Source organism: Pongo abelii, chromosome 5 (assembly GCF_028885655.2).
Source record: "Pongo abelii isolate AG06213 chromosome 5, NHGRI_mPonAbe1-v2.0_pri, whole genome shotgun sequence".
Taxonomy (NCBI): Eukaryota; Metazoa; Chordata; class Mammalia; order Primates; family Hominidae; genus Pongo; species Pongo abelii.
The window spans coordinates 89,008,052-89,080,140 of record NC_071990.2 but is presented as its reverse complement, the minus strand read 5'-3'; the positions used below and the strand labels follow the sequence as shown (position 1 = coordinate 89,080,140).

General features: G+C 37.8%; 1 pseudogene; it reads left to right on the top strand.

Moving 5' to 3' along the window:
* The first annotated feature begins 31,667 nt into the window (after positions 1-31,667).
* On the top strand, positions 31,668-69,706 carry LOC100438730 (actin, clone 302-like; annotated as a pseudogene).
* The last annotated feature ends 2,383 nt before the right edge of the window (positions 69,707-72,089 follow it).

The following is a 72,089-nucleotide window of genomic DNA, read 5'->3' as shown; positions in this document are numbered from 1 at the left end:
TTTGGGGATCACATAACAATCACATGCGATTGATTATATTTCTTCATTTTCAAAAAGGAAACTCCAAAATCTAACCATTACAAAAAAAGGCACCATTTTGCCTTTTTCTTCTACATTGCAATAACTATGTTGCATTAGGTGTTTGTTCAGCTACAACTTTAAAGACTATCTCCTCTTTGTAAATTATACCTCTATGTAGAATAAAGAACAGTTGGACATTTGCTGAGCAGCTTTGAGTACATTGTTAAGATTGTCATTAGGGCAGTTCACAGCTTACACAGTAAATCTAATTCCTTCAGAGTTTCTTTATGAGTCAAGGAATGTAGGTAGAGCTCTGTGAGACATGCATGCATGTGGCTCTGGTAAGCTCAGTTAGCCTCCCTCTGTTCTCTGCTCCTGACCTTCACCTCTACGTCATCAGTCAGCTAATAACAACATGACATAGGCCAAAAGAAAGACCCTAAATAGGCCAGCACCACTCCTGGGAATGGCATGAAGTTCAAAGCCTCTCCATAGAAGGACCATAGCATTATCTTCAGGATAAGAGGACCATAGTGTTATCTTCATGGATAAGAGGCACTCCAGGTATGGTGTACTTCTGAATTTATAGAGCTACAGATGTAAAACACCATTTTCTATGTTTAATTTGTGAGATTAGCTGTGTATGTTTGTTTTTATTAAATAGGGTGCATAGAAGAGTATTACATATATAGCACCACTTAATACTTAGCAAACAAAAGTAAAAAGGGTATGGCTAAGGCATCATATAGCTGGAAACTTGTGTCACATGTTCCACATTCTTAGTTTTCTATCTTATTATGATTTTTTCTTAAAAACAATAAATCATGGTAACTTTTTGTCCACTATTAATCCTATATTTTTTTCTTTGAGAAATCCCACATTGTACATTGATATTTTGATGTCTATTTTTCCAATAAGGCTTCCATTATTTTTATTGAAAGTCTGTGCATTGGCTTCTAATTGTTACACATTGTGAGGCTTAATCCTATGCCTTAAATGACAGGTCACCTATTTTAAGTTTAATTAGTATGATTACTATGACATAGAAGCCACTTATGAATATGTTAAACATCTCATGGGCACAGACATGAGTTCTGCACAATTTCTTTCATTACTCAAAACCACTCAACATGGAGATTTCCTACCGTACTATCAAATTAACATATGGCTTTCTTACCTTTGTATTCTTCCAAGTCCAGGAATCAAAAGCAAATGTTCTTGCTTCCCCAAGTTACTTTGGTATAGTACCTGAGGGATATTTTCACCTTACATTTATACCTTAAATATTTTCTGGTACTCTCCCCTTTTTGGTCCATCATATTTCAATTCTATTAAGTTTTCAGAGACATTAATCAGGCTTGGGTTTTATCATTAGAATGTATCATTTTCATGGCTGTTCAGCATCAGGAAAGCTTTTTTTGCCCTACTTAACTAAAGTTTGCCTTTCGTGGTGCATGATCATTATTCCAAACCCATCTTCCTCTCCCTCAGCCTGACATGGACGGATATCCCCATACTTAGTAGAAAGACTTTCATTACATTAGTTCTGTGGTGGTATTTGGAAGCAAATCTGTTTCTCACTGGATTGCTTCCTAAGATGAAATATAAACCGTCTCTTATGGAGTATACTATAATGTCATTACAGAATATGTCTCCTATTTCATACATGAGTATAAAGAAATCAAAGACTTTGAGATCTGTAGCCTTTCAAGATTCCAAACACTTCTCTGGTGGTAACTATTAGTTGAAACCTTTGATGAAGGGAAAGAATCTAAACATGACCAAAGAAACAGTCACAGAAAGCATTGAAAAGAATTCTTATATCATGTCTAGAATATGACATATTATGTTGTTTTCTTAAAAAATAAGTAACACTGGTACACATTTTAGACAATAATACTTTTGTCTGCCAAGAAAGAAAGGGTGTTTTCCTAACAATCTAGACGTGTGTCACAAGAGAAATATTTCCACAAATAAAGGGTCCTATGTTTCTCAGGCTCTAGAATCTGTTCATCTTTCTTTTCCCTTTCTTTCTTTTTAGCATAAATATTAAAGGCAAAACTGTAAATAAAACAAATTTCAAACAATGAAACATTTTAGACAAATTTTTGGAACTAATATTAACATAAAAGATATTTTACATTGTTAATGTTTAAACATCTTAAAAGTGCTCACAAATCATTTTCACCTTAACATTATTGTTTATATCACAAATACTTTCTAGTCCACATTATATGGGTATATAGGTTTTAGATTTAGATGTCTTTTTGCCTATGTAGAATTATGTTTCTGAAAAAATTTCTAGTTGATAAGACTTCTACTGGCAAAATCACAGTCCGATAGGAGACTATCAGGGATTAGGAGATATTAATAAAATGTCACTAAACATATATTCTTAAAAATCACATTAAAATTTCTAGAAGTGTTCTAGAAATTTCTCTATTATCTATTGCTGTGTAACAAATTACTCCAAAATTTAATGCTTTGAAACAACAGACATTTATTATCTCACAGTTTCTGTGGGTCATGAATTCAGGAGCAGCTTAGCTGGATGATTCCAGCTCAGGGTCTTTCCTGGGGTTGTAATCAAGATATCATCAGAAGCTGCAGATATCTGACGACTTTTGGGGCTGGAGGATTTTCTTTCAAGCTCAATCGCATGGCTGTTGGCAGAAGGCCTCAGCTCTTTCTCACATGAGCTTCTTTTAAGGACTGCTTGAGTGTTCTCATGACATGGTAGTTGTGTTGTCTATGACAAATGATCTGAGGGAGGGTGAGCAGCAAGCCACACGCCTTTATGTCCTAATCTTGGAGGTCACACACCTTCACTTCCACCCCATCTATGCATTAGAAGTAAGTAACTAAGTCCAGCCCATACTTGAGGGAATTAGTCTCCATCTTTTGATGATAGGGATATCAAAGAATTTGTGGACAAATTTTAAAACCATCACAATTTCCAACACAAACTAGACCTGTTGCCTTTAAGAAGCCATGATCTGACCCTTCTTTCAAAATACCACATTTATCTAGGAAGCATGTGTGAGCATTGCATACACTAAAGCTGATTCTCCTTCAAGTTATAAATCAAGTGAAATATGAGGGTCTTCAAAAATTCATGAAAAATGCATATTATGAAAAAACTATGTACAGATTTCAAAGAATTTTGTGCCAAAATAAACTTGTACTAATCTGTTATAACATATCTGAACAGGACATGTTAGTTTGATATCTAGTTTGAGGCACTAAGAAGGATAAGACATCAGTTTGAAAAGAGCCCCTATCAGAGTAACATGAGTAATATGAATTCTGCTAAAACTGAAGTCAGAACAAACATCAAATTTATGGTGAAGCTCGGATGGAAGAATGGTGAAATCATTGCTGCCTTACAAAAAAGTTAATGGAGACAATTCCCCAAAGAAGTCAGCAATTTACAAATGGATAACTTGTTTTAAGAAGGGATTCGATTATATTGAAGATGAAGCCCATAGCAGCAGACCATCCACATCCATTTGCGAGAGCAAATTCATCTTATTTATGCCCTAATTGAAGAGGAGCAACAATCAACAGCACAAACAATAGCCAACACCATAGACATCTCAATAGGTTCAGCTTACACAATTCTGACTGAAAAATTAAAGTCCAGCAAACTTTCATTCAATGGGTGCCAAAACGGTTTGTTATCCATTATAAGCAGAGCAGCTGCAGACAAGAATAGAGCTTTCGATGGAAATTTTAGACAGGTGGAATCAATATCTTAAAGCATTTCTTGGAAGAATTGTAACAGGAGATGAAATATGGCTTTACCAGTATGACCCGAAAATAAAACACAATCAAAGCAATGGCTACTGAGAGGTGGGAGTGGTCCAGTCAAGGAAAATAAGGACCAGTCAAGAGCAAAGGCCATGGCAACAGTTGTTTCGGGATGCTCAAGGCATTTTGTTTGCTGACTTTCTGGAGGGCCAAAGAACAATAATATGTGCTTATTATGAGACTGTTTTGAGAAAGCCAAATCCTTAGCAGAAAAACACCTGAGAAAGCACCACTACAGAGTCCTCCACCATGATAATGCCCCTGCTCATTCTTCTCATCAAATAAAGGTGATTTTCTAGAGTTTCAGTGAGAAATCATTAGGCATTCACCTTGATTTGGATTCCTGATTTGGCCCCCTCTGACTTCTTTTTGTTTCCTAATCTTAAAAAATCTATAAAGGACACCCTTCAGTTAATAATGCAAAAACAAAAACAAAACAAAACAAAACTACATTGACATGGTTAAATTCCCAGGACCCTCAGTTCTTTAGGGATGAACTAAATGGCTGGTATCATCACTTACAAAAGTGTCTTGAACTCAATGGTGCTTATGTTGAAAAATAAAGTATTTGTTTTTAATTTCTATCTTTGAATTCAATTTCACAAACTTTTAAAAGTCTCCTCATATGTCTCTTTAGTAACTTTTTCTAAATTAGCCATTAATTGGCTTAACATTTAATGTCTTTTGCACTTACATCCCCCTTTGTTTAATTTTTATAAGTCTTAGTAAAATGCTGTATGTAACTGCCAGGAATTTTAACACAATGTCAGTACACTTATGGGTGTATATTGGGGTGGGGTGAGGTGCTATCATCTATCCTCATACTGAGGTGGTGGAACAAGAGACTCCTTTGCCTGTCGTACTGCCTAGACCTGCCAGTGTTGTCTAGGAAGGGATGATTCTTGTTGCCATATTATTTTATTTATGACAACAAAAAATGATCATTAAACTGTTTAAGGGAAATGAACTGAAATTTTGTTGCAGAAATATAAAATCACACTATTCTAGTACCGTAGCTGGCTAAATTACAGTTGAAGGATTGTGTTTTGTTTTTTCTAACATTATTTTGTTAAAAAAACTTTTTGTATATCTTCAGCCTTCACGTTTATCACTTTAATGGCTCCATAATGATCTCTGGAGATGATATACCATAGATATATAACCATTCCCTAATTGTTAGCTATTTGTATTGTTTTTGATTTGTCCTCCCACTTTCACAAATAATGTTGCTACAAACATCTCTCTCTACAAATAGCTTTCTTCTTCCAATATTTCAATATTTTCCTTAGGGTAAAGTTTCCCAAACTGAATTATTTAGTCAAAGGATATGTGCTGGTTTTATTTTTTTAACATTTTATTATGAAAATTTCAGATGTATACAAAAGTGGAAAGAATAATATAATGCGCTGAATGTACCTATCCTCCCAGCCCCAACAATGATCAGTTCATGGCCATTCTTGTTCAAATCTGTCTCCGTCTACTTCTTCCTCACTTTGCCCTCTGATATGGTCTGGATGTATGTGTCTACCCAAATCTCAGGTTGAATTGTAATTCCCAGTATTGGAGGTGGGGCCTGGTGGGAGGTGATTGGATCATGGGGGTGGATTTCTCATGAATGGTTTAGCACCATCCCCTTGATGCTGTCCTTGCAATAGTGAGTGACTTCTCATGAGATCTGGCTGTTTAAAAGTATGTGGCACCTGCCCCCCTGTGGCACCTGCCCCCCTCTTGCTCCTGCTTTCACCATGTGATGTGCTGGCTCCCCCTTTGCCCTCTGCCATGATTAGAAGCTTCCTGAGGCCTCCCCAGAAGCAGATGTCCCTACGCTTCCTGTAGAGCCTGCAGAACCATGAGCCAATACACCCTCTTTTCTTCTTGAATTACCCAGCCTCAGGTATTTCTATATAGCAATGCAAGACCTAATATACTCTCCAAACTGGGTTGTTTTGGAGCAAATCCCAGACATCTGTCATTTCAAGTATGATAAGTTTTTGAATCAATACTGATTGTTTAATTGTCCTCCAGAAATTCAAGTGAATTTTCAATCTTAAAATCCAAATATGATATGACACCAAAAGAACAAAACATAAAATAAAGAATTGGTATATTAGACTTTATCAAAATTGAAAATTATGCTGTGTGAAAGATTCTATTATGAGGATGAAGAGACAAAATTACATATTTGGAGAAAATACTTGCAAATCACATACCTGACAGAGGACATATAGATATCCTATATTGATGTATATAATATATAAAGAACTCAAAACTCAACAAAAACACACACACACACACACACACACACAACTCTAGCAATTCAATGAGAAAATGAACAAAATACATAGAGACATTTCACAGATGGCAAATAAACAAATAAAAGATGTTTAACATCACTACATCAGGGCAATGCAAATTAAAAGTTCAATGAATTGTCACTACACACCTATTTGAAAAGCTAAAATAAAAACTAGTGACAATATTGAACAGTTTTGAGGATGTTAAAAACCGAATTTCTCATATACTACTGTTGGAAAGTAACATAGTATTTAGTCATTCTGAAAAGTAGTTCACTAGTTTCTTTAAAAAAACAAAAAACCTAAATATACACTTGCCATACAACCCAGCAATCACACTCCTGGGAATTTATCTTAGAGAAATAAAAACTTAAGTCCACACAAAAATCTGTGTATGAATGTTCATTGTAGCTTTATCTGTAATAGCTAAAAAACAGAAAACAACCCAAATATCCTTCAATAGGTAAATGATTATATAAACTGGTACATCCATATTCAGCAATAAACAGGAATAAATTAGTGAGACTTGCAACAACTTGGATGGATCTCAAGCCATTGTCTGAGTGAAAAAAGTCATTCTCAAAAGATCACATACTATATGATTCCATTTCTATAACATTTTTGAAATGACAAAAGATCACATGAGGAGGTTTTCATGGTGATGGAATAGTTTTGTGTCTTGATTGCCATGGGGGTTCCAGGGTAATCACATGAGCTATTCACACACATTTTACTGATATCAACTTCCTGGTTTTGACGTTGTACTATAGTTACATAAGGTGTAGCCATTAGGGGAAATTGGGTGAATGGTATATAGAACCTTTCTGTATGATCTTTGCAACTTCCAGTGAATCTATAATTATTTCCAAGTTAAAAGTTAAAAATTCACATATAGATTTTTTGCTCATATGTTTGAGTTTGAATGGATTTAATTGGAGCATAAAGACCTGCAGTGCTGAGGGTCTGCTCTTGCCATGGGGAAAACTACATAACAACTATCTCTTTAGAGTTTCTTAATACTGTTTTGAAACAGCCCACTTGTGGTAGAAGTTGGAGGACATTGCTTCATACTGAACTGACTTGAGGAACACTTACTTGCCAGGTCTGGCAGATCTTCCTATCAAGATGGGGATTTGTCAGGGTATTTTGTGAGTGGATGTGACAGAAATCATGAAGAGTGGCTCTTTTCTGTTTGCGGAAAGTCATTAGGAAGTCTAGGAGAAGGCCCCGGGGGGAAGTGCTTTTACTTGTCCATGTTTATTACAGTGGAAGCATGGAAAAACACTGCCAATTAAGCTGCATATAGTTTGGAACTCAACATATGAATGCTCAGACTATCAAGTCAGGCACAGATACATGAGAGACCTAGAAACGTGAGTGGGAGGGAAACATGCAATATAAAATATTTAGGCAGTCTTATGAAGGTAGCAAACTTAGTTAAGAGGAAATATAGATACTGTATATGCATGTGCACACACACACAAATACACAAGAACACACACATGCATACATGAGCACACACAGATGACTGCATATGCCAGGAAACCTACATATGCAGTTTGGCTCCCACTGAAACTATCCTAGCAAAGACTGAAGCAACAACAAACCCTTAGTCTTCAAATCCAATAGGCTTCTTTCAGGCTTCCTGTTGTGCTTTTAATGATATTTTATACTGACGACTTTCTTGAGATTCTAGACTCTCTTTGGCTTTTGGTGACACCACTCTGTCTTAGTTCAACTTCTGTCTCCTTAGTTACTCTTTCTCAGCCTCGTTTTCAGGCTTGTCTTTCTCTGTCATCACTTATATATGCCATCACTTTTGGTCCTTAGCACTCTTCTCTGCTTACAAAGTCTCTCTGAGGACTCATTGTTGGTGGTTTCTATGTCCATTGCTATGCTGATGACCTCCAAATCTCTATTTCTAGCCTCACCATTCCTTTACATTTAAAGACCTACTGCATATTTTCACCAGAATGTTCTATCAGCATCTTCAATTGACTATATTCAAAGCAGAATTCATTATCTATCTTTCCACATTTGCTTCTCCTCCTCCTTCACTCCCCACATTGCTGAACATACTTCAAAAGCACTTAAGTCAGGAATAATGGTATCCAATCTTTGTTTTCATTTCTACCCTACCCAATGATCCCAATGTCTTCTCCATCCGACTCTCTTGAAAGCTGTTGAATCTGTGGTTCCCTCTATGCCCATTCGTCACTGCTCACAGTTCAAGCCATTTTCATTTCTTGCCTGGTCTGTTTCAACCACAGCCTGACTACTCTCCCTGCCCCCACTCATACCTTTTCCCTGTCCACTCCATCTATCTTTCATACTTTCACCCATGAGTTTTCTAAAGCATACATCTGTTTATAATGCCCTTTTGTTGAAAGCACATCAATGGTTTTTCATTGCTGACAAGATAAATTTCCTTATCCCTGAAGACTCAGATTTTCACCTCCTGCATGAAACTTTTCTTGACCCCCAAATTCACTTGGCTACTCCCTCCTTTGGGCATCCTATACTACCATCTACTGTCTTATCTATGTGTCATTAGTTTACAAGTATGCCTCCCTTCACTGAACTGTGAATATCCTGAGAAAAGGACTAATATCAAACTCGTCATTGAATTTCCAGCACCTAATGCAGTGTCTGGTACATTATAAAAACCTGATCATTACAGCTAACATTTATTGAGCAGTTACTGCATGCCAGGTATTGTTCTAAGCACTCTGCACACACTCACATTTAATCCTTACAGCTCTATGAGATAGGTTCTATTTTTGTCCTCACTTTGCAGATGAGGAAATGTTAATTAAAATATAATTATATGTACTTAAAATGCACTTGGCGAATATTTATCGATTGAAAAATAAGAAGTGGATGAATGCCCAACTACTCAGTGCTCTCCCTGGGAAGAAGACCCTGAAATATTCCTCTGAATTTAGTTCACTGCAGGAAGGCCGCCAGCCCCATATGTCATCCTGGCATAAATGATTGCATTTTATGATCTGGAGAAGGACTGCAACCCATTTCCCATTATTATAGTCCATCTTCTGATTCCCAAGTACACTTGAAGACATATGCCTATAATATACCACTGAACAATTTTCACATAAAGGACACAGATCTTATAGCCTGGTTAGTAGGGTTTTTTTTTTTCTGCTTTTTTTTTTTTTCCTGGGCTGGGGAGTTATGATTCCTGAATTCTAAAGCCAGAGATATATTCAAAGTCCTGTATTAAAAAGTTGCTTCTTTTCTGATATAGTATCTTCATAAACAATTCCTCAGGTAACTCTCTTATCTTTAAGTGGACTCAAGTGCAATACTTGGCACATATTTTGAATCTAAAAGAAGGAGCTCCAGAGAGGGGAAAGGGTTTGGAATCAGAAACCTGAGTTTTGAATCCAAGATCTGTCACACACAAAGCAGATGACTTTGGATGAATTATATAGCTCTTCAGCCTCAATTTCTTCAACAGATCATCAAATATTTGTCAAGCGCCTGTAACAGGCTAGCATGGTGCCAGGTCTTGTATGGATGGGGGCATTATATCTGTGGGAAAGGAGGGTTGTAAAGGTTTATATAGACAGTGTATGCTAAAACATACATGGCAATCGATACCCAAGGTTTTCAGGGTTTTTTTTCTCTTGTACACTGCAAGGACTAAAATGAGTATTTACTATTAGAGGGTAACTCAAATTCTCCCCCAAATCAATTTTAGTTAACAAATTTACAAGTATGAAAGATTATCAGAATAATACTCAAAAACAGAATAATACTCAAAAACAATAGTCTAAACATACATGTGTGGACGTGTAAATATACACAACAAAAGCTTAAAAATTAGTAAGTACATTTTGAATTTTTATACTTTTAAAAGCTTGAACTCCATTTGGCTAGTGGTTGTGAAAATATTACATTATAAATAAGTCTCAGGGCAAGTAAACAAAAGGTGAAATATAATATTGCCTTTGTATATATTTGTGTAGTGTTTTCTAAATGAGAAATGTGGAATTGAAAGGAAAAAATATAAAGAAACAACACAATAATCTAAGCAACACTGCCAAGAGTTTTTTTCCATGTTACAAACATCCACTGTTCTTCATCCCCATGCCCGCCCCATTGTTTATGCTCTTCAAGTCCTTTGATCTGGACTTGTTGGCTGGTAGCTGTCTTTTTTGTTAGCTGGCTTCATGGTAGTTGTAAGTGGTCCTTTTTCATTGCTTTGTCCTGTATCTCACTTAACAGAGAAAATGGTGAGCCCTTCTCTAACACTCTGTCTTTACCACATGCTTCTATAAAAAAAATACTTTTTTTAAGCCTGGGGAATTTTCCAATATTAATAACTATTAATTAGTTTTAAATGTCTCACATCTCAAAGAAGTCCTGAATTTTACCTACATAAAAATTCATTGCATAGCTTGCGTAATTACTTACTGCTTTAAACCAGAGCAAAAAAATTATGAGTTTATGGTTTCCTTGCATGCACGTTAGTATCCCTGCCTTTGTACCCTCTGACACACACATGCACACACACACACACACATAGATTTTCCAAACCAAAAAAAGTGAAATTAATTTTGCTGTCCTCTGGTGCTACACATGAAATTTCTTTATCCTTGTCTATTTTAATGAATTTGTTGCTAAAAATGCCTTTGTATTATTATTTTGCTTGTGTTTCACTTTTATAAGTAGGTATTATTTACACAGCTTTAAAAATATTGCTATTAATGTTATTATCTACATTGCCTATATAACATTGTTGAGTATAAATCTAAAATTATCATGTTGACTTTCTTAAACTGCTTGTTAAGGTGTTATATTAATTCTTATCACAAAAATACTCCTGTATCATATAGAAACATATTTTTTAAATGCTCTGATAATGAAGGCATGATAGCAAGAATATAATACCCTTAACCTGGCAATTCATCACCCAAAAAACAATTTTCCCGGATGATATATTGCCAAGATTCATGCTGCTGGATGTGCATAAAGAAGAGAACACGTATTGTTCTGCAACCACAATCTAGTATTACTAAACAATAAAAAGACAGATGTACCAACAGCCTTTGGATTGACTATAATTATTTAAATTATTTAAAGTATCCTTAAATAACTTCTCCCTAAACTTATTTTCATTTGAGTTTTTGAGACTGCAATCCTTCCTCAAACTCTTTATGTATTGCTTCTCGTCAAATATTAATTTGAGTTCATCCCAATTTTCAGCTTTTCAATGCATTGCATTTCAATTATCCCACAGAAAGCCCTCTCAGTATGACTCAAAGTTGTAAACCAGCATCTTTCAAACTCATGTAAATCTACCTTTCACTCAAAAATGCTATGGAATGGCAGAATTTCAGAACAATCACAGCTGTGCTAAAAATGATGGGGTTTAGCAGCCACCCACTGCCATGGCCACATGTATAGGCAGAATGCTTGTCAGATCTCCCTGAGTAATGGCTTGGTTTTCATACATAGGATTAGGTAATGTTCTTCAATGAAATAAATTTATGTTTGATATTTTTTCATCCCCCCCCAAACATAAAAGCTATAAATAGCCACAACCTTTGAAAATGGAATGGTTTCCTGTGACCCTCAGGCTGAAATTTAAGAGTTTTCTGCCACTGATTTATTCTCAGTCCTGTGGAAACAAGTCACCAGGAATGATTCTGCTGTCATTATTTGTGATTATTTTCAAGCACTTACACTGGTCCCAGTGATCTGCTGTTGTGTCCATGGAAGTCTGAAAGGAAATGAGCATTAGTCTTGTAGAATGAACTCAAATAACTGTCAATTGCTAGGTTGAAAATTATGTATTTCCCAAGAAATCTGTTTTTTAAAAATAGTATATATTTTAATGTTTCTAATTATAAAGAGAATATATCACATAAAAACTCCAGAAAGATGCATAAGAAATTACAAATAGCTATTACCTAGGGAGAATTGGAAATGAGGCATCCAGGGGGATAGAATGAAAACATTATCATTTCTTTTTAAATGTTTATTATGGAAATGTTTTACATAGAAAAAATAGAGTAGTCCAGTGAATCCCCTATGCCCATGATCCATCTTCAACACTTATTAACTCGCGGCCAATCTTGTCTTATCTATACTCCTAATACCTACTGGATTATTTTGAAGCAAATTCCAGACATCATATAATTTAACACACAAATATTAGTGTTTATCTTTAAAATATGAGAACTTTAAAAACTACAAATAAAAATGTGATTATCATATCTTAATATTTTAACAATAACTTAAAATATAAAATAGTCAGTTGCAAAATCCCTCATTCTCTGACAGTGGTTTGTTCATACATGATTTGATGGTGTTTGATTACTAAATCTCTTTTAATCATCTATAACTTTCCCTTCCTTTCTTTTTTTTTTTGTTTTCCCCTTGAAATTTATTTTTAAGACACCAGACAGTCTTGTAAAGTTGCCAATACTTTGGCTTTTGCTGATTGCTTCCATGGTGTCATTTTACAGGTTCCACTATCCCCAGTTTATCTGTAAGCAGAAGGTTAGATCTGGAGGCTTGAGAAGATATAGTTTTGATATTTTAACAAGAAGACTTCATATACAGTGTTCTAGCAAGAGACAGAAAATGTGATGTTAGCAGAAATTGCCGAACATTGCCTAGATCCATTATTTCAATGGGGATCTGAATGAAGTGAACGAATCATCTATTTAAACAATTAATGAAAGTGAATTTTTAAAAATGAGGAAAGAAAGTAATGCAGCAAAACCCCATCATGTGATGAATGGCTCTCAAATAATCAAACATGCAAAATGACCAGAGCAAGCTTGTGTAACTGGCTCACCTGGTGTTCTGGAAGTCCAACAAGGCCATCTAAAACTGGCCTGGCCCAGGAGTGGCTTGATGCCAGCTAGTGGTCTATGACTGCTCTGATGTAAAAATATATCTGTATATTTTAATTATTAATTTTTGTGGATATAGAGTAGGTATATATATTAATGGGTTACATGAGATATTTTGATACAGGCATGTAATGTGTAATCATCACATCAGGGTAAACAGGGTATCCATGACCTCAACATTTATCCTTTGTGTTACAAACAATCCAGTTATACTTGTTTAGTTATTTAAAAATGTACTGTTAAGTGATTTTTTTTACTGTAGTCACCCTGTTGTACTAGCAAATACTAGGTCTTATTCATTCTTTCTATTTTTTGTACCCATTAACCATCTCTACTTCCCCCGCTACCCTCATCACCCTTCTCATCTTCTGGTAACCATCCTTCTACTCTCTATCTCCACGAGTTCAATTGTTTTAATTTTTAGCTTTCACAAATAAGTGAGGACATACGATGTTTGTCTTTCTGTGCCTGGCTTATTTCACGTAACATAATGATCTGCAGTTCCACCCATGTTGTTACGGATGACAGGATCTCATTCTTTTTTTATGGCTGGATAGTCCTCCACTGAGTATATGTACCATATTTGCTTTATCCATTCGTCTGTGGATGGACACTTAGGTTGCTTCTAAATCTTGGTTATAGTAAATAGTGCTGCAATAAACACAGGAGTGCAGGTATCTCTTCAATATACTAAATTCCTTTCTTTTGGGTATATACCTAGCAGTGAGGTTGCTGGTTCATATGGTAGCTCTATTTTTAGTTTTTTGAGGAACATCTAACCTGTTCTGCATAGTAGTTGTACTAATTTACACTCCCACCAACAGTGTACAAGAGTTACCTATCCTCCACTTCCTCGCCAGCATTTGTTATTGTCTGTCTTTTGGATAAAAGCCATTTTAACTAGAGTGATATGACTTCTCATTGTAGTTTTGATTTGCGTTTCTCTGATGATCAATGATGTTGAGCACATTTTCATATCCCTGTTTGTCACTTGTATGTCTTCTTTTGAGAAATGTCTATTCAGATATTTTGCCTTTTTTTTTTCTTTTGACAGGTCTTACTCTATCTCCCAGGCCCGAGGGCAGTGGTGTGACCACGGCTCATTGCAGTCTCAACCCCCCAGGCTGAAGTGATCCTCCTGCCTCAGCCTCCACCACATCTGGCTAATTTTATGTATTTTTTTTTTTTTAATAGAGATGGGGTTTTGCCATGTTGCCCAGGCTGGTGTTGAACTCCTGGGCTCAAGAAATCCTCCTGCTTTGGCCTTCCAGAGTGCTGGGATTGCAGGCATGTGCCACCACCCCCAGGTGTTGCCCATTTTGTAATCAGATTATTAGATAATATAATAATCTGATTTACTATAGAGTTGTTTGAGCTCCTTATATATTCTGATTATTATTCCCTTGTCAGATGGGCAGTTTGCAAATATTGTCTCCCATCCTGTGAGTTGTCTCTTCACTTTGTTGATTGTTTCCCTTGCTGTGCAGAAGCTTTTTAACTTGATGTGACCCCATTTGTCCATTTTTGCTTTGGTTGCCTGCACTTGTGGGGCATTGCTCAAGAAATCTTTGCCTACTCCAGTGTCCTGGAGAGTTTCCCCAATGTTTTCCTGTTGTAATTTCATAGTTTGTGGTGTTAGATTTAAACCTTTAATCCATTTTGTTTTAATTTGTGTATATGTGAGAGATAGGGATCTAGTTTTATTCTTCTGCATATGGATATCCAGTTTTCCTGCTACCATTTATTGAAGAGACTGTCTTTTTCCCAGTGTATATTCTTAGTACTTTTGTCAAAAATGAGTTCACTGAAGATTAATGAATTTGTTTCTGCATTCCCTATTCTGTTTCTTTGTTCTATGTGTCTGATTTTATGCCAATACCATGCTATTTTGCTTACTATAGCTCTGTAGTATAACCTGAATTCAAGTAATGTAACTCCTGCAGTTTTGTTCTTTTTGATTAGGATAGCTTTGGCTATTCTGGGTCTTTTGTGGTTCTACATATTTTTTTTACTTTTTTAGATGGAGTCTTGCTCTGTTGCCCAGGCTGGAGTGCAATGGTGCGATTGCTGCAACCTCTGCCCCCCGGGTTCAAGCAATTCCCCTGCCTCAGCCTCCTGAGTAGCTGGGATTACAGGCATGCTACCACGCCTGGCTAATTTTTGTATTTTAATAGAAACAGCATTTCACCATGTAGGCCAGGCTGGTGTCAAACTCCTGACCTCAAATGATCCACTTGCCTCAGCCTCCAAAGTGCTGGGATTACAGGCATGAGCAACCACACCTGGCTGCTTCCATATACATTTTTAAGATTAATTTTTCCATTTCTGTGAAGAATGTGAGTGGTATTTGATAAACATTGCACTGACTCTGTAGATTGCTTTGGGTAGTAAGGACATTTTAACAATATTGATGAGGATGATTCTGGGCCCTATGGCTGACTGGAACTTGCAGGACATCAGCAGTAATTCCAGGAAACTTCTAATGAGCTGGTGCCCGTTTTGTCAGTCCAATCTGGAGAAACCAGGTGATACAGTTTGGAAGTATGTCTTCTCCAAATCTCAGGTTGAAATGTGATCTCCATTGTTGAAGGTGGGACCTAGTGGGAGGTGTTTGGGTCATGGAGGTGAATCCCTCATGAATGGCTTAGTGAACTCCCTGAGGTAAAGAGTTAACATAAGTCTAGTTGTTTTTAAAAGAGACTGGAACCACCCTCTCTTTTTGTCTTTCTTTCTCTCTCTCTCTTTTTTCTTTCCTCTCTCTCTCTCCCTCTCTCAATCCCTCTCCCACCATGTGTCACATCTGTTCTCCCCTCGCCTTCTGCCATGAGTAGAAGAGTCCTGAGGCCTTATCAGAAGTGGAGCAAACACCAGCGCCATGCTTGGATATCCTGCACAACTGTGAGCCAAATAAACCCCTTTTCTTTATAAATCACCCAGCCTCAGGTTTTCCTTTACAGCAATACAAAATGGACTAACACACCGGGCTATGAGAATACTGGGAACGACAGGACACACATTTTAAGCTTTCTACTTCTCAAGAAGAGATCGGCACTTCCTTAGCAGGCTTTCCCTCTGTTTGATTTTCCTATCACCGCCACCCCACACTCCCCTTTTCAGCATACTTTTGTTTGAAAATGGGGACTTAGCTGAGGAGTATAGCCAATGGCTAATGGAATTGTAGCCAAATTTATATTGTTATAATAATAATTTTACTGTGTATACAGGTGATGTGAAGAAAATAAAAAGTGACTCATAAACTTGCCACTCATAGACAACAGCTGCTACCATTTTGAAGTATTTTCTTCCCATATTCCTCCAATATTTTAATATATACACCCACATATGTGAAACTAGGCTATACACTTTTAGACCTTGTTTTGGAAAATGAGCCTTATAACATAGGTTGTACTAGGCACTTACTGGAGTGGCTGTCTGTCTTACAAGGCAGCGTTGATGCTACCCACCTTGAATCTTTGCTTGGCTGATTGAGTCAAGCAGAGAGAAAGTAACCAAAGCTGCACCAACCAGATCGCCTTCTAGGAACTGAAAGGAGGCATTAAGAGATGGATGGTGGTTAAGTGGACACATCTGAATCGTTGTGCTCACACCGGAAGAATTGAGAGCTCCTGCTGCTGAGGACTTCAGAGCAACCCCTAGTTGGGTTCTTCTTCTTCTTTTATTTTTATTATTATTATTTTTTTGAGACATTGTTTAGCTCTTGTTGCCCAGGCTGGAGTGCAGTGGCACAATCTTGGCTCCTGCAACCTCTGCCTCCTGGGTTCAAGCGATTTTCCTACCTCTGCCTCCTCAGCCTCCCGCATAGCTGGGATTACAGGCGTGCACCACCAAACACCCAGCTAATTTTGTATTTTTAGCAGAGACGGGGTTTCACCATGTTGGTCTGGCTGGTCTCAAACTCCTGACCTCAGGTGATTTGCCTGCCTTGGCCTCCCAAAGTGCTGGGATTACAGGCATGAGCCACCGCGCCTGGCCGGGTCCTTCTTAAGGCTTCCTCATTCAGCATTTATTTTGGTTCTGTAAGACAGCCCAGTTTCCTTATAACATGATGGTTGTTACTAAAGTAGGATTCTGTTACTTGAACTAAAACTATCTCAACTGATACATCAGTACATTACCACGTATTTCCCCAAAACGTGAATTTTAATGGATATATGGTGGATGTCCCATATATAATCATTCCACTATAACTGATGATTGATTGCTAATGATTTTCAATAATAAAAATAATGCTTTAATAATATACTCAGACAATATATAAACTGTTTACCACATTTTAAATTATTTCCTTAAAAGTTGTTTAAACTTTTATGATATACACTGTAAAACCTAATTGCAAAAGGAGTGATACCAAATTTTCAAAAGTACTTCAAGTTTATAATACGTGTTAGTCTCATTATATCCTTATCACAGTTTACTATAATTTATGAGTCTCTACCAATTTAATAAAAGGGGGAAAGTTATGTCAAGGCAATTTCAGTTAGGGTCTTTGATTGTTAGTGATGTTGAACATTTTGAATATTTGTATATTTTATTTTGCCAATTTATATTCTTTGTTCATTTCTTATAGGGTTATAAATCTTTTTCCTGGTTTGTAAGATATCTCTCCCATGTTCTCTTCTGTAATAAATATTACAAATCTGTCTTTCTTGTTTCTTTCCCTATGTTTGTGTGTGTTTTTTAAATGTATGTATACTTTTAATTTTTAGGTAGTCAAATTTTCAATATTTTCTTTCCTACAGTTTTTACTTTGTTTTGAACATTCCTATATCCTCATTTTTATATAAATTTTCATATAATACTTTTCCTTTTTTTTTTTTTTTTAAGATGGAGTCTCGCTCATCGCCCAGGCTGGAGTGCAGTGGCACGATCTCGCCTCACTGCAAGCTCTGCCTCCCAGGTTCACGCCATTCTCCTGCCTCAACCTCCCGGGTAGCTGGGACTACAGGCGCCCACCGCCACGCCCAGCTAACTTTTATTCTTAAACATTTAAATCTCTGAAGTTTACTTGATTTTGTGATATGGAAAAGATTCATCTTTTTTCTCAAATGAGTAGCTAGATATTTCAATCCTATTTATTAAATAATCTATCACCAATGGCTTTGAAGTAGAAAAATTTATTATGTACTGCTGGGCACGGTGGCTCACGCCTGTAATTCCAGCACTTTGGAAGGCTGAGACGGGTGGATCACGAGGTCAGGAGTTTGAGACCAGCCTGACCAACATGGTGAAACCCCGTCTCTACTAAAAATACAAAAATTAGCCGGGCGTGGTGGCTCATGCCTGTAATCCCAGCTACTCAGGAGGCTGAGGCAGGAGAATTGCTTGAATCCGGGAGGTGGAGGTTGCAGTGAGCCAAGATTGCGCCACTGCACTCCAGCCTGGGTGACAGAGTGAGACTCTGTCTCAAAAAAAAAAAAGAAAATTTATTATGTACTAAAATCATATGTTCTATATTGTCTGATTTTTTTTTACCCACCTCTATGCCATTTCTCCTATTATTTATAATTTTTAAATAAAGTTTATATTTATATTTTTAATCTTTTAATCTCATTAAAATTTTTTAAATTTTTATTTTGTAGGTGTAGGGGGTACAAGTGAAGTTTTGGTACATGGATATTTTGCATAATGGTGCAATCTAGTGTAGCCATTACCCAAATAGTGCACATTGCACCCATTAAGTAATTTCTCATCCCTCACCCCTCTCCTATCCTCTCACATTTCCGTGTCTCCAATGTCTGTTATTCCATACTCTATGTTCGTATGTACACATTATTTAGCTCCCACTTACATGTGAGAACATGCAGTATTTGACTTTTCTGTTTCCGATTTATTTCGCTTTTTCTGAGACAGAGTCTCATTATTTTGCCCAGGCTGGACTTGATCCTGGGCTCAGGCAATCCTCCTGCCTCAGCCTCCAGAGTAGCTGGGAATACAGGTACACACCACCGAACTGGGCTTATTCATTTTTCACTCTATAATATATGTATTTTAAATTCTGACAAGACAAACCTCATTTCTTATTTTTATTTTTCAAAAATGTTGGCTCTTCTCATTAAGTAATTTTTATTTTACATAAGTTTAGAAATGTTTGGCTTTTGTCAAATTCTTTTTGTGTAAGATTTTGTTTGGAAAGAAATTGGCATTTTAATATCATTCAAGCTTTCAAGTACATGGCATCTCTACAATAATTCAAATTTCTCTTATGTCCTACAATAAAATTGATGGTAGTTTAAAAAATATATTGTGGTAGCATATTACTTGATAAGTCTATTCTTCAATATTCAATATATTTGCTTCCACTTGGAATGACTCTTTTAATTCTTTTAACTGAATTTAATGGTATATCATAAAGATATTGATTTCACTATGTTTATGAGAGCTAGCTCAGTTGACTGTCTGGTTTTACAGGAAGACAACCCTATCTTCTATATATAACAGGGATTTTATCTCTTCTCTGGTATTTATGTCTTTCATTTTCTTTTGGTCTTGTTGCATTACTCTTTGATGATACAGACAGTGGTCATTCTTTTCTTGGTTTTTATGCTTTGATGTTACATGTGATGTTGTCTTCAGGTTGAGATTTTATGAATAAATCATACATTTTATCAAATTCAAATAGTGATTGACACATATTTCTTATTTATTCAATTGGTAAAATAAATGTTATTAATTCGGTTCCCGACGTTGAAGTATTTTGGTTTCTTTTCCTGAATCTTACTAGGCCATAGTGTATTATTTTCATTAAAGGAAAAGGTCTTATTTTCCACTACTTTATTAATGATTTTTTGATTCCATATTAATAAGTGAGATCGGTTTAGCATTTTGGGCTACTGTTATTAAGTTTTAGTGTCAAAGTTATGCCACCTTCCGTTGGTCATTTTGATTAGCCTTATGTTATATTTATAAATTGATTTAGAAAAAAATCCCATTTATTTATTTATTTATTATTTCTCTTCATATATTCAAGTCTTGATGTTGGATAACTTTATGTGAGGTGGGGCTCTTTCAGCTGAGAGCTGAAGAATGAATAGGAGTTAGTAGGTGAAAGGTTCCAGAGCTTTCCAGGAAGAACTTTTAAAGAGAGAAGTGGCACAATCAAATTTGCCTATTGAATGGGTCAATTGAGCTGCAGTGCAAAGAATGGATTGTAAGGAGATAAAGAGTGGATGCAGAGCAGTTGACCCCTGAAAAACTGGACAATAAAGCTGACTGTGGAAAGGAAGAAAACTGAGTGGATGCCAATAATACTTAGGGAGTAAAACAGGCCATGCTAATGGAAGATGTATGAGTATCAGGATGACACTCAGAGCTTCCTCAGGGCATGAGAAACCAGGTGGCTATTAATGCCATTTATTAAGACAGTTGAGCACTAAAAAGGATCAAGTTTTGGGGTAGGGAGAATGAATTTCATTTTGAACATGCTCTGTTTGCACAACCTGTATATATCAGTCAAGTTCCATTCAGAAAACCAGAAGCCACACAAGTTCTATTAACAGTATTATAATCTACAGAATTTATTAAATAAGTATTGGAAAATTTTAAAGAACAAAAGGGAAACACTGAAGCAATTCAGAGTTAGGAACAAGAGAAAGCAGCTACTCCTCGTAAGGCTGAGTGGAAAAAGGGAAGAGGCTTGGGTTTTTAGAATCTAGAGCTTGAGGAAAGACCCTACAGAGCTGAGAGGCAGACCACCAAACCTCCAGACTAGCACTGGCTGATGCTGGACTCTTAGGGAGGAGGGGTTGGGGAATGAAGCTGGCTTTGGAGTACAGAACAAAATCTGGAACCAACTGCTGCAGCCAGGGTGAAGAACTATTAACTATCACTGGTGATGCTGGGGCATGCCCTGGCAGAACTAAAGGCAGCCAGTTGGACAAGAAAGAATGTGAACAGCAGAGTTCCAGTCCTAGCATCACAAGAATATAAAAAAGTTGATCTGGAGCTGAAAGAATATGTTAATAACCACCACAATATGTAATATGAAAATGCAAACCTGTAAGCAGTTAGATTTTGTTATCTGGAGCTCAAACAAAAGGTCTTATCCAGAGTCATAAATTTTGAAATGGCCAATGTCTATCCAGATCAGTCCACTGCTTGATAAAAATATAATGCAGGCCACATACGTAATTAGAAATTTCTATTAGCCATACAAAATAATACATTTTATTTAATCAGTATATCCAAAATATTATTTTGACATGTAATCAACATAAAAATACCGAGATAGTTCACATTCTTTTTTATACCAAATTTTTGAAATCTGTGTATGCACTTACAGCATGTGTCAGTTCATGAGCCATATTTTAAGTTCTCAGTAGGTACATATGGCTGGTGGCTACCTCATAGGACAGCATAGCTCTCCTTTATAAGTTTCAGGTATGGATAATAAAACCTAAATAGAGATTACAAAGTGAGAACTGTTATCTGGGCACAAGTTTGAGAAATCCAAACATTTAGAAGCCAGACAAGTAGGATGAGAGACCATGAATGGAGGAATGCCAGTAGAGTGTGGTTCCCTGGAAAAACAAGGATTCAAGAAGGAAGTGATCGACAGATGTGATAAACACTGAAAAATGTTCATTACCTTTAGTGACATGGTGGTTATTGATGGTCTTTAAAACAGTTCCTTCTGAGGAGTAGTGTAGATGGAACCAGGTCAGAATGGGTTGAAGGACCAAGTAGAAGGCTAGAAAATAAGGGTGATAAATATAAATAATTTTGCCAGATTTTTGTAAAGAAGAAGGGGCCATGAAGATGAAAAACAAATAGAATTGGAAGAGAAGGAACAGGGAGTATGGAAAGATGGGAGAGACTTATCATATTTAAGAAGTAATTGAAGAGAAACAGGAGTAAGGAGAGGTTGATGTTGTTAAAGCAAGAACGGATAATTCATAATGTAAGGTTCCTGAGAAGGTGGGAAGGGATGGAAGGAGAAGGGTGAGATCACTAGGATTTTGTGGGAGAAGAAAGAGGTTGTGTTCAGATGCAGGTAGGTTGGTAGACTGAGTAGCAGGAAGTTGAGAGGGTTCCCATCTAATGAGAGAGGGGCAGATAATGTGCTTAGGCGGAGGAGGATACGTGGCTGAATGACCAGGATGGGAGAGAAAACGAATGAACCAAAGAACTGTGATAGGATTACTCAGGACTGTGTATGACACAACAGAAGTTTTTGACCTATAATCAAGTCATCAGTAAACAATAGTAAGCTGTCAACTATTTTTCATGTTTTAAAACATTTTATGTTTTGGTTGCTTTATATTTTATTTTATTATCATGAACTTAATGTATGATTTTGTAAAACAGCATTATAGTGGATATTTTTGCTTTGCCCCTGATCATAACAGACATGCCTCTAGTATTTTATCTTGAAATGTGATATTCTTTGGTGATTTAATAATGTTGAAAGTCTTCAACTTCTAGTTTTCTAATCCTTAAGAAAATAAGAATGGGCTGTATAAAAATCTCTTTCAGCATGTCTATTATCTACCCCATATTTTTTTCTTATTGAATTTATTTAATAGATCTGAATTTTGGGGATAAACTTCACTTGGGTGATTTATAACATATCCTTGAATTTAGTCTGCTAGCAATTTATTTCTGGTTTTGGGATATATCAAAAAGGGATTAGCTTTTCTTTTTGCTTGAGTATCAGAGCTGTGTTGGCTTTATAAAATAAATTATGTAGCTATCTATATCTTTTTGTTCTTAAGAGCAATTTGTGTAGCATTAGCTGTTCTTTGAACATGTGAAAAAAATCTACTTGATTTCAGAGCCACTACTTCTTTTACACCTTTTCTGTGTTAACTACAGGTGTGAGTCTATTTGATTTTGACTCCTTCTTCAGTCAATTTCAATAATTTATATTTTTTAAAAAAGGCTTATATTTCATTGAAATTTTCTAATATTAGCATTGAGTAATACAACACATTGTTTTATAATTTTAAAATTTATGTCTGTCATTACGTTCTCCATATTATTCTCACTCACATCTATTTACTCCTTGTAGTGCTCTTTTCTCTGCAGTTAAGTCAGCCAGAGCTCTGTCAACTTTATTCTGCTTCCTTTGTTGCTTACTTGTGTGACTGTTTAAAACACATCTTATTCACTTTAGTTCTTTCTTTAGGTTTTTTGATATTTTTTTCTAAAGAGTTGAATGATTTACTTGTTTTCCTTTTTTAAACATTGAGACTATTGTTTCCATTTTTATCATCTAAAACTATTATGTACCTATTGTTCTGATTTTAAAAAATAGTTTTTAAAAGTTTTTAGAGTATCATTCTGAGGAGGATAACTATGTGTTTGTTGTTATAAAGAAGTTAAAATTTTCATTGTTTCTTAAACTTTTGTTATTTATCGTTTTAATACAAAGTAGACAGATTATATGTCTAGTTTGTTTTCTTTTTATTGGAAACTATTGAGGTTTCTGGTGGAGACTGTATGACAGTTTTTGTAAAATTTGCATGATATTGTGAAAGAAGTTTATAGAGCACAAGATGTGCTTTTAGCTTAGCACTCCAATAATTGGTTTTTGTCCATTTTTCTTGGCATATCTAATAGTTTTTAGAATTTATAATGATGCTATATTATATAGGGCTTACAGATTCACACATATAAAATCTCTTTATTATGAATTTTACCTTTCATAATATAAAATGATCTTTTTTTACTTGTTCCATGCTTTTGTCTTGAATCCTTTTGTATTATCTTTGTGATTCCCCCTTTTTCATTTACTCCAATTATGGTTAGCCTGTTTTTTCCCCTCTCAGTCTCTGTAATACATTATTTCTGACCTTTCAGTATTATTTCCTTTATGTATATCTTTTATAAGCAGATATAATTGATTACTTTTCCCCCCTTAACCTAAGCAGATTGGTTTTGTTATGTTTAAACAGGACTTCTTAACCCAATTAATTTTGGTTCTAACTAATATGATTTTGTAAAGGCTTGTCTGCTCTTACATTATAAAGATCCTGTGTCTAGTATGCAATTAAGAGTGCCAGTTTACTAATTTTCTTCTGACTTTAGTAGTATATTTGTTTCAGCGGTATGTTCTTTGTTTTTGAAATCTCTTCCCCAGGTTCTGCAACATATTTGAACTATTTTTTTCTCCTTAGCCTCCATCAGAGAGCTCCATCCAGACCTGGACTTGGACAATAGACAGTTGTTTGCTTGCCTCTGGCTCTGCTCACTCTCCATGGGGGTCTATAGCTGGTGATCATCTTGTATACCTAATTCTGGCTTCATCTTCAGACTCAGGTAGGTGTTCATTGCACAGAGCACTGACAGAGGTGATGAGATTACCTTCTTACCTATTGGCTATTTTTCTGACACCCAAGAAGCCTCATTCCTTGCTGCTAGTCTTTTCACTGTTCTCTGCTCATTTTGTTCTTGAGGCAGCATTTGACTTGTTTGAATCACCCATGTTGGGGCACCATGCGTCATACCAGACTAAATCCTACTTTCTTGCCTTTTATTTTCTAGGATTTGAGGTACCGATATTTTGGTCTGGATAGCAGTATTTTGACCTCATCAAAAAGAGTGAACTGCTTAGTTTGTTAGCTGGCATAGACTATAATTCTGAGCCAGAGGCCATAGGTTGGGAGGGGAAAAAGTATCTTTTGTTTTATTTTTAACCATCAAATTTGCTCTGTTTCTGGCAATATGACATGCATTGAATACAAATTGTTTTATTCAACTTAGACCACAGGGCTTATATTTCATTGTCTGTTCTCTCATTATTTGCAATAGAGTATGTGTCAGTTTTAGTTTTCAGTATTGATAAGGAATTTTTGCTTTTGCATCATAGATATGTTTTGTCACTGGTGAAGAGATGCCATTGTAAACCAGAAACCACAGCAACTGTTTTTTTTTTTTCAAGGATGATCATGTTAACAATGGCCATTTATTAAGCATGTGTTATATTCTAGGCATGGTGCCTTACTTGTAAACACCAATATTATTTGATGTTTTCCTTTCATTTAATGGACCTGTGGACATATTTTTGCCTGATTCTTATCTCAGCAATTGAATTGCCTCATTTTATGCACACTGAATTGATGTGTTATCACCCTGTTCTTTTGTCCCATACTGGAAAGACAAGAGCTTACTCATAGCAAGTTTATCAGACTGATGGTGTGCCCTTTTGGATTAATCTCAACAGTGATTTCATTTCATGCCACTATTTTTATTTATGTTGCATTTTTGTTGATGTCATTTCTAGCCTATTAAATCTGCTGTAAATACTTTTTTTATAGTATATAAGTAGCATACAGTATCTAAGTAGTAACAAGGTGAAATATTAATAAACAAGTTCAGGTTCTTACATCTGCCTCCAAAAAAGAATATTGAATCTGAAAGATATGAAACTGCATTTTATATTTGGCTACAATAAACCTTGTGATCTATAAAGCTCTGAAGATTGCATGGCTTAAACTCTTGCTTTTAGCTGATTTTTACATATTTCCTTAGGTGCTAAGTGTCCCGGATGTCAGAGATGACACCAGGCATTGTAAACTCTTTGTCCCCAGAAAGCTTCTCTTCCCTTTTCCCTCTCTCTCCTCACTGGGGACATCAATGTCAAGTGGCAAGTACATGAAATGGTATTGGACCAGGCAGCCATGCCCAGCTTGAGCTCTGGCCCTTGCTAACACCTCAAGCTTGGGCCAGTCCCTGAGCTTTGCTGAGCCTCTGTGTAGGAAGTGACACACATGGATGCCAGAGAGGTCATAAGGTTTTACGAATTTTAATACATAAAATTACTATGTCACATTCCTGAAACATCCTAGGTCCCTAATAAAAGACAGACATTGCTACTATGTGTGTGTGCTTTGTCCTCTTTGATGCCTCCCTAGGGGTTAGGGTAGGGTTCTCTTGGGGCATTCATTGCAGTTTTCCATTTGCACCTGTGCTTCCTATGCTCTGAATCCTATACTCTGACCTCCTCTCCTCTTTTCCCACATTTTGTTAGGGTCATGCTTCTTACTAATATAACATGGCAATCTATTAAACACAAATACGTTATCATCTAAAATAACATTTTTATTTAACAGAAATTTCTGGTGAACATGTCTTGGACAAAAAATCAACTGTGTTTATATATTTTTTGTCCAAGACAAAAATATAAGCATATTTGTAATTTCAAGTCAATAGGGGCAATATGTTTGTTTGGACAGCGCCTTTCAAATAACAATATTGTTAGACTTTTTGGGAATATGAGATTGCAAACCAGGGGATAGACACTTTTAAACTTTTCTGTAATTTTTTATACTTTTTCTTGCCTTTTCTATACTTTTAACCCTTTCTAAAACAAGACAGGTAGATCCAAGAAGCTCAGCCATGGAAGGAACAGCCTTCCAGGTCCTGGGTGAAAATGAGACAGGTTAAAAATGTGGAAAAGCAAATGAACTGTAGCTGTGGACACAAAAATTAAAAATACCTTTAATGATTGATAACATGGTACATCAAAGATCCAAACCAAATGAAGGAGATCAAAGCTTTGATGATTCAAATGCAATCATGTAGGATTTGGGATGCGGGAAATCTCATTTTATAGATGAAGTAAACCTTAAATCAGGCTCAACTGGGCTCAGACCATCTCACAAGAGGTACAGGGAGGAGTTGGCTGTATGTGAACATTCAAGCTGGGACTGATGAGGCAAAAAGAAATATTGCCAGCACGGTGTATGCCAAAAAGCAGCAATAGGGCTGGACTAATTTGAACTTCCTGCTGACCCCAAGAATGCAAACAAAGAGCAAAAAGATTCTCTGGTCACCCAGCAATACTGGCTGATAACAAAAAGGATCTACATTCCTTTTAAAAGCTTGGGTTTACAGTTCTTGGGATGTTCCCAGAAAAATAAATGTGCATTTGTGGCTTAGAATCCATGGAAATAAATCCAGGTATTTCAGCAGTAATTACAAAAATGTTGTATTTTGCAAAATTCTCTAGAAAATTGCACTATAACTATGCATCCTATTTTACCTATGTATGAAAGAGCCCTACAGAATTGTCCATAAGAGAGAAACTATGTTTATCCCAAAATCCAAGTGCTTATGGCCCATTGTGGTAGCTCACACCTGTAATCCTGGCACTTTGAGAGGCCGAGGTGGGTGGATCATTTGAGCTCAGGAGTTTGAGATCAGCCTGGGAAACATAGCAAAACCCTGCCTCTACAAAAAATACAAAAAATTTAGCCTACTGGGACTACTATATGCCTGTAGTCCCAGCTACCTGGGATGGGGGCTGAGGTGGGAGGCTTGCTTGAGCCCAGTAGGTCAAGGCTGCAGTGAGCCGTGATTACACCACTGCATTCCAGCCTAGGTGACAAAGTGAGACCCTGTCTCAAAAAAAAACCAAAAAACAAAAAAACAAAATCCAAGTTCTTAGATTTGGGTTTGAATACAATGGCATAGTCATGTTTGGATTCTCATCTAAAATTACCTACTACTTTTTTTGAGAGAGAGAGAGAGAGAGAGAGAGAGAGACAGTCTCACTCTGTTGCCCAGCTGGAGTGGTGCAATCAAAGCTCACTGTAGCCTTGAACTCCTGGGCTCAGGCAAACCCCCTGCCTCAAACTCCCAAGTACCTGGGACTACAGGCATGGGCCACTATGCCTGACTAATATATATATATATATATATATATATATATATATATATATATTCTTTTGTAGATGTGGGGTCTTACTAAGTTGCCCAGACTGGTCTTGAACTCCTAGCCTCGAGTGATCCTTCTGCCTTGGCACTGGGATTACAGGTGTGAGCCACTGCATCTGGCTACCTGCTACTTTGATACTTTGAATTTTACATTCCTTGAAAGTATACAGATATATATTTAGAATGGAAATATTTTGAAAATATATGATGCAACTGAGAAAAAGCTCTCTAATAAGCTCTCTGGAGATGCTATCTGTAACATGGTCTCAAGTCCCACTACAGTACCATCTGAGGTCTATGAAACCCACATCTAATTAGAAATGATGTTGTGAAATGAGTTTAAACCTGTCTATAAACCTTTTAAATATGTATGAAATATATACTTAATTTTTTTTCAAAAAGATAACTGGCAATATTGGTGAGACTGTAAGAAAAGAGGCTTGTCAACTGCTGGTGGTAGGTACGTTGGTACAACTTTTCTGAGGACACACCAGCATAAAGTTCAAAGCCAAAAATCTCAATGTCCTTTTACTTATTAACATATCTTTCAGAAATTTACCCTCAGAAAACAATCATTGATGTGCACCAAAATTTATTATAAAGATAATCAAGCAGCACTGTTTATAAATGTGAAAACTTAGAAGCAACTCTGTTAGAGGGCTGCTAAAATTAGGGACAATTTCTTCTTTGGGTAAGATCATATCTTTTTGGTAGACACAAGATGAAAATTACAGGACACTAGTAGACATAGACCCCTCTGAAAGCTTTCTACTCCCTGTAAGACACAGTGTCTGGCAATACCTAGTAACACATATTTCATCCCCATTGTCCCTGCCCTTGGCCCAAGGTGAGTCCATATTTCCCTGTGTGGTTCTGAGTCCTAGACGGCCTCATCTGATGATGGAGGTGACCTTGGCAAAATTGACTGAGTCACCTGGTCAACCTCTGGGTGGCCACTGCAAGAAGCAAAAGGAGTTTGATCTGATCCCCTTTATAGAAGACATTGTTTTCCTAGGGCAGAAATTGTGGGAAATTCTCTTATCTCATTTGGGACATTCAAGAGCAGGTTTTGCCCTCCTTTATAAATAATTTGAGGTAAACAGTCAAGCAAACAAGAAAACTTTTTGTGGACATTCTCTTGCTGTATTAGTCAGGGTTCTCTAGAGGGATAGAACTAATAGGATAGGCGTATAGATGAAGGGAGTTTATTAGAATAATTGACTGACACGATCACAAAGTGAAGTCCCACAATAGGCCGTCTGCAAGCTAAGGAGAAAGGAAACCAGTCCAAGTCCCAAAACCTCAAAAATAGGGAAGCCGACAGTGTAGCCTTCAGTCTGTGGCCAAAGGCCTGAGAGCCCCTGGCAAACAACTGGTGTAAGTTCCCAAAAGCTGAAGAACAGGGAATGCGAGGTTTGAGGACAGGAAGCATCCAGCATGGGAGAAAGATGAAGGCCAGAAGACTCAGCAAGTCTGTTCATTCCACTCTCTTCTGCCAGCTTTATTCTAGCCGTGCTGACAGCTGATTAGATGGCGTCCACCCAGATAGAGAGTGGGTCTGCCTCCCCTAGTCCGCTGACTCAACTGTTAATTTTCTTTGGCAACATCCTCACAGACACACCCAGGAACAGGTCTTTGCATCCTTCAATCCAATCAAGTTGACCCTCAGTATTAACCAGTACTTGCTTTATGGCATCTGTGCTGCTTGTTTCTAGGAAGAGTTATGCGGTCTATGACACATCTTATTTAAGAAAGGAGACTTATTCTCAGTTTGTTTATTCCATATGCTTCTTATAGAGGAGAATTAGATACATGGCAGCAAAAAGGATTTTCAAAGAAGTCTCCTATAATAAAACTCAATAGTCTACTGGGCGAGGTGGCTCACGCCTGCAATCCCAGCATTTTGGGAAGCTGAGGCGGATGGATCACCTGAGGTCAAGAGTTCGAGATCAGTCTGGGCAACATGGCGAAACTCCATCTCTACTAAAAATACAAAGTTAGCCAGGCCTGCTGACCGGTACCTGTAATCCCAGGTACTCAGGAGGCTGAGGAGGGAGAATCGCTTGAACCCAGAAAGCGGAGGTTGCAGTGAGCCAAGATCGTGCCTCTGCACTCCAGCCTGGGCAATAGAGTGAAACTCAGTCTCAAAAAACAAAACAAAACAAAACAAAAAAACCCTCAATAGTTAACAAATGACTAACTAAATACCTTATGGTATGGCTATACCATAAAATATTATGTACCCATTAAAATCATGTAGTAGAAGAAAATTTTATTATATGAGAAACTGCTTACATGTGAAAAACAGATTACAAGCCAAAATGTGCAGTGTAATCTTAATCAACGACAAATTGAGAAAAAACATTGGATATATTCATGCCACAATATTAACATTTCTGGCTGAGGGTGTTTTTCTTTTCTTCTTAGTGCTTTTCTGTAGCTTTAAAAGTTCTCATCTTTCTTGTACTATTTTTGCATTCATCAAATGATTATGGAACAATTTTACCTATTTATTAGACTCAGTAATTACTTATTAAGTACCTATCTTGTGCCAGATATTATGCTAATGCTTGCTAGGCACAAAATAGTCAACACAAGAAAAAAATTTCTTTACTTTGAGAGCTCATTTCTACTCTGGCGAGAACATGGAAAACAAACCAATAAATAAATAAAACATATAATATGTCAGATGGTGAAACATGTTTTGAGAAAAAAAAAGAAAAGTAAATAAGAGAAGGGAGGTGGGAGTGCTTGGGACTGGAAGCAAGTGCAATTTTAAGTAAAGGAAGAGAAGGCTCTGTGCTGGATAAGTGTGCCACTTTCAACTGAGTGCATTTGAATTTCAAATCTGTATTGGTGGCCGCAGGTGACTAAAATAAATTACTATTATTTATAGAGTAACTCAACTATCATCATACAATCACAGAAAAGGCAGAGTCTCTGGTGCACATGGGAAGCAGCTTAGATGGGGACCTCAGTGCCAAGACAGCCAGTAACACCAGCAGACACCCTGTGGTGGGCCTGGATAGTCCAGCTGTGACTCTGTAAAGTAGCAGTCTAATTAAGATTTTTGCACAAGGATCTGTGACAAAAGCAGAAAATTGCACCTTAGCATATATCTCTTGATAAGAATATATATATTTTCCACACATGCACACACACACACAGAGGGGGAGAGAGGGTTCGGGGGGAGAGAGAGAGAGAGAGAGCGAGAGAGAGATTGAGAGAGAACCAAATAATCCTCCATTTGTAATACTTGCTCTTCCTGGGAGAGTGTGAACATCTCCCATCTTTCTCTTCCCACCCTGACCTCGCCCAGCCAGGAATCCAGGAATGTGCAGCATGGATGCCCAAGTCTGAGTAGAGGTTGTATCAGTTTCAAAGACATTGTGCTCTTCCCTGCCATGGTGGAGTGGTGAGCCGGTTGGCATCCAGAAAAAGCTTGTTAGGGGGTGGAGGTGGGTGGAAGGTGAGAAATTATTTAATGGGTACAATATATGTTATTTGAGAGATGGATGCCTCAAAGCTCTGACTTAACCACTATGCAATCTATGCCTGAAACAAAATTGCACTTGCACCCCATAAATTTATACAAATAAAAAAGAAGGTTGTTTAGAACCCAGACAGTTTCCCATCCAATAGAGACTTTCAGAGAGTGCAGTGCTATCATTTTGTTTAGAAGTAATCTTGAATTCCCAGAATAATGGGCACACTTACATTTAAACAAAAGCACAAGCACAATGTACATTTCAACCCCAAATATAAGCTATTTTGTGCTAATGTAAGGAACTGGACACTTAGAAGTTGACCAGAGAAAAACAACCTACTTGACTTGAAGAATTTTGCTAAATAATTTAAAATCGTCTTCCCCATGTATAACTGCTACGAATGATTTTAAATTTGTGTTTAAGCTTCTGTGTATTTACCACTTCTATCCCAGAAATGGCATGCCTGGAATAAAACAGGCACTCAATAAGCGATGGCTGTGAATGACGATGATGATGATAATGATGATGATGATGGTGAGAGGGATATTGACAAACCAATTCTTGCTAAAGTGTAACAGTATTCAGCAACGTTTTGTCTCCCGAAGCCATTTGTGTTTAAAAGGAGAATTACAAAGACAAGATATGCAGAACTCAAAAGAATAAATGTTGAATGGTGTCATTCGAGGCCCTGGCATTTAAGGATTTCAAGGTTGGCTCTAAAGCCCTCAAAACTTGATACATAGTCATCTATAAACTCTGATTGGATATAAACTCAATGCAGATTTTATAATCTTGGCATCAATCACCAAAATAGTCAGCCTTGTTCCTCATTCCCCAGAGCATAAACCTCTGGGAAGAACCTCTCTTCCCACCCTTACAGGCGGAGAAGATTCACCTCTCTCCAAAGGACATAGTGCAGGAAGCTAACTCTCCTCTACTGACCCAGGCACTTCCTCACTTTTGCCTACATAAAAGGAAGGGGAGGATAGGGGTGAGGGTAATTACATCTGATGCCTTTTAAGGGACATCAAGGCTACTGATTTCAAACCTCTGGACTGGATATTCCTGTGGCTTTTACTACATATTAAAGATGAAAGAGAAATGGACTCAGCACCATTCCACATTAATTTATCTGTGGCCTTTTGGCTCCCAGCGCAGTGTCAGAAGTTTAGAGAGCCTCAAACTATATTCTGCTGATTTTAAAAAGAAAAATATAGCAAGTGGGATAATAACATTTGTCAGTTTCATTTACAGCTCTTTTAGCTTGGCTGAATTAATGAGTATCTATCTATTAGGCAGACTTGCAAGGATCCCTTTACACGTTCTTAAAGAATCCCATACAATTAAATATCACTGTGGTAGAATCATAAATAGTAGAAGCAAAAAACATCCCTTAAATTACTCAGATTAGCATTTTTTTTAAGAGCAGCTACTTTTTACCAGTTCAGAACATTGCGGGTAAGGGACAGAAAACCAGGCATTTATGGGACACCTTTTATGTGCACATCATTGCACTGAGCAGGAATGTGCAAGAATGTGCAGCATGGATGCCCAGGGCTCCTCCTCTCTGAGACCTGTGTGTTCCCCCTCCATCCACTAAACTCTCAAAGTATTTTGTATATGCTTCTCCCGGGTCACTTCGTATTTTCTGTCATTGGGTCAGTTTTTGGTCCATGACTTATCCCTCCTTTGAATTACAAACTTTAGTCCACAGACACTGCATTTTACAGCTTCATATTCCCCAAAATAATTAGTTCAGTGTTTCACACATAATAAGGTGTTCAATAAACAGTTTTTGATTAATAAATTACAAGAAAAAAAGAGATGTTGCTTCTCCTACAAGCTGATAATAGCTAATAATGATAAGCAAATACTTTTTTTATAAGTACTTTCTATGTGCCTGACATTATGCTTGACACTTTAAATCATTTAATCATGTCCTCATAGTAAGAGGACAAAACTCACCATTATGGAACTTTAGTGAGTATTAGCCTAACATTACACAGCCAGATCCAGGATTTAATCACAAGTGTGACTCTAGATCATGTGATCTTAACTTTTATACCATACATTCCTATATTTTTTAATGGTTGTTATTTTAGCATGACTATTTTATCATTATCACTGTAATACCCAGGATGCCATAATTCATTATGAAAATTGCTGAATGCTCTAGAGCCAAAGATCAAAGACATGCACTGAAGTAGGTTGGAAGAATTCAGTATTGTCCTTGAGTCTGGTACTACTGTGGCCTGAAGAATATTGGCATCATTCTGAATATTCAAGACAAATTTAGATGGAGTAAAATAGTGGGGTCTTGTTACTTTTTCCTGCATATCATGGCGCTTAGTAGAGGGAGAGAATTTTGTGGTACAAGATTACTAATCAACAAAGTGTCTCTCAGGTCTTCTGAGTAACTGGGGATGGTAATATATTGTTTAGTAGAGAAATTTTTTAAGTATTATTGTACCTCAGCTTTACTATTATACACATTGACTGACTATCTATGAAGGTTCAGAAGTATTCATAAGCACTTAGAATGTAAGATGAATAGAATTCTGTGCCTGAATTCAAGGGGCTCACAGTCTAGCAGGTAAGCCAGCTGGGTAAACAATTTTAATGGAATTTGTTAAATGCAGCAGGGAGGTGAGGCTGGGACTGCATGCTCTGTGGAGCTGGGGACAAGTGGGAGCCCTGCCCCTTATGAGTTGGGGTGGGAGCTCCTGGGGTGCTGCTGAGCCACCAAAATTGTGGCTGCAGACCCAGGCCTCCTGCTCCATGGAGCAGGTAGGAGCCCCACCCCTACTCCAGGTACAGCTGCAGCTGCTGAAACTGCAGCGGCAGACTCAGAGATCCCTTCACTCTAGGAGGTCCAGGAAGGCCCCCCTGACCTGGCAAGCTTGGAAGTGCCTCCTCCTGCTGCCTGGCTTCTCCCTGCTCTCTGAGCCCACTCAGATCTCAGAACATCAGGCAGAGCCCGGGGCACCATGAATAGCAGCAGGAGGCAGACAGACTCCTGGGTGGAAGAGGGTGGGTTCCCATTAGGTCCCACCTTCAGGCCATGGAGGGCCTGAAGGCTGGGGGCCGGGTTGCAGTCTCACAGACCAGAGTGGGAACTTGTGGTGCCTTTCCCGGTGCCTTTCCCATGGCCCAATCCTTTCACACTCCCTCCCCTCTGAGGCCCATAAAAACCCCAGGCTCAGCCAGAGCTGAGGAGACAATGGGATGACCAGCTGCAGAGAGGAGCAACACTTTCTGCTGATAGCAAGAGACATGGGGACAACTGGCAGCAGAGAGGAGCAATCCACTCCAGGGCCTCCTCTCTGCTAGGAGCTGGGAGGTGACAAGACAGCCTACCTGTAGACCCACTCCACGGCCTCCTTTCTGCGGAGAGCTGGGAAGACAACAGGACAACCTGCCTGCAGAGAGGAGCTTCCAACTCCAGATCTCCTCTGTGCTAGATGCTGAACACTTGTTGCGACACTCTGGCTGTGTAAAGGAGCTACCCACTGTGGGTAGAAGAAGCTCCTCTTCATCTTCCATTTATCTGCCTACCTCACTCTTCCTGGTTGCAGGACAAGAACTCGGAACTCACTGAATGGTGGAGCTAAAAGAGCTGTAACACAAACAGGGCTTAAATATGCCCCTTGCTCACCATGTTGTGGGCGAAGAGAAGGAGAGAAGAGCTGCAGCCCCCTGGGGAGCCCAGACCTGGGAGCTCCCTGAGCCAGGGCTGTGACTCTCTCTTTGGAGGTGTGCGGTGCCTGGCATTTCCAAGCTTTCGGGTTCCACTGTGTTCCCTGGTGCCACCGAGGGAAGCTGCTTGTGGTGTGCCTGGTCCATCCACACCCTCACAGCCTGGCAAATAGCTGGCGCTCATGCTGGCCCACCCAGCTGCAGCAGCCAGTGTGTCTGACTGTGCAGTGGCTGGATCCCATGCTCACTCACACACCCCTCACCACTCCATGACTGATTCACCCTTTGCAGGCATGCGATCTAGGCCAGTAGTGTAAGCTGAGTACAGCCTGCCAGGCCAAGTGGGCAGAATGAGCCCAATGGGCCTGAGCAAAACTTGGGCAAAGGCACCACAGGCCAGAGGTTTCAGGCCAGAAAAGCGACATCCCAAAGGTCCCATAACAATAGGGCCCAGATGCAACTACCAGGGTTCAGGGACAAGGCTCTGGATCCAAGACCTATGGGATTAGGCGGGTTCCTCATCCTCAAGGGCCATGGAACTTTACTGGACCCTTGACAGGTAGAGAGCTGAGCCTCAAATAAGAAACAAGATTAGGGCAAGAATAACCTTAAAGCTGACTTAACCATAAACCATGATTCTGCTGGTGAGGGGCTTTTAAATTCCCCTTAAACTAGAGCAAGAATAGGGTTGGCTTCAGAGTCTGAGTGAATGTGGATTTAAGATGAGGAAGATATTTTAGGAGAAAATAACAAGACCTAGTTATGTAGATTTGAGCAAAAGGGGCTAATGAACATTCATATATTATTACAGGTAATTCACTGGGCTCTTCTTTGCCATCCTAAAGCATTAACTGCTAAAGGTTTTCTTAGCATTTTATTTAGAGTAATGACATTGCTGTAATGATGGTATCACTAGTAAGTCATTTGGCAGTCTGATCTGTTACTATTGAAATGCTTGTAAGACTTTTCATATTCTAGAAAATCTCTGGTTTCTAATTATGGTAGCTTATTCTAGCACCTGAAAAAATTTACTACTTAATTAATACATAATTTTAGGTAATTTGACAGAGGCTAGCCTGAAGTTTATCTTTGATGGACTCATATTAACTATAATTTACTAGGCTAATTAAGTTGGGCAAGATTGCACGGAAAATGTTTAAACAACTTTCGAAACTAGTTTTCAAGTACCTTAAATACTTTAAAAGCTATCATTTACATAGCAATACTGAGTTGATTATAATAATAATAATCATTATCTATTCATGAAAGTAGTGTCTCTAGTAATATTTACTTGGCAGCCTACAGATAATCCTCTTTGAATCATTAGGGACATTTATGATAGTTAGATCTTTTTTGGGTTTTAAATGACAAAAATCCAGCTTGATAAACATAGCAAAAAAGGACAATTTTGTCACCCTGTTAACTGCAGGAAGAGCAAGTGTCTTAGTCTGTTTAGGCTGCTATCGCAAAATACCATAAACTGGGTAGCTTATAAACAATAGAAATTTATTTCTCACTGTTCTAGAGGCTGGGGAGTCCAAGATCAAGACATCAGCAGATTCAATGTCAGGTGACAGCCCCACTTTCTGGTTTGTAGAGGTCCCTTCTCACGTGTTCTCACATGACAGAAGGGGCTAGCTGGCTCTCTGCTTCTTCCTGTCTATGAAACAGAGCCATGACTGCCCTCAGTAGCAGAGCCCTACATCTTACTGCATCCAGCACCTCAGAGAAACTACAACTATTTCTCTCTTTTCTTGAATTTTCAAGTTCTTATAAGAGCTATGATTGTCACAGCTTGAGTTAAGTGTGCATCCCTGAACAAATCAGTTATGGTCAAGGGAGTCACAGTGTCATTATGGTTGGCTCAATTGAAACCACTCATGTGTAGATTAATTACCATGACATAAGACTAGACTAAATATTTTTTAAAAGAAAACTTAAAATATGTAAGTAAATAGAAAGGCATAACATCTTCCACTATGGGAACTCTCAATAGTACAAATTTCTCATTCACCCAATAATTATTTACTAGATGCCAGGCATTTTATTTAGCAGTGGTCATTCTCCCCCAAATATTTATAACTTTATTGAAATTCCGATCAAACCCCAGATGAATGTTTTAAGGACACAGACAAACTGATTATAAGGTTGATAAATAAGTAAATGTACATAAAAACGTTTGAACATTTATTATAAGATGATGTTTTCAACATATGTAAGTATAATTTATAAAGTACAACATAAAATGGAGGAGGGACCTATAAAATGGTAAGATTTCCACCTTCCATTTGAAGTGGTAAATCACTAATTCTAAGTAGATTGTAAAAAGTCAAGTGTGTATATTGTAGAGTAACCACTAAAAAAGCTATTGTCCTAGTTTGGGCTACTATAATAAGACACAATACACTGGGTGGCTTATAAATGACAGAATTTCATTTCTCACAGTTCTGGAGACTAGAAGTTTGAGATTAGGGTGCCATCATGGCCAAATTTTGGTGAGGGCCCTTTTCCAGGTTGCAGGCTGCTGACTTCTCATAGTATGGTGTAGAGGTGAAAGAGGAAGGATGCTCTCTCATGATTTTTATGAGGACACTAATCCCATCTGAGGGCTTCACCCTTCTGACTTCATCTACTCCTAATTACCTCTCAAAGGTAATTTCCTCCCAATACCACCACAGTGGAGGATAGGGTTTCTACATATGAATTTTGGCAGACACAAACATTTACTTCATAACAAAGATACAAAAAATATAGTTAATAGATAAATTAAATGGAATAAGAAACGTGTTCAAATAACCCCACAGAAGGTAGAAAGGGGGAAACAGACGAATGAAATACTGAGGACACAAAAAATGCATAATAAAATGGTAGTTCAAAATACAAGGAAATCAATAATTAAATTAAATGCACATGGTATGAACACATCAATTAAAAGACAGATTATCAGAATGAATTTTTTAAAATGTGACCCATCTATATGCTGGCTACAAGAAACACACTTTGGATATATGATGTAGGTAGATAAGAAATATGTTTGTAATAGTGTTATGCAAAAATATAATAATATATGGTGAAAAGGTTAAAAAATAATCATGCAAACACTGATAAAAAAGTTGTAGTGGATATATTAATATTTGGCAAATAAATATTCCAGACATAAAGAGGGAAATAATGTAATGAAACAATAGTCAATTTAATAAGAAGACATAATGATCCTAAATATGATTACATTTGGCATCAGTGTTGTAAAGCAGATGAAACAAAAACAACAGAACTGAAAGAAGAATAAACAAATCCACAATTATATTTTGAAACTCAAGTACTCCTTTCTCAATAATCAATAGAACCAATAGACAGAAGTCAGTTAAGATATAGGGGTGCAGGCTGGGCATGGTGGCTCACGCCTGTAATCCCAACACTTTGGGAGGCCGAGGTAGATGAATCACTTGAGGTCAGGAGTTTGAGACCACCCTGGCCAACATGATGAGGGTTAAAATACAAAAATTAGCCAGGCATGGTGGCGTATGGCTGTAATCCCAGCTATTTGAGAGGCTGAGGCAGGAGAATCACTTGAACCCAAGAGGCAGAGGTTGCAGTGAACTGAGATCACATCACTGCACTCCAGCCTGGGCAACAGAGTGAGACCCTGTCACACTAAAATTTGTAGGTAAAGTCAAAGTAACTAGAAAAGTCAAACAATTTTGGAAAAAAAATGAAATTGGAGGAATCACACTACCTAATTTTAAGATTTGCTATAAAGCTATGCTAATCAAGACAGTGTGGTATTGGTGAAAAGATAAACACATAGATAAACAGGAGAAAATAAAAAAAGAGATCCAACAATTATGGCCAATTGATTTGGATAAATGGTCAAGGCAATCCAGTGAAACAAAGACAGTCTTTTCAACAAAACAGAAATATTGAACATCCATGTGCAAAATACATAAAACTTGAGCCAAACTTCACAACTTACAGCAAAAGTTAACTCGAAATGGTTCATAGATTTAAGTGTAAAAGTCAAAATTATAAACCTTAGGTAGAAAACATAGGAGAAAATCATTTTAAGCAGGGGTTAAGTAAAGAGTTCTTGGAGATGGCAATAAAAGCACAATCCATAAAAGAAAAAAACTGATAGATTGGATTATGTCAAAATTAAAAATGTCTGTTTATTTTCACACAACCTGTGCATGAATATTTATAATCATTCTATTCATAATCAACAAAAACTGGAAGCAACCCAAATGACCTTCAGTGAATGAATACTGTAACTATATCCACACAATGGAATATTGCTCAGCAATGAAAATGAAAGAGTTATCAATACATGCAATGTCTTAAATTAATTTCAAAGACATTATGCCCAGTAAAAGAATCAATCTCGAAAAGTTATATACTCAATGAGTTCATTTAAATGAAATTCTGGAAAAGATACAAAAATAGTAATGAACAGATCAGAGGTGCCACGGGTTTGGGGTTAGGGAAAAATGTAACTAAATAGGAATAGCACAAGGATATTTTTGGGGTGATGAAGCTTTTCCTTATCCTGAATGAAGTGATGGGTATGCAAATCTACACATTTATGAAAATTCATAGCACTGTATACCAAGGAAAACAGTCAATTTTAAATTATGCTAATTTAAAAAAAACACACACAAGAGGATTAGGAGACTTTACCTCTTTAATTTTTTTTTTTTTTTAATTTTACTTGGGGTTAGAAAGAGAGAGAAAAAAGGTACTGATTTTACTTTACAAAATCGGTAAATTCTGTATGCCAGAAAATAACATAAATAATATTAAAAGATAAGTGACACACTAGGAGAAAATATTTGCAACATATTTAATAAGCAAAAGATTAATGTATAAGACATACAAAAACTCCTTTATATCAAAAAGAAAAGACAAACAAACCAATAGAAAAAATACACAGAAGATCTGAAGAGCCAATTCCCAGAAGAAAAAATCCAAAAGGCCAATAAACATATGAAAAGATGCCCAACCACAATAGTAATCAGGAAAATGTGCATCAAAACAACGAGATATTTTTCACCCACTAGAATGCCCAAATTGAAAAAGATGAATAATGTAAGCAAGAATAAAGAAACTGGCCCACTCTTCCACTCTTCCATGTTGGTGAGAGTGGAAATCAGTGACACTCTTTTGGAAGGCAATTTGCTGGTTTCAGTAAAAATTTGAAAGCAATGCCCTTGGACCCAACAATTCCATTTCTAGGAATTTTTCCTCTTAAAGAAATATTTACACATATGCATAAAGATGTATGTGTAAGGATGTATATTGTGACTTTTTTGTATAATAATAAATTATAAATAAAGCTAAATATTTACCGATAAGCAGTTAATGAATTATGGTAATTCATATTCACAAATAATATTTAGCCACTATAAAGAGTAAGATAAACCAAAACACATTGACATGAAAATATTTACTAACAGAGTAGGAGTAAAAAGGCAAATAACAGAACTATATATATATATAAAACATGATAATTTATTAAAATCAAAACAATTACATGTTTACATATATACATATACGTGTGTACATGTATATGTATACACATATATAGATGTGTAAAGGTAAGAAAAACAGTCTGGAAGGCTATTGATGTCTATAGTTTTCCCTGTGGTAGATAGCTGTAGTACAAGTGAGCGGTATGAATGGGCACAGTATCAGCTTTCTAACAGGAAATTATTACATAGCCTTAAATCAGAATAATTTAAGGAGTGTTTAATAATTTATAAAGCTGTGGGCTGGCTGTATGGAAAGAGATGGGGCAATGCCATGGGGTTAGAAACTGCTGAAGCCATCCACAGACCTGAGAAATAAGAGCAGAGAGTAGTTTCTGGAACCCAGTAGAAGAGAGTGGTGGGAAAATGACTGTTTTGAGAGGAGTCACAACGTTTGGTCAAGAGATACAGTCTCTGATGACTGCTCAGGGAAGAAGTCAGACCAATAAAGGAGAATCTTACCCACTTGCCATAAGAATCTAAATAGTTCATGTTCAGTGGAGTGTGCTAGAGACTTTTGGTTACCCACCTAGAATCAATTGCCTCTTCATCGTTCTTAAAGGACCCTGTTTTTGTTTAGGCATTCTCCAGTCTCCCATGTAGCTGAACAATGCCTCCAGGGCAGCTGCCTATCCTGGTGCTGGTGAGAATGGTCTAAGGGTTATCCAAGTGCCCTTTCCAGTGACATAGAATAGTCAGGTGGCCCAATCCAGCCAACAAGGCAAGAGGGAAAGCCCATTGGAGAGCCTCTGAGAAAGTCTTTCTCATTACAGAACCACAGAGTCAGATAGTCTGTTCTTCTCTGAGGGTGTCACTTCTGGATAGAGTGGCTGGAGGTACTGCAGCCAGCTTGCTACAAGCACAGGGGATGGCAGAGTTCAGACATGGGATGACCCTGTGTTCTTGACAGAATCAACCAGTCATGCGGATCCTGCTTTCTGGACTGGCTGTTAGGTGAGATAATGAATTATTTCCACAATGCATGCTTCTTGGAGCACAGGGAGACTCTTACTTGAGGACCTCATTACTTCTCACTGGAGCCATGCTGACAGCGTTCAAGTCAGGCTGCTCTCAGGCTTCTCCAGAAGGACCTCACACCTCATGGCCACTCTTCTGACCCTATCCTTAACAAGTAGGCCTACTTTATAGGTACTGACTATATATTTTCTATATTAATCTGAAAAACATGATGGTTTTGAGGTGTCACATTTCCCAAGATATACCTTAGAATTGAAGCTATGCTTTAATGAATAAAAAAATTAACACTTATTTTTGAGGATAACATATTCTATATATTTTTATAAAATATAGAACATGGAGGAAAGTGAAAAGAAGGAAATAAATATTTTGTATTCATAGATAATTTGTGTGTAGACGTATACTTTTAGGTTTTTTTCCAGAAAGCTATCGGAAAATCAAACCCTGCTTACCACTTTATAAGATACTGTTCTCATTTAGTCTGTAGCATCACAAACAGCTCACCTTTGGTTGCACAGTGCCCAGTTGAATGGATGCAGTGCAATATGCTCACCTACTTCTGTATTGCTCAGGATTTGGGTTGGTTCTAATTCTTGAAGTCTCTTTGATAACAAAGGAAAGGGAGAACAAAGAGAGGGGAGAAACTGGGAATTTAGTATTCAAATATTAAATTTGAACACCTCTAAACTTGAATAGTAAATTGGAATTGCTCCTCAGAGTAAAGTACCCAAAGAACTAATAACTTACTCTTTTCTGCAAATGGTGTCTCTCTATTGGTTTATCACATTAGCTTGCCTTTGAGTTCACGCAGGCAAGGCACAGAGGCAGGTCCCTGAACCACAGCACTCTAATTTTACATGTCAGAGTTAATACCAGTATCAATGTCAATGTGGGAAGCTGGGCTTTAAAGTAATCACCTCCTACTTCTGGTTTGTTGAATAGGATTGAAAACCCAATGTTTTCTAAAGGCTCGCCACTAAGACTGGATTGGCATTCCTAAAAGTAGGAGGCTCAAAGACATTTCAAGCATGTTTCTGCCATAGTGATTTGTTGTGGTGATTCATTAGCAAAATCTCTCTTCTGCCTCACTCTAATAATAACAGTATAACCTATGATATCTCTAGAGAACTTTACAGTTCACAAAAGGGATTTCACCTCACTGTCTGACCTGATTACCACCATAGACCTTTGAAATCAGTTGGTAGCAGGGAAACCTCCTACCCCTCCATCTCCTGCCTCTGTCTCCAAATTCCATTCTGACTGGACTGTGCTTACTGGCGATCAGGATAACCGTGTTTTAAAAGACATGTGCATTACATGAATCCTCTGTCTTTGACCTGTTGCATCCAGCCTTGTGTGGCAAGCTTGCCCAGTGTCTGGATTGGGAGAGTGGGCTGGCATTTCTCTAGCTTTCTTTTCTGTGTGTGTGAACTCTGAATGCTCTGGTCTCCAGGGACTGGCTGGCAGTAAGAGTTGGATTTCAAGCAGAAGGAGAAGATCCATTAAGCTTACCTGAACTTAAGCAACAAGCAGTAGTCCAGATTACTACAGGGTACAGGCACTAGTTCAGCTAGTCATAAAATGGTTTCTGCTCCCATTTTGACACTGTCATTTATGTGTGTGTGTCCCTGCAAATCTGCATCACCCCAATATCACCAATACTTCTAGTCTAGTGGTTTATGCTCATATTATAGAGAAGGAAACCAAGACTCAGACCCCAGTGTGACTTGCCCAAGGTCACAGGGCTGGTAATAATGGAGCCTGACCTAGCTCTCAGAATTTCTGATCTTCAGTCACCACACCAGGCTTCCAACACTTTACCTTTCCCCAGGAATGACCCACATCTTGGCCACTCTTCATTTTGTCAATAATAAGCAATGGGCAAGCTCTTCCTCTGGAGAGACAGCTTTTCCTGTTATCACCCAGTCACATGCAGGCCTCCCTGTTATCATGTCTTTTCTCCTGCAACAGGAACAAACAATAATGCTACTATAGCTCCCTCTTTTCTAGGAGAAGGAAGTTTTGGTAACTATTGTTCAGCCTCTGTGTTCAGGAGTGACATGGACAATAGGTAGATTTCTGCAGCCTTAGGGAAGTATCAGAATGAATCTGTTGAAAAAACCGTGGTTCCAGAGACTCTTTCCTGTAATTCTCCCCAGCACAGTCTTTTATATTTTATTGCCTTGCATGACTTCTTCTGCTTTCATTACCACTGAGACAAAGGTATTTTTTTGTACTTACTGAATTTTTTCCGTAAGTATTATATGAGTGGTGTACAAACTCAACTTTCAACCTCCTGCTATTCAACTTGAGAGCTGTTTTATATGTTTTGCCGTAAGTATTATATGAGTGGTGTACAAACTCAACTTTCAACCTCCTGCTATTCAACTTGAGAGCTGTTTTATATGTTTTGCCAATTTCAAGTTACTTTCTAACTGACCACAGAAAAAGTTCTTTATGTCATTCTGGAGAAGCAACCAATTTTCACTGAATGGTAATACAATGGAGTCCTTCTTATTTGCTTTCAGTCTTATCACAAATAGTTAGCATTCTGTTCCTTTTGCCAGAAATAATGGCCTTATGTTTATAATAAAAACAAAATGTATGTGTTGCAATATAGATTTAAAAGTCAACACTGAAATATGCTTTCTTCTCTTAGTAATATTATTTTTTATTACTTCTCTCTAGGTATTTTTTAAACCCACATGATACAGACATCTGACTCATGAAAAATAGAAGTGAAAATTGCCATTTTTCTCAAGAAATAGCACTTTCTTCCCACAATTATAAGGAAGACCATTTGACTTTTATTACTAAGCTTTCCAAACCACTGAGCATGCACCTCCACATGCCTGCAGAGTGCACTTGTTGCCATTGGGTTGAGTGAATTCCAGTTACACATTACTATCACAGACAGGTAAGGGGTCAATGAAATACATATTCATGACCCCACAAATAATCCTTTCAGTAGTCTGTTTCCTAGTTACATGATTTCCCTTTTCTTAAATCCTTGAATTATTTGATAAAAGTCTCCACAGTGGTGTTTTTACTGTGGCTGAGCGTTGGTGGGTAAAGAGAAAAGAAAAACTTCAATCTATGGCCTTGGGACACACATGAGAAATTTGCTACCCAGGTGAGGCACGCTTGTGGAAGCCAAAGATCTTCATGCATATCAAATCCATGAATGTTCTGGCTTCTGAACATGGCCCAAGTACGGGAGGGTTATGTGCAGTAGTAAACAGATGACTAACTACATCTGATGCCTAAGCAGTGACTTTGTGGTGGACACACAACTTTTTCACCATGCTATCATGCAATCATTTTTAAAACTTGGGATGTCATCTTCTTCCCTTGTAAGTTCAAGCCCCCAGATATGGCTTATCAGGCCACTTATAATATGTGTGCTTTCAAGTTCACGATATACATTGCATTACATTTATAATATCAGGTGAGGTGACACAGCAAATGATACCTTCAACTATCTCTAGCCCCAATCTTGGGAAATGTTTCTGGTAGTCCCAGTAGCAGGGACAGCAAGCTAAAATAAGGGGGCTATCGTTTAAGATCTCTAAGAGCTGATACCATTGGGGCAAACTCCCTCAACAATGAGGTTTTCTCCAACCTCAAGAGAAAGGCCAGTGAACAGTCATCTGGTACAGGTGGCATTGCCGGTGGGAGAAGCGGGTTCTCCACGGCTGTACTACACATTTTGGGAGCCATCAACAGCTGGCGCAGTGGATTCAACACCCTCTTGATTGTCAGCAGAAGCAAATCACTAGAAGCCCTGGAACCCTAATAAAACCCCCAAAAGAAAACATGGAATTAAATATCACTTTGTCACCCCTGCTGCTTAGGTCCAGAAGAGGTACAGCTCTATTCTGGAAGGATTTGGAGTCATTTGAGAGAACAGCTTTACATCAGAAGTTTTGACAAGTATTCTTATTTTAGGGACAGATAGTGACTCTCATTTGAGGACAGCTGGAAAAAAAAAAAAAAACAGCTGAATTATCACCAACTAGTTTAGGTTATGTCTTGGGTTGAATTGTGTCTTACAAAAAGATTCATTGAAGCACTAACCCCCAGAACCTCAGAATGTGACCCTTATTTGGAATTAGGGTCTTTACAGAGTTAATCAAATTAAAATAAGATAGGGTTGGCACTAACCCAATATGAGTTTTTAGAAAAAGGGGAAATTTCAACCCAGAGACATGCATTGAGGGAGAACTATAAGAAAAGATACAGGCAGAATGCCATAAGAAGACGAATGCACAGACTAGAGGGATGCAACTACAAGCCAAAGAATGGCAAAGACTTCCAGCAAACCACCAGATGCTAGGAGAAGCATGAAACAGAGTCTCCCTCACAGTCGTCGGAAGGAACCAACCCTGGTGACACCTTCAGCTGAGACTTCTAGCTTCCAGAACTTTGAGACAATAAATTTCTGTTGTTGAAGCCATCGGTTTGTGGTACTTTGTGATGGCAGCCCTGGGAAACTACTGCAAGTGTCAAGTGAATCACAGAAAAATAATTCAGTGCTAAACAAGACCAGTTACTGGAGAGATTTCTGGCATTGTACAATTGATGGGTGATATTAGGAAGATAGACCCATTTTTAGGGTCATAATCACAGTTTTATGCACAGTTTATAATTGCATCATGTTCAGATAGGATACCAAAGGCCAGCCTGTGAGCACAAGGCATCTTTAGTTCCATGAGTATAATAAGCAAATGTTTCCTCTGCTGAAACTACAGCCCTGCACTTGGGTGGTGCCTGCCTCTTGATTTATTATTATTATTTTTAGTCATCTCTATAGCTTTTCTCTCCTTGGAAAGATTCCATCTGCTTTACAATGATAGTGTTTACTTAGCTGGCTTCCTAGGTTGGAGTAACAGGAGGGAAGAAGAGAAATTATTGTAATTTTTTAGTCTTAAGCTAAATCTTGATATTACTGTCATAACCCTGGCAAGCAGTTTTCCTGTGATAGTGTTATAAGAAATCTCAACCATTAAGTAGCAACCACAATTGTATTCTCATTCCCGCTATCTTTTTTTTCCTTCTTGTTTTGGGTGTTTCTCTGCTGGAGGCAAACTGAGCTCCTGAATCATTAGGATGGACGCGCCATCAACAGAATCTGCTTTTAGTGGAATGGGTCTTTGGATAATCTGTTTTCATCACATCAAGAGCTAAGCCAGTCAGTTAACACAGAGGAAATATTAAAGGCAGTATTTTTTCATTAAGGTAAGGCACCAGATAAACCACGTGCTATTTTTTTCACTTAAACACTAAAGTGAAAACATTCAGCAGTCTTATTGAGGAAGAAATAAGAAGAAAATTGATTTAAAAACAAACAGGTGCTGCCAATACGATCTCTGGGAGGCTGGGAATCGGATCCACTTTGGTCTCATCTTTTTCACCTTCCACTGAAGTACTATGCACTTTTTTTTCCATTCGTTTCGGCCTGTCTCCCAATATACCACCTGTCCACCTCATCTGAGAAAGCTCACAGACAAAGAAGAAAATAGGGTAACATACAGGAGGCCAAATTATGCTAGATGGTTATATAGAGATCGCATAACCCTCGCCCCTTTGCTTTTCCACTGTGAACCATTTCAAACTGATAGGACAAGAGTGCCGCCATCTTCACAACACCCCACCATCTTAAGCTTTGAGTTTCTATTTGGCCACCTGGCCAGAACCCCGAATGTCACCCCTGCCCATAGCTTCAACAGAGCATAATGGCCCTAACAGAACAGCCAGCACTTCTCCAATCCCTCCCTAATAGAATCTTGCTTCAAAGCACAGTTCCCCACTGGGCCCTTTAAAAAAGCCTCAGGCTGTAAGAGAAGTTTGCTCCTGACCCTGCTGGCCAGAAGCCCTTTTGAGGTTTACTCTCGAAAACCTGTCTCAACTGTTGAGCCACCCTCTCGCCTCCTCTTTTCTCATTCTTTCTATTCCCGCTTCCATGCCAATTTGGTTTTTAGATGTAGATAATACCAACACAGCCAAAGACAGCCAGCCCAGAATAATGATCTCCACAATTCTGAGGACACAGACTTCAGGTTAGAAATTCAACTGAACATGACCAGAGTTTCTCAACGTAATGCAGAGAAAAATAAGTAACGCTGTGCATGCAAAGGTCATAAAATTGTCAGGGATTGTAAAAATGTCTTGAATGTTCAGATTTCCCTCCTACTCTTTTTGGGGATGGGTGAGGGAGTGATGCTAACTGTAATAGCAAGAGACCATTGCACAAATGTGGCTATCAAGCTGTGGTAGAAATGACTGGTCCTTTTCATTCCTCTATTTCAGTGATTTTAGTAGCTACTTCATTCTACTTCTTTCTATTTCCTCATATTTTCATTGTTACTCACCTCACTCTTATCTAAACAGAAGTTTTCATGATCTAATTTCATCTACTGGGGGCAAAATTAATCCATCCTCATTTAGAAACCTCCTTTTATGTATTTCCGCAACAGAATGATTTGCTTTATTATCCTAACCTTGAAGGGTTTCATTCCTTTACCACTCACAACCCCTCCCCTCTAAGTCTTTTGGCAAAGAATTTGACATGTTTCTTCCATCCTACAAAACTTGTCATCTGTCTGTGAATTTAGCCATAAATAAATCAAGGAAAGGATCTTTTCTTAGATGCCTAATGACTGGAATTATGCCTTTTGGAGACACATTTACATTTCCAATCATAATGACATCACATTGAATATTCATCTTTGTTTTTTCCTCAGCTATCAATACAGTCTTTTGATGCACGGCTGGGGTCTAGCCTCTGGTTTTTAATATCAAGCAGTAATTGAGACTTTCACATCCTCCTTGAATTATTCTGTACCTACTTTTACAAATTCCTTTTTTTTCCTACATCTAATCTTTAATTTAGGCTGATCAAATTGCCTTGTCACAAATATCTTTTAAAAATATTACCTATCTTTTTGTTATACTTTGCACATTCGATCAATGCTTTAAAAAAAAAAAAATCTCCCTTTAGAGTTTCTTGTAAATGCATAAAATAGCATCAGGCATGGGAGACAGACTTCTCAATCTCCATGATTTATTTGTGAAATGTCCTGGAGTAGAGGAATCCATAATGGTCCTGAAACAGTGTATTGAAGTAAAGAGCACACAGGGAGACATTTAGCAAACAGTAATGACAATTATAAAAACAAAGAGAGGAGAAGAGAGAGGCATCACCTGAGGCTGGGAATTAATTGAAAGTGGGAAGTCATCAGAATGGACAGGTTAGCCCTTCACAGGCCCCAACTTCCATCATGGACAAATCTCTCCTTCCTGACAGTAAAGTCAAGGCAGAGAGAGGCAAGAATAGCAGGCGGTTTTTTTTTTGTTTTGTTTTGTTTTGTTTGTCAGAATGTCTTGTTTTTGGTTAAAAAAAAAAATAAAGAAAACTGCTAACACATTTGGTGCTGCTCGTTCATAAGGAAAGTGGCTGTGTAACATTTAGATATCTTTTGAAATCTATACACGCTCTTCCTACCTGCTGTGCTCAATTTCAGAACCCAGAGCTGTCATTAAGAAAAAAATAGCAACCTTTGTTCTCTTCTCGAGGCACATGTTGCACCAGTTTTTTGTTTCCAGGAAAAAAAAAAAGTCTCCATTATTTTCTTAGACCAGAGAAGCCAGACTCAAGCTTTCCCTTTCTCTGACCCTTGTTGTGCACTGGTACTGGATACACCATTACTGTGGTTCAGTGGGCAAGATTTTCTTTCATGTATTTTAAAGTCCCTCATGAAGACATCAGGCCACTTACTATAACTGATGGTTTTCATTCTCAGTGTAATAAAGGCACATTCCTGAAGCAGACGTTTCCATCAGAGATGGCAAACAACAGAAGTTTCAAAGGCTTAGTTCAGATGCGTATCTAAACTTTCAAAGCTTAGCTGCATCTCTGGGATTTGAAAACTGGATTGGAAATCTGAATTGTATATACTTTATACTTCTTAACTTAGCCTGAATTTTATACACTTAGTTTTTATGTCTTTAAACATATCAGAGAGACGAGCATTATGAAAAAATGTACATATTATACAAATAAGAAATAAAAATCAAGCTTTGTGTGCTTATTGAGATGTGATAAGCATTTTGGTTGTGGAATGTGAAATTTTGTTTTTTCTTTTGCTTGTTGTTCAGTGCAGGAGTAGTTTAGACTCATAGAGATCGTCTTTCAAAATCTTAGATGTGTGAAAGATGACACAAGTTTTGTCAGAGGCGTTTGAACCAGAGCAACTCCATCTTGAATAGGGGCTAGGTAAAATGAGGCTGAGACATACTGGGTTGCATTCCCAGATGGTTAAGGCATTCTAAGTCATAGGATGAGATAGGAGGATATCACAAGATACAGGTCATAAAGACCTTGCTGATAAAACAGGCTGTAGTAAAGAAGGCAGCCAAAACCCACAAAAACCAAGATGGCCACAAGAGTGACCTCTGGTCGTCCTCACTGCTACACTCCCACCAGTGCCATGACAGTTTACAAATGCCACAGCAACATCGGGAAGTTACCCTATATGGTCTACAGAGGGGAGGCATGAATAATCCACCCCTTGTTTAGCATATAATCAAGAACTAACCATAAAAATGGGAAACCAGCAGCCCTCGGGGTTTACTTTTATTCCTTTACTTTCTTAATAAACTTGCTTTCACTTTATGGACTGGCCCTGAATTATTTCTTGTGCAAGATCCAAGAACCCTCTCTTGGGGTCTGGATCTCGACCACTTTCTGGTAACAGTTTCATCTGTCTGCAAACTAAATACAGGGCTGAAAACCATGTAAGGTCCCACCCTGGGTCAACAGAACAGAAGGGCGTCGTTGTTCCACCATGAAATCTGTAGGCCCACCTGCATGTGCCTCGTCTTTCCCTCTTTCCTTTTACTGTGGGACTGTTGTCTCTCCTCCTATGTTCTGCATCTCAGGTCCTACCACCTTCTCAAGAACTATACTAGTATATACTAAAAATACGCTCCACACTCCCATTTCTCTCATCAGCTACCATCCAGCCTTTCCCTTCCTTTTATATCCGAATTTTGTAACTTAGCTATATTTCTTATCTCAATTTCATTACCTCCCACGACATATTGTTTTTTGTGTCAAGATGATGTTTCTTTTTGTTCCTTATGGTTTATATTTCTCTTGAATTCTATTTCATCACATACGAAACTTGCTAGCTTTCATAATTGCTAGGTATATCTTTCACATCCTTTTCAACTTTTCTATGTTCTTTTTATAAAAGTACATCTCTTATAGACAGTGTATTACTGGATTTTATTTTTAAATCCAATCTGAGAGTCACTGTTTCAGAATGAGCTTAACATATTTGTTTATTTAATTATAATTATAATGTTTATTTCTTATGAATTTTCTTCATATTTTATATTTACTATATGTTATTATTTTCTCCATTCCTGAAGCCTGCCATTGGATAGTTCTGCTTTCGTTCTTTTGGGCTGAAAGTTTATACATTTCATTTTGTCATTCTGACATTTGTGCCTACTTAAGATTTATCTTAATTTTTTAATTGTATCATTCAATCTATCTATTTATCTATCTGTCTATCTACCTATCTATCTATCAATCAATCATATCTCTGTCCCCAAGCAGGATAAGTGCTTTAGCACATTATCATCTTCTTTGGCTTCTCCATCAACCCCAATTCCCAGATGTTATCAAGTAAAATGCAAGTTCTGGGTTATGCACATTCTTTTTCTTTTCTTTTTTTGTTCATTTGTGTTTTATTTTTTATTTTTCTGATTTGATCCTTTCTGTTTTAGACAATATATTTTCTAAGTTACTTGATCCCTTTGAGCCCCATATCTCTTATAGCATCTTTTTTTATTTATTTCTTTTCTTATTCATGTAGTTCTTCAAGAGTATTTTCAGGATGGGCATGGTGGCTCACGCCTGTTATCCCAGCACTTTGGGATCCCAAGGCAGATGGATCACCTCAGGTTAGGAGTTCTAGCCTGGCCAACATGGTGAAACCCTGTCCCTAATAAAAATACAAAAGTTAGCTGGGCATGGTGGCAGGCACCGGTAATCCCAGCTACTCAGGAGGCTGAGGCATGAGAATCACTTGAACCCGGGAGGTGGAGGTTGCAGTGAGTTGAGATCATGGCCCTGGGTGACAGAAAAAAAAAAGGAATGTTTTTGAAGAAAGTTTTTATGTAGCAATGTTTGAAGCTTTATGCCTGATATGCCTGATAACTTTTTTATTTATTCTTGCATTTAAATGATAGTCAGGCTAAATATTAATTCTAGGTTCAAAGTTCTTTCTCATTAATATTTTTAAAATATTTGTTCATTGTCTTTTCATATTCACTGTTGCTGTCCAGAAGTCAGGTATCCATCTAATTCTTGTTCTTTTAGAAGTGTAATAGTAACAATGGACAGTAATATAAAACACCCAAATTTTAAAAATGATTAAATAAAATTTGATACTCCATGATGAGGTGCTCTGAGGGCATTAAAATGGTGTTTATGAAATAATTAAAGGCATGAGGACATGATATTATATCATATTAGGTGAATGAAATGATGTACAAAATTGTATCTGCAATCGTTTCATTTTTGTTATGTGTAAATGAAAAACAGGATGCTAACACATTAAATTGTTAAGAATTATTATCTTCTGGAAAAAAAAAAGAAGTGATCTACTCTTTCTGGAAGCTTTTAGGTATTACTAAACTTAACTCTAAAGTGAGAGTACAAAATTTTATTGTAACGAGGCTAGTTATGGGTATATCTTTATCCTGTTTGAAATTCTATGGAAACTTCCAATTTGAGATTTCCATCTTTGTTTCTGACAGGTTTATCACTGTCTATTTTCTCCCTCTTGTTTGTGTTTTTCTTTATCGTTCTTCCTTTTGAGACTTCTTTAAATTGGCTATTGGTATTTCTACTTCTATCTTCTATATCTCTTTAACTTAAAAAACAATCCATTTTGCATCTCTCTCTGCTGTCTTCTAGGGTTAGTTCTTCAGTCTGATCATTTGGCACCAATTGTAATCATAATGCTATTTAGCTCATCTATTGTCTTTCTAATTTTATCTATTAATTTTTTCATATTTAATATTTTTATGTTCATCTTTATGACTTCTTGTCATAAATTTGTCTATTTTATACATCAATTTGGACATGACTTCAGTATGTCATTGTCCAAACTGATTACCAATTGATTACCAAAATTCTTCCTTATCTTTTTGAAGATAAAAATGATGTTTCGTTTAAATTACTGATCGTCCTGTTTTTTATTTTATTTGTTATGGAAGCGTTTACTCACTATACTATTTTTTCCTTTTTATATTGGCTATACTCTTCCAGTGTTTAATTATTTTTGTTCATGAACTTTTCCTTCCTTCCTCTGGTGACATCAGCTAATCTTCTGAATAATGTGTCTCAGTGTATGTCATTGTTGGTATAGTCCAAGCCCTAGCCTGTGTCTCTCCTTTTAAGGTTAAGAAGGAAGGAATGGATATACTTCCAGAGAAAGAGCTTTAGGTAGTAAGGACTCATATTGGGTACTATCTTACCTAGCAACCATGTCTTTCATAAAATGCCTTATAGGAAAAAAAAGCACACTGTTAGGTGGTCAACTCCTTTGATTGTAATCGGCTAGCACAGGTGATATGGAGGAGGATATGACAATGCTGGATGTCCTACAGATAACTTTTACCATCAGCTCCTCACCTGAAGCAGTCTGAAATGATATAAGTCCCCCTCCACTCCAGCACTAAATGATTTGAACTGCTGCTGCTGTTGCTGGCTCTTTCACAGAAGTGATGGAGCTGGGACCCACTCCAGGTCATATGCAATATAAAAAGGAACAGAACTCAAAAGCTTGCCTGCAATCTATTTTCCTCACCTACCAGAGTATCTCTGGGTTCCAGGTGGACATTTCTTCCATATACTTCATTCTTAATGCCATCTGGCCCTCAGGGATTTCTCGCATATTCTGTGGTTAATTTATACTATCCTCTTTATCTCTTTGTTTTGTTCCTACTGTTACATGCTTCCATAGAACTTATCCATGTCCTTAGGCACCACTGCATCACTACTACCATAAAATAGGTAATCCATAATTTATTGGCAAATAAATAAAAGGTAAAAACTGGCAGTATCTGGTATGGCCATGGGAAATGACTGGGCAACACTTGGGGTTAGCATATTCCATTCCTTGTCAAGTCCAAATCATAATTGCTGTCTAACTCTACAGATGAGGAAGCTGAAGGCTTGTTAAGTCTTCCATGGCCGTAGATGAAATTGCAATTTATCATTACTGCATTATTTTCTAATAAGGATAAAAATTCAAATAACAGCCATTCATGTGCCATGTGTGCTTTTCTTTCATCTCTATAAGTTTTTTCTTCCTGCATTTTGAAGCTCTGTTGTTGATGAATACATATTTAGTGTTTACAAGTCTTCATGGTGGGTTAATCTTTTCATTATTATGTGTATTCCTTGCTCCTACTAATTTCCTTCACTCTAAAATCGACTTTATCTAATATTAATATAGACACTCCTGCTGCTTTTTTATTACTTTGCATGATATATTGTTTTTTATTCTTTTACTTTCAAATAACCCATGTATTCACTTTGAAGTGAATTTCACATAGGCAGGGTATAGTTGGGTCATGTTTTAAAAATCTGCATTATTTTTTATCCCATACGAATTAAAAAAAAACACTACCCAACTTTGTTTTCATTGGCGTATTAGATCATGCACAATTTAAAGTAATTATTGATATTTTAGGATTTCAGTATGTCATTTTATTATTTATTTTCTGTTTATTCATTCTGATTCTTGTTCCTCTGGCTTCTAGTGAATTACTTGAAAATTTTTTGACTTACATTTTGATCTGTGGTGCTTTTGTATATACTTATTTGTGTAGTTTTTTAGAGGTTGTTCTAAGTATTACAGTGTACATACGTAACACATCACAGTAAACTGGTATTTTGCCACTACAAGCAAAGTGTGCAACCTTACTTTCATGTAGGTCTTTTTACCTTCCCTGCTTAAAAAATATGTCTTAAGTATTTTTTATACATATATAAGTACCACATCAGATGTTACAATTTTTTCTTCAATTATTAAACATAATTTGAAAAATCTCATGAGGAGAAGGGTAGTTTATTGTATTTACATCTATTTTGTCTATTTCATTGTTATTTCTTTCCCAAGTCACAGTCTCCATCTGTTATTTTCTGTTTAGAGAAACTCCTTTAGACACTCTTTAAGGGCAAGCCTGCTGGCAACACATGATCTTTGTTTTCCTTTCTCTGAAAATGCCTTGATTTTCCCTTCATCTCTGAAGGATATTTTTTCTGGGTATAGAATTTATGGTTACTTGTTATTTTCTTTCAGCACTTGAAAAATGCTGTGCCAATTCTTTCCAGAGGAATCAGAGTACTAACTATTCTGTTTTCTTTCCATCTTGGAGTAGGGGATGAGGCTCAACTCCTCATTGTGCCTGGCTGACTCTGCTGAAAAAGAGTATAGTGCAAATTATCTCCATCTTATGCTACCTTGTTCCATTTCATTGATACAAGATGAGAAGGAAGGCTCAGCTGCCCCTTGAACCTTTGTGAAACTACCCTGGCAAAGGAATTAGAGCACCACCTGTTTCCACTGAGTAACCATGGGCATTCTTCCGCTCCTGGCCTGCCTAGATGCCTTATGGTAAATTTGCTGCAGATTAGTACATTGACCTGAGAGTAATAGAAGAAGTGAAACAATACTTTACAGACCTAATTAGGGAAGACTGAACTAAATAGATACAATAGCAACAAATTAACTTCCCTTGTTTCTCTCTCTTTTAGAGCTAGATTTAGGCAAAGTGACTAAGTAAGTGAAATTTGACTATAACATGTCTTCCCTATTTACTGCCTTTTACTGTTTTCTCACTTGCCACAGGACACTCAGCTGTCTTCTGGATGTGCCACACATTTCTCCAAAGATCTCAGTCAAAATTTAGCTGCTCTTCTCAGTCCAAGCCTTTCTGCACTGTTGATTGTTTTTTAACCACATCATGGATTATTTTGATAAGTTTTTTTACATGTAAATTTTTCTCTTTAGGGCTTCATTCCTTCAGGTCCTTGCTAAATGAATGACTAGCAATAAGTTAAAAAGTTGAAGGAAAAAAATTTTTTTTCTTTTTCTTTCTTTTTTTATTTTTTTATTTTTAAGATAGGGTCTCACTCTATCACCCAAGGTGGAGTGCAGTGGTCCAATCATGGCTCACTGCAGCCTCAACCTCATGATCTCAAGCAATCATCCCACCTGACTACAGGCATACATCACCATGCCTGGCTAATTTTTAAGAAAAAATTTTATAGAGATGGGATCTTGCCATGTTGCCAAGGTTGATCTCAAACTCCTGGGCTCAAGTGATCCTCCTGCCTCGGTCTCCCAAAGTGCCGAAATTACAGGCGTAAGCCACTGTGGCCAGCCCAGGAAGAACATTTTTGATTCCTACATTGTTATCCTTGCTAGGGAATAACTGGAAAGGAGTATGGAATGGAGTTAGAAAATTTTTAAATTTTTTCTATATAATTGCATTTAAACAGAAGCCTTAAGAACCTTAAGTAGGATTATTAACATTTTGGGAACATTTTCTTCTTTTTTTTTTTTTTTTGAGACAGAGTCTCGTTCTGTCACCCAGACTGGAGTGCAGTGGCACGATCTCAGCTCACCGCAACCTCTGCCTCCTGGGTTCACGCAGTTCTCCTGCCTCAGCCTCTCGAGTAGCTGGCATTACAGGCACACACCACCATGCTCGGCTAACTTTTTTTGTATTTTTAGTAGAGACGGGGTTTCACTATGTTGGCCAGACTGGTCTGGAACTCCTGACCTCGTGATCTACCTGCCTCGGCCTCCCAAAGTGCTGGCATTACAGGCGTGAACCACCGCGCCTGACCATCCATTTGGGGAACATTTAAGGCACAGAGTTGAGACAGAAGCAGAGGCACTTGGGATAAAAGATCTTCGGAAATACTTAAATAACATTTTTTACTAACAGGTGGACTGGCCCACCTCTCCTTAATTTTCACAGAAAATCAAGAGCTGTCTTCTGGGTGTTAATTAAACAGCATGCATGATTACTACACTTCTGTATCTTATTGATTTGATCTTGTTTCTCAACTGTCAGAGCTCTTGAATAAAAGCAATTGCTTTCCGAGAGTGTCATTTCATCTTCCAGTCTGCATTTTTGGATGAATTATTTTAGGTTTTGTGGCTGTTATAGTTTATTGTTGCTGTTTGATTTTCAAAATTTATGATTTTGGTTCCACAGGACAAAAATTTAAGATTTTCAAAGGGAAAAAGTCCCTGATACATTAGGGTTATGTAACTTTTTTCTCCCATCAGGATGGATGCCTGATTTTTCTTTTATTGTATTTCTATGTAAGCAGCATATTGTGGAGTTAAATGCTCATTAGAAGTTGGTATTGCTCTTTAAAAAAACCACAGACTTCTTGAAATGGGTAGATGTAACTTGTAGCTTACTTAAAAATTAGCCTTAGAAATTTGTTGGTGAGCACCAGGATATTGACTATAAAAGTCAGAAGAGCTCCTCTTAGCTTTTCTTAGGACAAGAATATTCAGAGAAAAGAATCTAAAACCAAGACATATAGGGGTAAATTTTTGTAATGCTAAGAATAAATTATGGCATGTGAATATGTTTGGATATTAATAACAAATTGGAAATGTTTCTACTATAATGTTAAGTGAGAAAAAAGAATGCGATATTGTACATACAGTATATCTTAGCCATATAAAAACATGCGTTGGAGGGAGCTACTTAAAAATGTTAGTTAACAGAATTTATCTTTGAGTGGTGGGATTGTGCATGATATTTTTCTTCTTTCTGAATCATAGATGTCAGCCTAAACCCCCTCAGGTTTTATTGACTAGACTGTACCACCCTGAGCTCCAGACTTATATGTCCAACCCTCTCTTTAGCACCCTTAACTGGTATCTGATAAGCAACTCAAACTTAACATATCTGAAACAAAACTACTGATTTTTCTTTTCATTTCTCTTCTCTCATTTTCCTGTATCTTCACTCAATTACTAACGTTAAAATATTGAGGAGTTAGGTACACTTGCTTTCATTATATTGTTTTTTATATTATAAATATTCTGTATGTTGTTATTTATATGTCTATATTTCATAATTTTAAAGAGAAGTCTAAGGGCTTATGAAAAATACTTTAGCCAACCTAAAGGAGCTCCTAATAGCCAGAGTTGGAATAATTTGAGCAATTAAATACATAGTAATAGAGTGAATCAGCAAGATGGCCAAGGAGAATATCATTATTCTCCTGCAGAAGCATAGATTTTGGCAACTACTTATGGATGAGGCTAGCTCTGTGGGAGTCTGTGAATATAGTGGAAAGGTTTCAGCACATCATTGGACAAATAATTTGAGAATAAATGCTTTGGAGAGTATAAAAACGAAAGTATCACTTATGCAGATTATCCCTCCCCCAAGGCAGTCCAGCTCAGTGCCAAGAGAAATCCTCTAGGATCAAGATTTTTCTCACAAGGGGAGATGATACCATAGTGAGTGTCCAGCTTCCCCAGCTGTGCAGAATACTGCCAAAGAAGCCCACATTTTTCCTGACCTTACCCAGGTTACTAAGGTAATCAGCACAACTGAGAAGCTAGAAGAGGCTGGGAACAGGTAAGAAAGGTCTTGGACCCTATTAACTGCTCTGTGGCTTCATTAGGAAGCCTGCTTACAAGCAGCTTGGGACAACTTGCCTGTGGGCCCTCCCCTAACTGGTCCACAGAAATTCCAAAAGTTCTGCATGTTTCATTACCTTCAGGACTACTTCCTGAGCATGTTCCCTTAGACAGTGTAAGTGTCTTGTGAAGACAGCTGAATCAACTCTGTCAGATTGAGAGAAGGCATATAAACTTGAGCATTTCAGGGCACTGCCCTAGAAAAAACAAACAGTAGCATCTCAGCACCTAGCCTGGCTTTGTGGGATCAAGTGAATGAATGCATACAATCCTGAGACTTTCCCTTCATGAAGGAATAGAATGTGCATAGTGGGCACATTCATAGAAGTCTGAGAGAGCCTGAGAATCCCTAGATAGGCTGATTGATGAGGGTGTTTCTCTCCTAAAGCCAGTAAATAAAGACTGAAGGAAATGACTATTTCTTCAAATGTGAAGACAGCAACACAAGACTTCAAGCAACCTAAAAAACCAAGGAAACATGGCACCACCAAAGGATCACAATTAATATTCCAGTAAATAACCTCAAAGAAATAGAGAGCTATGAATTGCCTGACAAAGAATTCAAAACAATTGTTTTAAGGAAACTCAGCAAACTACAAAAGAACAGAGATAACACAATCAGAAAACCAATACATGAACAAAATGAGAAGCTCAATAAAGAAATAGAAATCATAAAAAAGAACACAACAGAAATTCTAGAGCTGAAGAATACAATGAGTGAAAGTTTTTAATGCAACAGAAAGTGTCAGCAACATACTTGATCAAGAAGAAAAAAAAATCTGTGAACTCAAAGACAGGTATTCAAAATTATACAGAGGAGAAAAATAAACAATCAAAAAGTGAATAAAGCCTATGGAATTTATGGGACATCAATATGAGAGCTAGCATTTGTATTATGGTAATTTAAGAGAAATGAGAAGGAAGCTTATTTAAAGAAATAGTGGTTGAAAACTTCCCAAACCTGGAGAGAGACAGGGACTTCCAGGTAAATGAAGCTTGAAGTTTCCAAACAGGTTTAATCCAAAGGTTTCATTGAGACATTACAATAACTTTCAAAAATCAGACAAAGAAAAATTTGAAAACAGCACATACGTGGGAACCTCCATAAGGCTACCAGTGGATTTCCCAGTAGAAACTTTCCAGGGCAGAAAAGAGTCAGATGATATATTCAAAGTGCTGAAAGAAAAATAAACACCAACAAAGAATACTTTACCCAGCAAAGCTATCCTTCATAAATACCTTACAAGAAATTGTAAAGAAAATTCTTCAGAGTGAAACAAAAGGATTCTAACTAGTAGCATGAAAACATCTGAAAGCATAAAACTCATTGTTAAGGTAAGTATATAGTCAAATTTAGAATACTCTAATACTGTAATAGTGGTTTGTAAATCCTTTATAACTCCAGTATAAAAGTTAAAAAATAAAAGTATTAAAAATAACTATAACTAAAATAATTTTTAATGACTATACAATATACAAAGAGGTAAATTGTGACATCAAAAACATAAAATGGGAGGAATGAAAGTGTAGAGTTTTTGTATGCAATCAAAATTGTTACCAGTTTAAAATGGTCTGTTGTAACTATAAGATGTTTTAAGCAAGCCTCAGGGAAAGCACAAAGCAAAAACCTATAGTAGATACACAAAAGTTAAATAGAATCAAAATATATCACTATAGAAATGAATGAACCACAAAGGAAGACTGCAAGAGAGGTAGAAAGAAACAAAGAATCTATAAAACAACTAAAAAACAGTTAACATATGGTAGTGATAAATCCTTACCTATCAACAATTAGTTTAAATGTAAACAAATTCTCCCATCAAGTGACGTAAAGTGGTTAAATGATCAAAATGAAAATATATGTAGAGAGATATATCAACCCTCAGCCGCCTGAAGACCTGGGACTAAGGATTGTGCCACCACACTCAGCTAATTTAAAAAAGTCTTTTTTTTTTTTTGGTAGAGACAGTCTCCCTATGTTCCCAAGGCTGGTCTCAAACTCCTGGCCTCAAGGATTCCTCCCACCATAGCCTCCCAAAGTGTTGGGGTTACAGGCATGACCACCGTGCCTGGCCTATAATTTTTTAGATATGATGCCAGAAGCACAGGCATCAAAAGCAAAAATAAACAAGTGGGACTACATCAAACTTAAAAGCTTCTGCATAGCAAAGGAAACAATCAACAAAATGAGAAGGCAACCTATAGAATGAGAGAAAATATTTGCAAACCACATGTCCATTAAGGGACCCATACAACTCAATAGCAAAAAAAAACAAATAACTTGATTTTAAAATGGCCAAAGGACTTGAATAGACATTTTTTTGAAAAAGTATATACAAATACCTAACAAGTATATAAAAAAGTGCTAAATATCATTAGTCAACAGAGAAAGGCAAATCAAAACCATAATAAGTTGTCATTTCACATCTATTAAAATGGCTATTGTTAAAAAGTAAAGAAATAACAAGTGTTATATTTTGTGTGTGGAGAAAAGAAAACCCTTATACACTATTAGTGGGAATGCAAATTTGTACAACCACTATGGAAAACTGCATGGAGGTGTCTAACAAAAATTTAAAATAGGGTTACTATATGACCCAGCAATCCCACTTCTAGGTGTGTATATACAAAGAAAATACAATCACTATCCCACAGAGAAAATACAATCACTATCCCAAAGAGATATGTACAACCACATGTTCATTGCAGTGTTATTCACCACAGCCAGATATGGGAACAACCTAAGTATCTCTTGAAGGATGAATGGGTAAAGAAGATACAATGGAATATTATTTAGGCTTAAAAAATAATAAAATCCTGCCATATGTGACAACATGGGTGACCCTAGAGGACATTATGCTAAATGAAAAATCCAGGCACAAAAGGACGAATACTACATGCTACCACATGCAGGAGGAATCCAAAAATAGTCTAATTCATAGAAACCAATAATAGATTGATAATTGCCAGGGGATGGGAATTGGGGGAAATGGGAGGATTTTGGTCAGAGGGTGCAAACTCTCTGTTATAATATGAATAAGTCCTGGAGAGTTAATGTAGGAGATGGTGACTATAGTTAATAATAATGCATTGTATACTTGAAATTTGCTAAGAAAGTAGATCTTAAGTATTCTCACCACACACACACACACGCACACACACGCACACACACACACACACACTATGGTAACTATGTGAGGTGATGGATATGTTAAGTAGCTTGATTGTGGTAATCATTTCACAATGTATACATGTATCAGAACAAAATGTTGTACACCTAGAATACACACTATTTTTTTGTCAGTTATACCTCAATAAATTTCGTGAAAATAATGACAGTATTGGATTTTAACCACTATAATAAAATAAATATCCATGAATCTATACTGATTTAAATGAATAATCAAATGAATACATAAATGAGGGGAAAGGAAGAGCTCTTCCTTACAGAATAATTTCAATTAATAAATATAGCAGAAAGTAAGAAAACAGAAAATCACAGTAGACATAGAAATCACCACAAATTAGTAAACACCACAGTAATAATTTTTTCAGACATAATCCACTGACAGAATCTAAAATTGCTGGGTGAAAATTTGAGGAGAAACAGTTTTTGCATAGTCTCAAACTGTCACCCCTAAGATGTATTTTAACCACAAAGGGGAGAATAGTAACTTTATAGTAGAGAAAGCCAGAAGACACCACTTTCACTATGTGTTCAAATTCAACATCATGGATATCATATCAATATCAATATCGTATCAATATGATGAACCTATGATGTGTGCTGAGAAGGACACAGCAGCATTTGTGCCAGAAACGCACAACCTCATTTCAATTATGGGAAAATACAAACCCCAAATCAAGTAACATCTACAAAAAACTGATCAATACTCTTCAAGTGCCATGCACAAGGAAAAACAGGAACTCTCACAGATGGGAGAAGTTTAAGGAAAAATAACAATAAAATCAATGTGGAATCCTGGAACAGAAAAAAAGGGCATTAGTGGAAAACACTGATGAAATTTGAATAAGACCTGTAGTGTAGTTAGTAGCATTATACTAGTGTTAATTTCCTAGTTTTGATCATTGTAGTATGTAAGATGTTAATGTTCTGAAAAGCTAGGTGAAATGGGAACTAGGAATATGGGAACTATAGTATTTTTGCAATTTTTAATATTGTAAGTCTAAAATAGTTTAAAATAAAATGTTTTAAAAAGCAATCTATAAAATAATACACTCAAAATATATTCTAACTACAAGTATAGTTGGAAAATTCAGATCATCCATCCATCCATATATATGTACATCCATATATATATTTTTATATGTATATATATATTTTATATATATATATACTGACACACACACACGCAGACACTTACACAGACACACACACACAATGTTGTATACTAAAACGTCTACAATTCTGGAATTATGAGTAATTTATTTTTCTCTTTAAATTTTTCTGCATTATTTAAATTTTCTGCAGTGAACATATGTTGCTCTTAAAATTATAATTTAAATCACAAATTATTTCTTTAAAAAAATAAGCAAACAAGCCTAGGTGTCATTTTTATCCTTTTCTTTCTCTCATATCTCATATCTAATCCATCTGCAAGTCTTGTCAATTTCTCATTCAGAATAAATCCACTCCCACCACCTTCTCTGCCTTCATCCTAATCCATGCCAGCCTCATCATTTTATCATCTCATCTGGTTCTCCTGCTTCCACCCATGTCACCTAAGCCCCTTCTCCACACAATACCAGTTATCTTCTGAAACAGGAAATCAAATCCTGTTGCGTCTCTCCTCAAATGCCTCCATTACTCTCAGAATAAAACCCAATGGCCGTATTCTTCCCAGGAGGCCCTCATGACCTGGCCCCTGCCTCTCTCTGGCCTTGTCTCCCATCACTCTCCCCTCCCCACGTCACTCAGGCACAACATCTGGCAGACTTTCCTCTACACACATTAGGTGGTTTCTGCCACAGGGCCTTTGTACTTGCCGTCCATGCCTAAAATACTTCCCCAAACAGGCATTCACTCTCACCCCTATCAATCTCTACTCTCTTATCCTACCTTATTTTTCCTCATAGCAGCTGTGAAAATAGAACATTAGATCATAGTTATTGTCTGTCTCTGCTTATGATCTGACTCATAGAAATTAGATCCTTTGTTTACATTCCTTCCTTCCTGCTACTCAGAATGATGCCTAGCACATAGTAGATGATCAGTAAGTATTGAACAAATAAACTGCCCTCCTGCCCAATGCACAGCCTGCAGGAGAGCAAAGCCATCCCCACCAGTTTCTGCAGGTTTTCCAGGAAGGGGTTGGGGCAGGACTGGGGCAGGGGGTGCTCTCATCTGGCACCTGGTTTACAGCGTGGCAATTCTTCATGTCCTAGGGCTCTTTACCCATTTCCTCAAAAGCTATAATAAAAAAAGATCACTTATAGAAAATATTGGTGAGTTTAGCTGACTTTAGTGAAGATTTCCTGGAGAAAATGGAGGGGAAAGGGAGACAACTTGGGACAAACAAAAGTTGTGGACATTCTCAAAGTGCTGTGTTCTCCTCCCCACCATGAAGTTTCTTGCGTCCTTGCAGCTTTCCATCTCACTGGCTTTCCTCCCTTACTCCCCACTTGTCTCTCTTCTGCCACTTTCTTCCTTCCCTTAGAAGTAAAACATCCCTCTCCTTGCCTCACAAAGAGTAGCTTTCCCTCCCTTCAAAGCCATGGTGCCTGCCAACACCCAGGTCCTGGGGTGAGGGTAGAGAACACCTTCTGTTACAAACATCTCTCAGAGCACCTTTCCAAAGATTGTTCTCTCCCTGAGAATCCTAGTGCCAGTTGTTAATATTTTCTCTACCTCATTACCTCTACTTTTCTGTATTTTTCTATTACAGCAAGAAATTCAGGTTAAAGAAATTACTCTGTTGGATATCCAGGCAAAAAAGATAGTAAGGCGGGCCTCAGATCTTCCTTCTATAAAAATTAGTACTTGCAGAAAATTAGAATGTCTGTTTCTCTTTTTCTGCACCAAATTGAATCTTTTTCATTTTCTGAGTCTTTGTTAATTTAGTACAAGAAAAAAAAAAGGTATCTTTCTTTAAACTGTTTTTATTCTATCACTTACCTATATTCGTTTTATACATTTTTATACAATTAGTTGAATCTTCTCTCTCAAAAAGTGGACAATAGAAAAACTTGAATATATCCCTGTTACTTGCCTCTTTCATCTCTACCATAGTCATTTCATAAATACCCTGTTTTAATTCTAAGACACACGTTTTTACATTTGACATCTTACTGCTGATAGTGTGCGGTTTTTACTGCTCATGTTGAGTTTGTGGTTTCTAAATGTATTTTAAAAGATTATAGCATAATTTGACATTGAAATAAAAAGATTTTGTATACAGAGAAATGAATAGAAACAAAACAGTGGGGCATAAATTTGATATTGATAAAGCAAATATTCACTGCTGGAGAAATAACCATAATTCCATCCATTTTCAAAGCAAACAGCAAGCACTTTATGGAACTTAAGAAAGGAAGACCCCACAAGTGGACGAAGCTGGGTTACGTTCTGCTTCCCCCACACAGATACATATAACAGGACTGCCTATCACATGCCAACCAGTGCAGCTGAAGGAGGTATTGCCAAGTCCCCTGGAATACATGGGAAAAAAGTCAAAGTCAAAAGATGACAAATGCACAATGTTAAGGCATAGTTTAATTTTTAATTGGCAGTATGTTTTTTCTTTCTTAATAGAGGGCCTTACAATTGACAGAATCTTGGATTTGAGGAAACACTTAATAGTTTTGTGTGTGTGTGTGTGTGTGTGTGTGTGTTTTGAGATGAAGTCTTGCTCTGTTACCCAGGCTGGAGTGCAGTGGCATGATCTCTGCTCACTGCAGCCTCTGCCTCCCAGGTTCCAGCAATTCTCCTGCCTCAGCCTCCCAGGTAGCTGGGATTACAGGTGCACGCCACCACGCCTGAACACCATGCCAAAACTGGGGCTCAGAGACGTCAAGTGATTTGCCCAAGTAACATAGCCCATAGGTAACAGAGTGTGAGTCTTGTGGTCTTACCTTGAAAAAGTGTGAAAACTCTATTCTCTGCAAGCTTTGTGATATGCCAGATTCAGTTCATGGGCTCTATGAACCTTAAAAGAAAAAGGGTGCCTGTACATTTCTCCAGACTGAGCCTACATTCTCTGTCCCTGTGTGGAAAGAAGCTGATTTAGTAAGGTGCTTTGGTTTGTAATACAGAGGAATCCCAACTCAAAACTGGTTCCAGCAAGAAGAAGATGTATTGTCACACAGGAAATCTAGAAGTAGGATAGACTTCAGGGTTGATTGATTCAATGTCTGAATGACATCGACAAAGACCCAGGTTATTTTCATGTCCCCATTCTGTTATTCTCAGTATTGGCTTCATCTGCAAATTGCCAGTGAATTAACTACAGCCATATTAGGCATAATATCCAGACATGACAGCACACAGAGAAAAAGAGAGAAAGTTCTTCCCTCTGGCTCACTGTCAGGAAGAAGGAAATTCTTTCTGGAAGTCCCTCTGCATGACTTCCCTTTTGTCTTGTTAGTCAGAATTAGGACACAGCTCATTCTTGAACAAAAAATAGATAAGAAAGATGGAATTACCCTTACACCAAGTAAGGTGATACCTGGAGTTAGAGGTAGAGTCATCTTTCCCCGAGTCACAACCAACCTCTTTAGGCCATGAAAAGGAAATAGTCACAGACGCTATTTATCAAAGAAAGATTTACTTAGGAGGCATGCTATTAGAAATGTACTTACTTTTTAAAAATGGTACCTGTATAATTATTTACTCTAGTGTTTTGTTCTAACCAATAATTAGAAAATCGGGTTCATCTTATAATATACCTGGAATTACACACACACACACACAAAATTATAAAAACATATCGTAGCTCCCTCTGTTTTTACCTTCTGCAATATTACTGCAATGAGTGTACATCCCTTGAAACTCCAGGCACTTAATCCTTTATAATCACAATGGAAGTAGCAGAAAAGAACAAAAGTTCAGTTTGTAAAACAAGGGATAAAACCAAGAAGACCTTGGTTGGTTGATAGCTGAATGACAAGATTGTATGTGGCAGTTGCACTATTAGATCTGAAGTGAAATCATGAGCAGGTTACAGAAAAGTCCTTGTTTTCTTTCAGAAGCCATTTAACAAGTAGCAAATGAGAATGAAGTTGAACTATGACAGGATAAAAGACTTCTCTGCAAGGAAGAAAAGAGACTATGCAATCATTATCCCAAGGAATAAAATAGGAAAGGACAAGCTTAAAGTGTGACTTTGTTCTAGAAAGCATTTGTAAGTAAATGCATTCACAATTAAATAAAAACCATATGTGCTACTACCTATGGAATATTGTGCTCTGAGTCTAATACTGAAAAAAATAGTAATTTTGCTAATATAAAGAACATGTATGTGACTAACTACTGTCTTCAGTTCACACTAAGTGCTAGAAATTGGGCAAGTGGAAAACAGCATATTCATATTTTAGATTATTAAGGAGAGTATTTACAAAACTTCATGAACATGAACTTCACAAAGTAGTCTTCTCTGTTTAATTAAAAAAAGCCTTAAAGAACCCCTAATAGAAAAAAAGCCAAAGAATATAGTAGACAATTCACAAGACAAAATATAAAGGCTAATAAACATTTGCAAAGATATTCAACCTCAGTAGCACAGAAATGCACAACAGAAGAAAACACTTCCAATATTTACCCACCATATTGGCAAAAGTTATTGAGAAGATCCACTGTTGTTAAAGAAAAGAAAGAAGACACTTTTGCATGATTGATGAAAGTGTAAATTGGTATAGTTTTGTGAGACAGGTTGTTAGTGTATCTGAAATCTTTTATGTACCACTTCAGATCTCCTTGACAACACTTGTGTCTTATTCCAGTCATGACTGCAGTGATTTAATGTGGACTCAGGTGGACTTCACACAAAAGCAAGTGGACTTATCTCCTGCTCCACCCCCAGGCTTCTTGGATGACCCACAATGAAGGACTCCAAAGGAACGTGCTCAAGGGCCGACACATGTGCAAACCAGAGTGTTGGAGAATGAACAACTCATGGGCAAACCTTTGACAAGTGGGAGACAGACTTGATGGATAAAGGCTTCTCCCTTTCCCACTCTCCCCTCCTCACCACAATGGATGGTCCTGAAATACATTTCATACGGCTTCTCTGACAGTCTTGAGACATATTTCCTTTGGCTTCACAAAACTTTCTGTGGGATTAAGCAACCAGCCAACTAAAAGCAACAGCCATCCTTGCCTGAGCCTGGACATGGGAGCCTGGCTGGAAGCTCACCCATGGCCCCTCCTTGCGTTGTCAATTTATTAACCAATAACCAGCAAAATAACCAATTAAAGACTATGAAAACTTTATTTAAAAAAATAGCAATAAAATAAAATAAAAGCAGCAGCCTGCTCAATAAGGCATTTTAGTATTGGCTCTCCCTCCTTCCCCGCTTCACTCTTATCTCTCATTCCCGCTCCCTGGGATCATGCTCCTCAGAAAGTACTAACGCATAAGCCCTCATCACAAGCCCTGTGGAAACAGGGCTAAGGCAGGTAATAGCTGACATGCTTTAAAGTGCGTGTGCCTGGCCTGGCCATCTCACTCTCTGAAATCTATCCTGCAGACAAGCTTGCTAAAGTGTGTCAGAAACACGTGTACAAGGATGTTCACCTGTATTTTATGTAACAGGTAGAGAGGATCACACTACTATAGTATTAAATGAAAAGAAGGCCGGGCACTGTGGCTCACGCCTATAATCCCAGGACTTTGGGAGCCTAAGGCAGGTGAGTCACCTGAGGTCAGGAGTTCGAGACCAGCCTGGCCAACAAGGTGAAACCCCGTCTCTACTAATAATACAAAAATTAGCCAGGCTTGGTGGTGCACGCCTGTAATTCCAGCTCCTAGCGAGGCTGAGGCAGGATAATCACTTGAACCTGGGAGGCGGAGGCTACAGTGAGCCGAGGTCATGCCATTGCACTCCAATCTGGGTGACAAGAGCAAAACTCGGTCAAAAGAAAGAAAGAAAGAGACAAAGAGAGAGAGAAAGAAAAAGAAAGGAAGGAAGGAAGAAAAGAAAGAAGGAAGGAAGGAAAGAAAGAAAGAAAAAGAAAGAAAGAAAGAAAAAGAGAAAGAAAGAAAGGGAGCAAGTTACTGTAGCGGTAGGGGAGATGTTGTAGAAATATATATAAACCTCCTTACACCGCGGAGACCGCGTCCCCCCAGCGAGCACAGAACCTTGCCCTTGCCGCTGCGCCTTGTGTCCACATCCGCCGCCAGCTCACCATGGATGATGCTATCACTGCGCTCGTCATCGTCGACAACTGCTCCAGCATGAGCAAGGCCCCCCGGGCCGTCTTCCCCTCCATTGTGGGGCACCCCAGGCACCAGGGTGTGATGGTGGGCATGGGTCAGAAGGACTCCTATGTGGGCAAGGAGGCCCAGAGCAAGAGAGGCATCCTGACTCTCAAGTACCCCATCAAGCATGGCAACGTCACCAACTGGGACGACATGGAGAAGATCTGGCACCACACCCACAACAAGGTGCGTGTGACTGCCGAGGAGCACCCCGTGCTGCTGACCGAGGCCCCCCTGAACCCCAAACCCAACCATGAGAAGATGACCCAGTTCATCATGTTTGAGACCTCCAACACCCCAGCCATGTATGTGGCCATCCAGGCCGTGCTGTCCCTGTATGCCTCTGGTGGTACCACTGGCATCATGATGCACCCGGTAACAGGGTCACCCACACTCTGTCCATCTAGGAGGGGTACGCCCTCCCCACGCCATCCTGCGTCTGAACCTGGCTGGCGGGGACCTGACTGACTACTTCAAGAAGACCCTCACCCAGCACCGCTACAGCTTCACCACCACACCGAGCGGGAAATCATGTGTGACATCAAGGAGAAGCTGTGCTACGTCGCCCTGGAATTCGAGCAGGAGATGGCCTCGGTGGCCTCCAGCTCCTCCCTGGAGAAGAGCTATGAACTGCCAGACGGCCAGGTCATCACCATCGGCAATGAGCGGTTCCGCTGCCCCGAGGCACTCTTCCAGCCTTCCTTTCTGGGCATGGAATCCTGTGGCATCCATGACACTACCTTCAACTCCATCATGAAGTGTGACATCCACAAAGACCTGTATGCCAACACAGTGCTGTCTGGTGGCACCACCATGTACCCTGGCATCACAGACAGGATGCAGAGGAGATCACCAGCCTGGCGCCCAGCACGATGAAGATCAAGATCATTGCTCCTCCCCAGTGCAAGCGCTCCGTGTGGATTGGCTGCTCCATCCTAGCCTCCACTTCCACCTTCCAGCAGATGTGGATCAGCAAGCAGGAGTAGGACTAGTCCAGGGCCTCCATCGTCCACAGCAAATGCTTCTAGGCTGACTGTGACTTAGTTGCGTTACACCCTTTCTTGACAAAACCTAACTTGCACAGAAAGCAAGATGAGATTGGCATGGCTTTATTTGTTTTTGTTTTTGTTTGTTTGTTTGTTTTGGCTTGACTCAGGATTTAAAAACTGGAACGGTGAAGGTGACAGCAGTTGGTTGGAGTGAGCATCCCCCAAAGTTCTACAATGTGGCGGAGGACTTTGATTGTACATTGTTCTTTTTTTAATGGTCATTCCAAATATCGTGAGATGCATTGTTACAGGAAGTCCCTTGCCTCCTAAAAGCCATCCCACTTCTCTCTAAGGAGAATGGCCCAGTCCTCTCCCGAGTCCACACACGGGAGGTAATAGCATTGCTTTCGGGTAAATTATGTAATACAAAAATCTTTTAATCTTTGCCTTAATACTTTTTTATTTCTTTTTATTTTGAATGATCAGCCTTTGTGGCTCCCCTTTTTTGTCCCCCAACTTGAGATGTATGAAGGCTTTTGGTCTCCCTCAGAGTGGGTGGAGGCAGCCAGGGCTTACCTGTACACTAACTTGAGACCAGTTAAATAGAAGTGCATACCAAAAAAAAAAAAAAAAAGGAAAAAAGACCTCCTTGCATATGGTAATAGGTATGAAAAAAAAAAAGTCTGCAAGAAGAAACTCCAAATTATTAACAATAGTTATCTTATAGGAGATACAATAATCAGGTTGGGGGCATGCAGTTTCTTTATTTTTATAATAATACTAATGAATCCAAGCCAATAAAGATTTTTTCAAAAGAAAATCAAATCCAATATTTTTAGTATTATACAATATTTCAAAAATATATGACTCAGGTATAGAATCAGAAGTTTGTTTTCTTCCCCAATTTTAATTTTTTCAATGCTTGTATCTCTTCCCTAACAAATCTCTACTCACTTTTGGCCTGGGAATGACTTACCTCCTATCTTCCTTCTCTCATTCCCAAATCCATCAAAATTTTGCTTCTTTTTTCCATTCCTTCAGGGTGCTAAGTTAAAAGGGTAATAATCTAGTCACAAAGTGAGAATTTCCTAACTAGGAGAGATCTTTACTATCATCTCATCAGTTTAAAGATGAAGACACTAAGACTAAAGGAGAGAAGTGATTTGCCTGGAGGTGCACAGCCACGGAGCAGAGACTAGAACTCAACTCCCCATTCCTAGTTTGCCTCCCTTTCCATTAAATGGTAATCAGGTAAAATAATTAGGTTATAGGATAGGCTGATACTGGATGAGTACTTGATTTTATTCCTCCAGGTAACAGAATTCATTAATCCACTTCAAAAGCACACATCATCAAAAGGAATTGAAGGATAAAATTTCATGAATGTCAGTGAGGAAATATTTGGAGGTGAGGTCTTCTGCTACTGCACAAGTCACACCTCACATGAGCTCAGCTGGTCCACCTTCAGCTCTACAAAGAAGATGGTTACCAATGTGCAGTAGCCATCACAGAGGACCAAATGATGGCAGATGCTTTGATATGACTGCAGAATTTTACTTCTTCTATTAGGCTTGAAATAGCTGTTATAATAACCAGAATAGGCCAAGGTTCAATGCCCCTTAATGCCCAAATGTGTACAATTCGGGAGGATTGCCATCAGGTTCTCTCTGATCATTTTTCTTTGATTTTGCTAGCCTTTCTTGATGCAATTTATCTTATTTTTTTCCCTTTTGGGTAATGTCTTTCTAAACATCCATGTTATAATCAGTGCTGGAACTCACCAATTGTGCATGACAGAAAGGAACTTAAAGAAAATAATGCATTCTCTGATCTAGCCTAGGGCACACAAATCAAAGCTTCCTTTGTAGACAAGACATAGTAAAATTGAAAGTAGCTACACTTTATATGGAAATTAGCTGCTCCTAGAATGCAATATAGTTATGCATATATCAAAGCAGAGACAATGAACATATGAAATATATTTCCGCACTTGTAATGCTCCCTTCCTTCTTGTTTCGTGTATAGAACAATTCTCAGTGTATTATATTACATCAAAAATTAAAAAGTTTATTTTCTTAGCATTAACTTATGCATAGTTGGTATATTTGACAGAATTTAGAAATCTTCCTTCTTTAAATAATATTTCATGAAGACTTCAAAAATAATCAGGACCTGAAGCACTAATTTGAAAGAGCTGTGTTCTAAATGCCTTTTGCTGATGTAATCAAGAAAGAAATGAAAAAAGAGTATATTTTTCCTCCAGAGCAGACATATGCAAATGAAGATCTTACTTTATTTTTCTCTTGATTGCTTTTTCTTTTTAAACTACAAAAGAAAAAATCTAAAATAAGGTAATGTGTATTTAAAGAAAAATTTAAAGGAAGGAAATTATTTTGTGCAAAAGAGCCGTCCTGATTATAGATCAATCTCCGCCTAGGGTCTGGCACTCAACAGCTGCCATAGGCCAACTCTTTATGTTGAAAAAAGAGGAAAGAAAGATACCAGTCTTTGAGATTTGGTTACTGC